Here is a 72089-nt window from a genome sequence, read left to right as displayed (position 1 = left end):
AACATGAAAATGATATTTTCCACAGATATCTCTAGATCTGTCTGCTTGTCACGACTAGTACAGGGCTTAATGCCCCTTGAAACAAAAGGCTTTAATAGAAAAACATGAAAGCTGCCGAGGTTTCTTTATTGTAATTTGAATTTGAAGCCTGGGCTTCTAATACTGGTGGGTGTTTAGGAGTGGGCTCTTTGATAAATGTACCAGCTAAAAATAGATTGTATTTCTTTCAAGAACGCTTGCAGTGATAACATGATGTTGAGAAAAAATGCACACCCTTTTTTTCTTGCTACTTAGTATTCAACAAAACACCAGTATTATGCTGACATGAGTGAAAGCTTTAACTAGAAATAAATAATTTCGTGATAAACTGGTAAACAAAATCAAGTCTATGATAAACATCACATGCTCTACCGCATGACAACTTGCTGTTAGTGTACGGTCTGTATGTATTTATGTATGTGTGGGCATATTAGTATGCAATACTATGTATGTGTTTTTGTCTGTGTGCATGTGGGTCTTGAAAGCTTGTCTGTCTGTGTATGACTGCACTGTGTATTGTATAGATTTACTAACAAAATAACTACACAATCAAAAAATGCATTTACAGAAGGGTCATGGTCAGAAACACATTTCCTTTTCTTTTATTTAAAATGTGCTCTTATGATTGTTTTAGAAAAAAAATGGGTAAACTGGTGCTAATGCTTTGTGAACATTGCCCGCTGCCAAATTTGACAATTGCCATTTGTGAGCAAGGGGATGAGCTTGGGGCTTTGCAAACATGGTGCTGCTATAATTTCTCACAGGAATCGCTGACCTAGCCTCTGTATAGTCCACTGTAGCACTTTATCTTCTTATAGCCTCTCCAGAATGCCATTTAAAACGTTCCACTAGGTTAGAAAATATGCTCCTAAATTTGCTCCTAAAATAAAATAATTTTACAAAAACAGAACAAATAAGATGAAAAAAGGTGCCTTTGAATTAAAATGTTTATTAAAAAAATAATGTCTGGATCTCCAAAAGATGGCTGACCCTAAATGTTTCTGTATGAACAAATACTGGGCCTGTTTTAAAAACTTGTGAAATACAAAAACCACACCACATTTATGCACAACACCAGCAATGAATCAGTTAATCTGCTAATTCCAGGCCAGATGTATCTGAGCATGAAAGCATACAGTATATATTGAATCTATCTGTGATGATACTGTCCAAGAATGCTTTTTATTATGTTGCTCTCTCTACCTCTAATTCTATGTAGCTGCTTGGCAATGTGGCTTGTATCCCAATGTGTCTAAGGTTGTCTAAATGTGTACCCTACCTTATGAAAAGCACACTTTTCTGGTCACCTTGCCTTCTTCAAGTGGTAAAAGCAGTGTACACCTTCCACAATATACCAGATGCAACCCCAGGATTTCAGTCTAGTGCTGCCAATCACTTCATGAGCACTAGTAATTCTCACAAACACACACACTGGATCTGACTCCCACCCCCTGCATCCTTTGACTTGTCACTTACCTTCTTACCTCGCTGTGCTTCCCATTTAGAAAGCTTGATCAAGTTGTCAAAGTGGTGATTGCAGCAACTGCAATCTTAAATGAGTAAAATGAGTTATATGAGGACAGAAGGACAGAACCACACTGATTTTGTACTTTGTATTTGTGTCCCTTATTAACTGTGCTGTATTCTGTATGGACCTTACATGCACTAATTGACATTGAGCCAGATAAAAATAACAGTTTAAGATAAATGCAAATTGAACCTTTGGGAATACAGGAGTTCACAAGTTTAACAAAGAAGGCTCCTTCAGAAAAGACTGGGACATAAACAAGGGCAAAGGAGAATATGCTTTATTTCCTTATCTTCCAGATAAGGTCATTCTGTATTCTCAATTGAATATTCAACACTTTGTTAATGTCAGCAAATGGCTTTTTTTTCACAGCCCTACCTGTGCTGTTGAAGGTTAATGGTGCACAGTTAAGAAAAGCACATTTACTTGGGAGCCACTCAAGATTTTTCTTAAGTATTATTTATATAGAAACAAATAATGATATATAAAAAAAAGGCTCTCAAGTAAGTTGACTTTTTTTTTTAATGTTGATATACAGTAACAAGGCAGATCCACTGTTAGAGCCCAGGGTAGCTTTGTAATCCCTCTCTGTAACCATTACCTGATTTACTTATATATAGTTGTGGCAGAGCAAGACCTCTGCTTGTAAATAGTGTAGTGTTTTATGGTGTTTTGGTGGCGGTTGGCAGGGATTGGGTTAATTCCTGCCCCTGTTAAAAAAATGTGAGAATGAGGCTATTCCTTAATTGAATGATTAAGTGCTAATTGGGAGCAGCCACATCACATAAAAGGAGAGCCCAGAGTGCCATTTGGGAGGAGGAGTTTGGTGTGTGTTACTGTGTTACTGTGTTACTGTGTTACTGTGTTACTTGCACAAACAGGAAATGTGTGAAGTGATTTGATTCCCATTACATGAGAGTAGGTGTTAAAACTTCATGCCGATTTGAACCCGGCTCTCGCCAAGATAAGCACCAACTAAAACGTAGCTTTACCGTAAACTAATGTGATCGATCTGTGTCTCCATCCATTTGCGTTTCCTTCCATATGATGATGTAGATATTCTTCTGCCCAGTGTTGATGGCTGAAGTGTAATGCTGGCTCCAGGGATCAGCTTCTTTTGCCTTCCTAGCGCATCAGCACACAGAATGGCTGCAATGCTGACTCTGGGGATCAACCACAATGCGGTCTCCTCAGTGCATCAGCATGACAACCGTCTGGATTGAGCGAAGTAGGGTACATCTCTGGGGTCTTCAAGTGGGCACCTTCCTTCCTCGGTGTTTCGTCAACTAGCCCATGACACCTCAAGAGGGCTCGACGGTGATTTAGGCGTCCCAGCATCACCCCCCTCCGTCCCCCACTCAACTCAGCCCAGCTTACTTACCTGTACATCAGCGTTTCTTTCTTTCTATTGTGCTTGAGATCCCCAGCCAGAATCTTTCCGTCTCAACCACAGCCAGTTGCTGCTCCTCTCTGCTGCTTCAGATAAGTTCTTCACTGTGCAATGCAACTCTTGGCCACTGAATCCGACGTCTTTGAGAAACCGGGTTGTAGAGTGTGCCACAAATCCTCAACAACCCACCTCCACAGGGTAAACCCGGACTCTCCATCCTCGCTGTTCCGCTTCAGCGGCTAGTTGAGCATACTGCAGTTTCTTCCTCTCATACGCCTCATCTACAGCATTCTCCCAGTGAATTTGTACTATAAGAAAAAATGTAAGTGAGTGAGTGCTACATTTTAGCCGGGACCATGTAGAAAATTCATAGTATCAGGAAATGTGTTTAATTTGAGTTTGTTTTAATGAGAATTGACTGCATAATGTAATTCTGTTTGTTTGTATTTACTACATCTTTAATGTTGTTTTCATATTTACTATACAGGGTTATTCAGAAATCCTGGAAAGTACTGTTTTCATGCTGCTGGCCAACACATTTTTTATTTATTTATTGCATTTATATAGTGCTTTTTATACAAAAGTATCACAAAGCACTGTACAGTACATAGCACAAAAAAAGAACAAATTACAATATATTTGTATAGCATGTCACACATACAACTGCCACAGTCAGACCATTTAAATAGCAGTATACACATAATACAAAAGCAACAATTTTAAAGTTACATTAAAACCCAGTAAGATAAGAAAGCCATTTTATAAAAGTGTGTTTTAGTCTTGAAAACTGTAATGGTCCCAGCTTCTCTGAAAAACAAAGGCAGTTGCTTGTGTTGACCATAGGAATAACCAGCAGCCCCACATCCTGTGATCTCAGAGTATGATTTGGAAGATACGGGGTCAGTAACTCCTGCAAATAACTAGGTGCTAATCCATTTAGGGCCTTGTAAATTAACAGCAAATCTTAAAATCAATTTTATACTGCACAGGGAGCCAGCGTAAAGAGGCCAGGAACAGGGGTAATATGTTCACTTTTCCTGGTTTTAGTCAGAATTCTAGTGGCGGTATTCTGAACAAGCTGCAAGCGGGATACCACATGTTTTGGGACACCAGAAAAAAGTGCATTACAATAATCAATTCTATATGAAACAAAGGCATGCAATAGTCTCTCGGCATCAGTTACTCTGAATTTTGTTGTATGGCTTCTGAAGATCATTATAAGAAAACACAGTGTAAATGTCCTTACCTAGGAAACAGACCCTCACCTATGGATAGAGGCAGTCCAAATCTGTGAATAACGGAATTCCTCGGAAATCATGGTATTTGCAGGCTCCCACGGAATTTGCAGTCTTCCTCAGATTTGCCATATCTTGCAGCTGCATCGTCATCATAACTATCATAAACAGACCTAATTTATATACCCGGTAACTTATTTTTTCGGTTCTAGTTTTGTTAAATTAACAGATGTTTGGTCTCCTTCAAAAAGAAAACTTCTAAGGAGAACCCCCTTAGGTATATGGAACATGGGACAAGGAGAGCTGAAACAATAACATATGATAATTGAACTACAATGAGGAACATATGATTACATATGAAAACTGTACAGATAAATTGTTATTGTATGTGATAATCTTCACAATTATTATTTAAATAAAACAGGACGCAGTGACAGGGTAGCGTCCCGGCCCAGCCTGGTTACCAGCAGGAAAGAGAAGAGTCAAGAAAGCTGCAGTTAAAGCCCTGTTGCGCACATTTATTAACAAAAAGACATTATGGAATGGCCACATGTATGATTGCTGGCAGGGGCAGAATTAACTCCATCCCTGCCAACCTTACATTCCCACACACACTATTTACACAAAGCGGGGCTATTGCCCTGCCACAGGTGCAAGTAACAAACCACCACCAAATCTTACCAAAAACAATCTTCTGCCTACCTTATATAAAAATATGAAAGGATGGATTCGTAGATTACTCCATAAGTATAAAAAACTTTCAGAAAGACCACAATAATTCCTGGTTATCCCAGGTGAAGAACTTAAGACCGTCTACATGAAAGGAGACACACTACAGTTGATAATATATTAGTTAGAGCAAGACTTCCATAAGATTATCTTAATATTTTACAATACTTAGTCTAATAAAATGTAGGTTCTTTGAGCTATATATTGATTTGAAGCTATTCATACAAATCAAGGAATTTATATTTTAACCGGTTCTAAGCATATCAAAGAATGAACTTAACCTAACAGAGGGATCCTCTCCTATGAAAGAAACCTTATACTTGCTCCCTTCTTTGATCTATATTTCTATTTTCTAGAAATTAAACATTAACTACAGCTCCATGCGCCATATTTGAGTGACTAAATTTGAAACAACAAGCAACCCTGCCTCAGATGATTGGTGTTTCTGCTGGGTCCTAGTGGAGACCTCTATGCAGATGTAGAGTACATTAGTTCATGATTAAATATTTGACACATGTGGTTATGCCATGTCAGTAAAGTCCACAGCCTATATTTTCCCCTATGGTCAAACTGCCCCCTCCATAATAATTGTATTATATGGGCAATTTGCAAGTGTTTAAATGTTTGTATTGCATACCTTCCTTAAATTTCACATTCATCTCAACCACAAATGTGCTTATGTAATTGATAAACTATACTTATTTTCATACTCCTTGAAAGCATTAAGAATGAAAAGTGCCAAAGGATGAAAGGAAGTTAATTGAATAAAATAAGGAAGGATCACACTTATTTTTACATGATATAAAAAGAACCAGCTAACTGAATAAAGTTACATATTCCACATAACTAATTTATAATCTAATTTAGAATGCATGCACTATTCCTTGTAGATCTAAATGTTTGATGATTTGTGATGTGTTAATTAAACAATCTGTATACTGCAGCATTAACCTGAAGGCAGGAACTCGGTTTTAAATTATACAACTGTAAGGGTTTATAAAACAGTGTTTGACTCTGTAGACCTGTCAAGTATGATTAATAAGCCACAGTATGATTATTAGTACATTACTTGTGAGATACATAATTAGAGCAACTTTTTTTCAGTGTTTTATTCATTTTATTTTTAGGTGCTTATTTTTAGCTATTTTCGAGTTTTATGTAAATCGTTTTTATTTTTTCGGGGCTTTCGTTTTTCATACACTGTATGAAATTAGTGTTTTCGTTTACTTTCCGAAATGCTTGAGCGTTTTTTTTTCTGTCAAAATATGTATAGTAGCAACTTGACAGTTTCTTTCCTTTGCTGTGTTCCACAATGAAATACTTACTGTATGGTCACAGGCACATTCTTCTGGGGTTTTTGTGTGTAGGCATTTTTTTTACATTTCGTCACAATTTGCAATTCTGTTTTAAGTCCTCCATATCTTAACTGTAGTACAGCTTTAAATCCTGCTAACATCCCTCCTTTCCTAATTGTAATCTTGTTTTAAATCTCGCAAGCGGAGTCTCCAATAGAAATGCAGGAATGTGCTGTCACTCAGTAGTTGGGGTGGGTTTAAAGTATTCAGAACGAATCAAGATACAAGGCAGGAAAGCGTGACATTGTAGTAGGTTTTATTTTGTAATAGGAAAGGGGTGAAGTCAACATGAACTGATTAACCATTTCCATTGCTTTTTCGGTGGTTTCCGGTGATTTCAATTTTTTTTTTGTATCGGGGGTATTTTATCGATTTTTATCAGTTAAAACTGAAAATCAGAAGCCCTATATATAATCTTACATATTGGCAGCAGAAGATCTTTGGAAGTTCTCCAAAAAAGACACCACGTTCCATTTAACTCACCACGTTCCATTTAACTCACCACGTTCCATTTAACTCACCACTCACAATGGTGAGTTAAATGGAAGACTGACGTCTGTGTAAATGTGAGCATATAGAACATTATTTCCAGTAACAATTTGTGTGCTTTATTGGTGAGATCTTCCAAAGATTTACAAAATCTCTGTTAGTGAACCAATTATTAAGTCATCTTTTTTTTAATAGTATACACAAAGTTGTTATAACTTATTTATAAGGGAGTTGACAGTACTGTTTCTGAAATTGAAAATACATAGCAGACAAAAGCAATCAAAAACTGTCAAACTGTAATTCATCAAGCATTGAATGATCCTTCAAGTCATGTGTATTGTGATCAACAAAATGGTAATACCATCTCTTTAGAAATGATTTGTAACATAACGGCAGACTTCTGCCCTGCCACAATGGATAAGATTTAAAATAAATATTGTACATATTTTACACATTGTTAACGTATCCATTAAGTTACTGCTGATAAACATTTAGAAAATCCATAAACTATAAATATCATTTATCTCAAGGTTTTTTTTGTTTTGTTTTTTTTTTGCATTTCTTTGCATTTTTTTTTAGTATTTTGATTGTTTATTTTGGCCGCAATTCCTAAGGGATGTTAGGGATGCTTTATCTCAAAGACCTTAGTGGGCCATTTTAGTGCTTTTGTCTCTTGACAGGAAGTAAGCCTACTATATTAATATAGAGGCTGTATGAATTAATAAGGACTCTGCTGATACACAACGTTCAGCAGAATTGTAATTGCATAACTATCAGAAAGCATTCATCCTGTGACCTTTATATAACTCCTCATTATAAGCATTATTTCCATGTTTTGAATAAATGTGTGCAGCCATTAAGTAACCAACTATAGACCTTATGGGTGGCATAGTGTACATAATATTTGCACTTTATTTCCCATGCCGTGAGTACTGGTTCTAAACTGGTAGGTCAGTGTTTGACAGGGATAACCAATTGCATATGTAAGTAGATATAAAACTACATGAAATTAGAAAGTAATACAGTGATTGCTTGTTTAACAATTCATCAGTGGGAAATAGAGTGGGGGGGTCTTCCAGTCAAGATATTGCCAAGACAGTGGAAACAAAGCAAGCTGCTGTTGTCATTTTCTTAGATTCAGGGAGTGCTTATTGATATTTACAAAGATATATACCATTAGGGTCAACTTGGAGCCCCATATCAGAAACCATCAGAAATGCATTCTCGAATACATCAGGCATTTCATTTCCATAACATGAGATGATTTTTGAGGTTTATAGTATAGAGTAAGTACATGTATATACACATGAAGCTGTTCTAGACTGTTGTTGACTTATTTAAGTATTTTTTGTCTAAGCCGTGTATTACAATTCCTCCAGCATTATGGTTGGCACATGTATATTTTATTAATTAAGTTTGTCAACATAACAGATCAAAATTTTTAAATGAGAACTTGTTCTCAATGTCTTTACCTGGTTAAATAAAGGTTTGAATTGAATTGAAAACATCTTAATGGCTAAGACAGGTAAAAACAAAAATGTTTTTTTGTCAAACAAAAAAGCAGCTCGAGATATGAGGTATAAGGTTTGTTTGTTTCAGTTTTTTTTTTTTTTTTTTTTGGCATTTAAGTTAGAGTCGTGGTGGTTCTGACTAATACTGAACCTGACAGATTTCATAGCCTTGCAAAGTACACTCCTACATTGTTATTGCTGTGAAAGCGCACAGTTATCATTTACATTAGAAATGTCTGTATTTCTTATAAATTTATGTTCATGTATTTATTTACTGTTTTTGCATAATTGTACAGGAGTTCCATTATCCGTTCTGGCGTGACTGGAAATTATATCTACAAAAAATGTAAAACATAAAACAAGGCATGACCATTCAAGCAAAGTCACTAGCAGAATCTTTACTGTACAAAAAATGGTTTCATGTTGGGTAGTGTGCCTTAACACTTATGACATGGGTGTCACTCAGCAATACAGTAGGGGGTCTGGAGGTTGAAAATGTACATATTTTAAGATGATTGCTATTCCCTCTTAAATCTGCCTATGCAAATCAAACCACAGGCAACCTTTCATGTAAGGTAGAACTCTAAAAACAAGGATTTTTTTCTAAGCCTGTATTTAGCAATGTTTTTAAATAGTTTATTAGTACCAGGAGTTGACCTCATAGTCTGGAAACTCATGAAATAAAATATTAGTACAGTTCATTAGAAAAAAAAAACACATTTAAAAAGCGCTATGGGCTGTTGTATTTGTTCAAAAAAAGTGGACCATATAACAGCATTTGCTCTCCAGGTGTTGTTGGAAGTGCGACTGGATTGCGAGGGTCACATTTGAATGTTCCAGATCAAATCCATGTGGTGAATCACACATCCTTTACCTTTTAACACCTTTTTTTAAACATCAGGAGCTGAGTGATACACAGCATGAAATTAGAATAATGTAAACATGTAAAAGAGAAAGCTGTGATCTCATATGGGTTTTGTAACATAATTGGTCCATTGCAGGTGACTTGTCATATAGATGGCTATTTGATCTTTTAGGTAGGATTTTTCAGGCCATATATGCCAAGGAACTTCTGAGTAATTCCCTATCCACACTACCTAAATAAAGCATTCACCTAGTTCACAATTACAGTTTCAAACCGTGGTGATTGGGAATCATTTAGTGTACAGTATACTGTATATGGTAAGAGACATTTGAAAGGTTTTGAGGTTTAGTAAATATGCAGAAATATTGAAACATCAAAATCTTGCCACTGGCAGTCCATGTCCCAACCTGTCCTCATTCAAAGCTAGAGAGACACATATTTAAGACAGTAATTCTGGTATCTCCATATGGTGAGTGGAGGCATTCACTGTACAGTGGGTTGCAAATGCCATCTCCACATGGTGAGCTCATACGTGCACTGTAGATATAATTCGGCTCTTGAGAAGACATTTGTAGCTTTACAGGAAAACCCATCAAACCTGGAACGAGAGCCATTCTTTTGAGATGTCCCACTTATAGCTGACGTGTTGCTTTAATATGTTTTACTTTTTTAATAATTTCAGTCTTCTGTATTATATTGCAAGTTAATATGTGGAATTACATTTTTGTTGTTTCAAAAGGCAGTGGTTTGAACCTTCATGGGCTTTGGATCTTTGTGATTAAGGCTACGAACGGCCATGTAATCCATGAGATTTCAAAATGTGTTTGAAGTTGCTTCATCGTTTATAAAAAATATCCCTCCATTCAGTCTGCAATATCCATTCATAGAGCGTGGTTATGTCCATAGCGAGAAACTGGTTAATGGAATTAATGTAGTGAAGCGTCACAAGTGACCCTAAAACCCGTCTTCCCTTGCACAAGGTGCGAGCACCTTTTTTGAGTGAAAGGTGTATGCGGCAGAGATGGATGGCCCTTTGATAGAAACAGTTTAATTTATTTGAAGTCTTCCCACTGATGATGGGAATGAGAATGTAGAGATGGAAGCCCAGCTAACAAGATTTAAGTCTTTTGCAGGTATGAGGCTTTTAAAGACAGCCATCCACACCTGTGAGCAGAAACTGACCCAAGACAGTCACAGCTATTGGAAGCAGGCTGATCTTTGGGATACAAATTGAACATCTGTGAAACTGCAACAAATATTGTAATGACTTATTATAAAAGAATATAAAGTCAGCAGAAATATTAAACAAATTGTTAAAACACACTATTCAGAATTGTTTTTATAATGTACTATGTATTAGTCTATGAGAATATTGTAGGATTCCATACTGCTGTTTATTCTAGTATAACAGTAGACAAATATTATTAGTGAATGTTTAAGGTCAGGCCGACCTGCTGAAAGTTCCAAACCTCCCTTATCAGGTAAAAGCATCTTTTTTTTTAAATTAGACTCAGAGCCTCAAACATTTTAATCCAGTGACAACAAAATGGCAAAATCTGTGGAGCATAGTTAATATGCCAGGAACAATTGAACTAGAATAGGTTTGTGGTTCTACTATAGTAAGAAAAAATGAAAGTATTTAAATAGAAAACTGTGAGATTTTAAAATAAGAAACTTAATATAATAACTTTAGTAAATGCATGAAGATGCTAGTCTATATCAAAGTATAGCAGTCCTAAGTTTTAATATTCAAGGTTGCATTTGCTGCTAAGCAGGTGCCTAATTAAAACTTAACCTCTTGCCTTCTGTGTATATCAATAGAGTAAAATCAAATTACAATTTATAAAAGAGACTGCTATATTGAAGTATCTGAATTAGAAATACGTGTTATAAAATAATTTAAAGTTAAACAAGTTATACAAATAAAATTATTATTGTTGAAAGAACATATTACAGTTAAAAATGAGAGTTCAGTACTAACTGACACTGTCAGAATATTGTAATAATTGTACTGTGTTTTAAAGAATATACAACCAGTAGAAATACTATTGTAGCAAATTATGAGCAGAATAGCAATTTTTAAAACTAACAAATCTATGTTGCACCTATTTCATTTTATTGCAACTAAGCTAATACAAAAAGTATTTTGATCTAAGGAACAGAATGAAATAAACTCCCTGAAGAGAAATCATATGTCTGAATTCAATAGAAACATCATATTTGAACTAGCAAGTGTTTTTGCCTGTTTGGGGCTTTAGAGTAATAAAAATAGTAATAACAATAGAAGTCTTAATAATGCTGCTATATTTCTCAATATTAACAAGCCTATAGTTTAATGGATTCACAGTCAAGTTTCTTATTTAGAAAAGACTTGATCTGAAAGTAGTCTTTAAGCTAAACACAGGCATTCTTGAATAATTCAAACAGAATATAAGTGTAAATGTTTTACTATAACAGAGGAGGTTTTGGCAGTTGCTGATAGTCAGCAGTTTTGAATCCAAGGCCTTTCTATAATGAGCAATCTTTTTTAAAAATTAACTAATGAAATATAATTTGGTAACAGAATAATGGAGTATATGGTGTAATGTCTGTTCTCTTCATTATATTCTAGAAATTTATGAAAACTTGGCAGCCGAAGCGAGCATTTCATTTAAATTAGAAGAGCTGTCTACAGTATAAGCTCTTATCAGGAAGGTAACGACTTTAATTGGGATGATGTTTGTGAGCCAAAAATATGGAGGCTTTTGTATTACAAAAGAAAAAGCAACTGTTGGACAGAATTACAATTAAAACTAAAAAAAGTCACAGTGTTGCATTTATTTAAGCTTTACTGCAGTAATAAACAGAGTTATTTATTTACAGGGAAAATGTAGAGTTTAAAAGTGAAAGAATTAAAAGTTTGTTTCAGACACACAGTATAATTCTGGAAGGGCATTAGACCTTCAAAAGATAAGGCTTGGTCTTTGGCACCTCAAAGCAGGATTCGATGTTGGCTCTTAAAAGCGGAATTTGCCAACCTTGAATGATAACCAACGGAAGGTACTTTAAGAAAGACAGGAGTATGTACCTCATTATATTAAGAAAATAATGAGAGCTTAGTTATAAAAATTAGGATGTTAGCTTTTTGCTTATCTGAAAAATGACTTAATGCGGTGAATTTGGAAAAGATCTTACAGTAAAGTTTCATATTAATTAAAAATTAGCCTTCGCAGGTAAACAGGGTGTCTGAAAACTGCTTACGCAGGGAATGTTTTAGAAACGGAGAGAGGTCAGGCTTAGTCCAAGACTGGTACAATTAATATGAGGCTATTATATTTAACATGTTCATTATAGCCTGAATTTAAATGAAAATAACAGGACTGGCCATTGTATGCTTAGTGGTTCACTTATTTTTTAGGGAAAGGAACCATGAGCTCACATTCAATTCATTTTAAAAAGGGGGTCACCGCTACTTTTTGAAATATATTATTCACACAGAGATAAGAGCTGTCAAAACAGAGCAAATAATTTGATTTAATTGGGTCTTCTGACATATTAAATAGAGAAAAAGCTCTATAAAAGCTGAGGTAAAACCCCAGTCAAGTGTCACTCAACTTGGCACTACAAGCTGACGTGATCCGTGCTCTGAAGATCTCTGAAAAGCTGATTGCTGTTTGGTCATATTCAGAAGTCTGCCTTTAAAGACAGCTCTTGTTTTTACGTTGTATTCTACAAGAACACTTCCATACAGTGGAAGGTAAGAACAATTTAGAATTTATATCTCATTTATATAAGACATAGGATTTACATTTTAGCTTTTTAGAGTGATATATGGGATGTGTTAGGATTTAGCGGGGGGCGCTTTAGTGGTTTGCATGTCTAGCTTAAGGGCTGAGTATGTGATAACCATACTTCTATTATTGTGCTGAGGTATTAATGCTGTTAAACCTCTAAAGGCACTGGAATCACCCAGATTGCCTATTAGCAGGGATCCAAAGTGGCTTGCAAAGACTCGATCCATTATTAAGCATTTAATAAACAGAAGGAGCACTATTACTGCTCTGATTCATTAAAACTTCAAATTAAATGAGTGTGATTTTCTTGATTATAAAAAGTTGTCTGGATACGTTGCAAGCCCAGTGCATGAACAGTCCATTACAGGAGTCCAAAACATCTCTGTCCTCCTTAAACGTCTCCCCTGAGTTTAAGAGTGTGCTCAGAGCAATAAAAGAAGAATGTGCGAAATCTGACAGAAGGCAGTTAAAGGATCTTGGGAACTGTAATGGTAATCATCTGTATTAACCACTTCGGCAAAACCTTCTCATGATGGCCTTCAACATGAATCCATTGTTTATTCAGCATCATTATTTAAAATGCGGAACTCCTCATCTTGACTCTAATTTGCATTTTAGTTGTTTTGGGAATATCCTTCTGAAGCGGCCACAAACTGACAGATCATGTGACGATCTAATCTAATGACATCCTGACTGTAAAGCTAAATCGTTTATCTCATCCTATACAGAAAATTAAATGTGAAACTAAGGTTAATACCTCTTGATAGCACTGAGTAATAACCTTGAGGTTTATATTTTTTGCTACAGCATCTGGAGAACCAGCTTTCTTTGCATTTTTATTCATTTTTAAGTCTTTCAATACAAGTGTGTTAATCTAATGACACGTGTTGTTAAAGTTCAGATCTCAGCTCAATTTGTCAGAGTGGAGTTTGAACAGGAAGATTCTTGATCTAATTTGCAAGTGGGAAGGAGGAAGGAAGCTTTTTTTAAATGAAAGGTTTAATGGATTATCAATGTGTTGGTGTGGGAAGCGATTCAGGCATTGCTTTCCTGTGTTTTAAAGTCTCACTACTACAATCCTACTGTGGACAAGTAAAATAGAGGAAGCACACTCTTACAGTCGATTATTATGTAAGCGATAAACAACGATTAATGATTCACTGTTTCAAGGCTCGAGAAACTGTAGATTATTTTCTTACCGATTCAAGAGTTATTTATGCCACTTAAAACTTCCTAATTGATACTTGTTCGATAATGAGATTTAATTGATTATTAATTTGGTAATTGGATTTGTGTTTTGCTCTTTTGTTACACTTGTTCAAATAGTTACAATGTTTGTCTCTCACATTGTGGCAATGTTGTCATAAGTTCCTCGGAGTTTGAGTGTGAAATCCCACTTACACAGACAATAGTGTCTGTTGTACGTGAATATTGGACGAGAGGACTAAGTTTTATATGTAGAACATTAAAGTGGCATTAGAAGAATAAAATGCAAAAAACAAAGGCATGTGAACCGGGAATGGAGAGTAATGTTGTTGATCATTTTGCCGAAGCTAAAACAGATGAAGACAAAATGTAAGTGGGTTAAATTAAACAAATGCTAAAGCTGAGTTTAAACCTCACATCTGTGTAATTGATGATTTATTAAGTGATGACAAAATTGCTGTTGTTCCTGAACCTGTCCAAGGAAGTAAAATTGTAATTATGAAAACCTTTTTTTACATTATGTTAATGTAGAATTGTATTACTTTTAGCAAACAGTATGTAATGCTAAACAGAAAATGCACGCCCGTTACGTTTGATATGTGTAATATTATAATTAACTAATTGTTGAAATGATTTTTAAAATAAAATGGTATTCGCTTTTCTGTTGAATTGTTCTAACTGTGGTTTAGTTGACGAATCAACAGTTTTTTGTGGATTCGTAGCATAAACTGTTGATTTGTTAATAAACAAAATATTTGCAATGCACCCCCCTTCTCTTCAAAGCCACACAGCCACTTTTAGTTGGAAGGTTCGTAGAATTAATCAATGAAAAGATCAAACAGTAGCATCACAAAAATGTTTTATTCCTGAAAAATATATATTTGTAAAATGATGATATCCTTAATATTGCCCCATAGCACAAAATGTGTTAAGGTGCTCTGCTAAAGTTGTAAATGTATAGAATTTTTGCTGCATCATTTGTTTGAATTATTCTCGTATCTTAATGACATGGTGTGACGAGGTACACCCTGCCCCTGTGTGTGTAAAGCGTTAATATTTTAACTTTTTTTTTTAGATTTAACTTAAATCTTGTATTTTTTCCCAGATTTAATTTAAATCTTGTATTTTTTTCCCCAGATTTATAAATGTGAAAATAAATTAATATTTTTTTTTAAATGTGTACATTCAGATATAACTTATAAATCTAGTTACAAGATTTAACATTTAGCTAAATATTTAACTAAATCTTAAATCTCTTAACAAGATTTAACATTTATCTAAATATTAAACTGGCCAGCTAAATCTGGAGTTTGTATGCAAATGAGCACCGTCTGCTTTGTGCTTTCACGCGATTTGATTGGCTCGTGTAATGCTGAAATTTGCATATTTCCCAATTTAGCATTACAAAGGTGAAAGCACAAAGCAGGTGGAGCTCATTTGCATACAAACTCCAGATTTAGCTGGCCAGTTAAATATTTAGCTATGTGTATTTCCTGGTCTGACATCACAACCAAGCCTATCTGTGACACAGGGTCAAGCTATTTAGCATGCTGTCTCTCATTATTCATCACTATGAGGGTAGAGCTATTTAAAGGTCTCATACTAATTTAGCATAACAATCTAAGCTTGTCATGCTAGTCCACAAATAAGAGTTTCATGCTGTTTTTTTATCTCTTAATTCCTTGTCTGTCCGTCCTCTCTCCCCCCCTGCAGTGATGAGCTATCAGTTTGTAAATTAAAACATTTTAAATTGGAAATAAAAGTTCATGGATCTTGGGAAGAGAATCTGGGAAGATTGGTGGTGTTCTAGGAGCGCATATTCACACATATCTGTTTAGTTGAGAAGCAGCTGTGAAAGTTACACCTGCCTTGCTAAATTAAACTAAGACTAAGATAAGCTACACATCGGCTTGTTAATAGTATAGCTGTACAGTCTGAAATGCAAACTTTTGTTTTGAAAAGTTTTGAAACTTTTGTGAATCATGTGAAGAGAAACTTTTGTGAATCATGTGAAAAGAGACTGTGCTAGGTACCCTGGTGATAGCTGATAAAAAAGGCAAATTTGTGTAGAGCAGCATTACAAAGAAAACCTCTGTATCTCCAAACATCTTCCAAAGCGGATCCCTATACCCTTTTACAGATGGGCAGAAGGTTTTTCAGCAAAAATATTCCCATGTTCCTATCAGTATCAATAGCACAAAAGTTTCAAGCATATGATGAAAAACAGAACTACGACAGAATTGTGGATATAACAAAACATTTATTTTCTAAACTGCAGCAATTCCATGTTCAGCTAATATGTTCTTGTTTTGATTCTGTTTATATTTCATTTTCTGTTTCACCATATCCTGGTTACTTTTTAAAACTGCCCCCCTGTAACACTCTGGTGGTTCTTACATCCACTAGGGCCAGTGGGGGACAGATTAATTGTTGGAAGATATTATAGATAATACTGCCTTTGTCAAGGTAAGGAAATAAGTTGATTGTGGAGTTCTACCCACAGCTGTCTATTTTTCTCTGTAAGTCTTGCATCCTTCATTGTAAAGCTAAGCTAATCAGCACAGCATCAAAAACGGCTCCCCTGTCATTACAGTGAGGGGGAGAGGAGAGGGGGGGGGGGGCTGAATACACGTAGTTCATAATTCGTGACATTGCTAATGTGTCTCATGGCTTTACAGTACATGACCTGCAACAGGGCACCTTATGACATGGCGGATGATACTCTATGAGAAGCATCTGAGAATGTTAGCTGTCTCTGTAAACAGGAAGTGGCTGACTGTTTTTCAAAAAATCTGTTCATAACTAATGTAGTTTATATTTTTATTTATTTCACATTTCTTGTGGTTTAAAGTGTAAATGCCTGTTCTAAGAATCTGTTTAAAATAAAATAAAATAAAATTACAGAACTGTTCAGCCCCCTGGTACTGATACTGTAATATGTTTTTTGTTTGTTAGTTTGTTTTTTAAATGTAGTGACTTGCTAGCATGCCAGTACTTACCTACACATTCAGATACCCAATAGACATGTAAGAAGAAATGCAGTTTGATGTAACAGTGTCAACACCTGTGAAATGTACATGCATATATTAAAATCCACTATGTTTCTAAATACAGTGGATTTAGCCCACTCCTTGTTAGACAGGATAAGGTCCCATTCAAATGATTCTTATTCTCAAAGAAGCCCTTGTTTTTCAAAGACACCCCTGCCTCTGCTACAATAAGACACCATTTCCACTATTTTTCTAAAGCCAAGAAACATAATAAAAGAAAGAAAGCAAGTAAACTCTCTAACTAAAACCACCAGTCAGACAACATGTTTGGTGTAACCTGACTTAAATAAAATAATATATATATATATAATGCCCCCATATGTCACAAGACATCTCACTCAAGTTAATCTCCTTGTTAGAGGTCTGCCTTGAAATAGGATTTCCTCTCATTGCACACACGCTTCTCAGTCAGGAAGCCCCATGGTGAGTCACAGCTAAATTAATTTCAAACGTGGAACAGATGATTCAGAGTTTCCATTGTCACCCCTGCTGCCTTTTAATCGTGCAGTAACAGGTGAACTGCCATGTTTACAGCCACCAGTCCACAAAGTCACTGTTTTACTGTAGGTAGAAGCTGTGTTATTAATCAAATGTTCAAACAAACAAATAAATAAATAAATAAATAAATAAAAGAAAGCATTTCAATTACAATATACTAAAAACCTACTTTAGGCAAAAGCATACAATAAGTCTTTAAGGATGTGGTTGACATGACACATGTAACAGCCTGTTTTTATTTCTTTTTAGTGTGGAGGATGAAGAGTTGCAGGCTAGAAACATAACTGAGGCATTATCTAAAGAAATAAATCATTGGTGTCAGCTTCGTTTAATGATGAGATTAGTTCTGAAAGGTTATGCAATCCGAGATGAATAAAGCAAATTAACAGTAAACAATTGCATTCTTATAAGAAAAAAAAACAACCTTTTAAGAATTATTATACTGTAAATACAGATACAAGATAGGCCTGCTAAATCTTGCCATGGATACAAATATTGCGAAGCTATTGTGAAATCGAATTGCACCATGTTTGCCTGTGCATTTATTAGAATGCATGTTACACAATACCCTTGTGAAGACAAGGTGCATTTACCATTATACAATGCCAATGGCTTAACAAAATTCAAATCTAGTGCCTATTCATAATGCTTTGAATTGAGTTTTAAAACACTCTGTAGGCCCAGTTAATACCCAGTCTGCACTAAGTAGGCCTTGAAGTGAATAATGACACTCTTACTGGCAGTATGCACTTGTACTTATGCATGCTAGTACAAGAGTGTTAATATGTCGACCAAATAGAATGCAGTACCTGCAAGATGTCAATACATATATTATATTTGGCTTCAAAATATCTAGTTACCTTTTAAATAAATGCCCAGTTACCTTTTAAGTTATCAACTGGACTTTATTAATATCAAACAGTGATATTTAATTTGTATGCCAAATGTATACCCATAGTTTTAGAATGATGTTGATTTACCCTTTTTAATTATGGCTCGGGTGCCCTTAAGATGGCGTTTAAAAAGTACCAAATTACAAATTGCAGTTTCTTGTGTATCAAGAAATATGGGTTGCTCCTGTAGGTTAGAGCTGCAGCTGACACTCTCCTTGAAATATTCAAATATATGCAATTTTTGCTTCGACGCAATTAGTTATTTCTGCCTCCCCTGTTATGCGCAGAAAGCTGTAACTGATCTCTGTAAACTTTGAATAATATTTCATTTGTCTGGGAGCTTGAGATAAACAGTAGCACTACACTGTATCCAACACTTTACAGAATGGTTGCCAGCTGGGTTGGTTGTGCAGACCAGTGATTGAACACTCATCAGTGCTGTGGAGGAATGCCTGGCTGCCACAGCACTAATTCTGGGATGATACCCAAGCAAGCTGGGAGAGCTGGCAGGACTACAGTACAGTAACTGATAATCCGTTTTTTTCAAAAAATGTGTTGTTTGTTTCCCTAATCTAAATAGATCAAGACCATTTTTTTTTTTTTTTTAGACAAGCTATAACATGTGAATAAAGGATTGTCCCGTTTAAGAAATATGAAACAGAAGTAACCTAGGGTATTTTTCTGAGGGGGTTGGGGAGATTTTAAATATTAAATGAAGAGCAAGTAAATAAAATAAAAATACAAAAAGAAGCTGTTGAGACTGCTATCCTAAGAACAGTGTTTTTATGTTTTGCTCACCTTTTAAGCTTTTTCAGCACTTGCTTCAGTACTTTAAGGCTTTAAGAAAAGGATAGCAGCATGTCTTCTGCAAAGTGAATCCCCAGGAGATCCCAATGGATACCACTACATTACCTGTACAATCTCGTCTGAAATATATTCCATTCAGCGTAATGGCTGCGATTTCACCAAGTGTCATCTTACAATGTTTTAGTTCAACAAAGTATTTATTTATTTATTTATTTAATTTAGAGTGACCAATTATTTATTTATTTATTTATTTATTTTCCCCCAATTTGAAATGTCCAATTGTGTTTTTTCTCCTCACCGTAGTGAGTCCCCACACAGCACAGACGTTCTGAGGGCGTGTGAGCGTCCTCCGATCTCACAAGCTAGAATCGCTTTTACGCCGAGCAATTCAGAGCAGAGGTGGGTGGGCTATTGATTCCGGAGACCAGAGATCAACCCTGCTTTTTATCCACTGTGAATGTGCTTGGTGTCTGGCCAGTAGGGTTCGCTGTTGTGTGATGAGGAGAAGCAATCCCTGCTGGTTTCCCATCCCCCACCCATGGGAGCATCAGAGTCAATGTGACGCCCTCTTGGGAGTCCCCAGCAGAGTTTGGCCTTTTTACACAGCATGGAAGCGAACCAGTGTCATCCAAGCTGTGTGACTCATCCTGCACTCCCCGTGGCAGCACTTTAACTGGATGAGCCACCTGGGGACTCCTCTCAACACAGTATTCTGTTTATAACGTCACTGGTTATTTTCCATCTGGGAAGGTTGAACAGAGAACTTAATATTTCTTTACTGTTGGATTCTGTGGATAAAATGTCCTACAAAATTATGAAGGTTTCCAGAACCCATGGCTTCCAAACCCTCTTCAAGCTGTTTTTATAGCCATTTAATCCAAGTTACCTGAAATGGTCTCCCAGTAAAAAAAAAAAAAAGCAAGTAAATGACCACTTTGGAAATCAAGGTTGCAGTGTGTGCTCCATATTTAGCACACAGTTTGTTGATGTTGATGATGATTTTGTGCCCCATTTGTTTGCTGATGTGTCTGTCATGTTACATGTTTTATACGAAGTTAGCTTTTCATGCAAGCTGTAAGTTCCTTGACAAAGCAGATAATTTTTAATAGTTCAAGCTGGTACAGGTTAAAGTGACTGAACTGAACATTGGCATTGGAAAGTTAACCAGGCTTCTCTAGTGCTGCACCAGGCCAAGGTTTTGTCCTCCAATCCATTGCTAATGTTATATAATGTGGCAGGGCTAATGTTGATAATTTAAGTGTGTGATAGTTGTGACATACTGATCAATATCTGATTCCATTTACCCAATAACTGCAAAAGCTTTCCACACACTCTGTTCTAGAGGTCTGACAGGCAGGCTGATTAAATACAGCATGCAGTGTCAGAGATGGCACGCTCTCTGCCAGAACAATACAATTGAAGTCTATTAGCTTTTTTTCTCATTGATTTGTACTCCATCAGAACGTCTAAGCTAGATGTTTCTTTTATGCACATTATATCCCCTTTTTAATTTTTACATTAAAACAATACAAGTTTATCTAACATATATATACATATGAGATCATTGAGGCGCTGTTTTAAGAGAAAATATATTTTGCCTTTGGAAAATGTAATTATAGCAAAGATACTTCAGAATACTGTTGAGATATTTAGTGATAACAAGTGACAAAGGTTTATTATCCTGTTTACACATCACATGAGATGTTTTTTTTTTTTTTTTTTGCTAGACAGATTTGGTTAGTATATTAACATGATGACTGTTATTCTTACAGGCCATGTGATGTTTGCACTCCTTGTTTCTTTTCTCGCTATGACGAAAGTATAAATGGCTTTTTAGAAAACTAAAGACAAAGCTCATAACATGCAGTCCAAATAGGTTCCTTCATAGCACTACTCGCTTGGGGTCAAAAATATGTATGTTTATTAACAGTATAAAAATGTTATATAGGCTTTAATTATGGCACTGAAAAGTGTACATTTATCCCCAGTTACTGATATTTTTCCTGCCACTGGACATGATTTTAAGCACTTCAGATTCCCACAGCTCACATGTTATGCTTCCTGCTGGCTAAGTAGGGCTTTGAGCTATTTCGAGAGGCTTTGTCCAGCAGACTGAAAAATAATTTTAAAAGCCCCAGAATCTGATGTTATCCCATAAAGTACTTCAGAGTGGGTTTACCCAATCCCACTCAGGTAAAATAGCAATTTAAATAAAAATTTCTCCTTGAAATTATATTAAAAATGGTAACAGCTGTATTGTGGAGCAGTTCATACTAGCCATGTCTAGAGATTTCTTCTTCACACATGTCACACATTAAAGCAATGTGCTGCAGTGCTGCTGGTTATTCACCAGATGAATGTCCCCAAGACAAATACTCTAGCTATAAACTGATATCTGTTTGGTCATGCATGGACGAAGTCCATTTAATGTACATTTATAAATTACCATTACTTGACCCAGTTTACTTCTTCCCATATTTATTATAAAGAAATACAATGCCCTAAATATTCTGATGTACTGGCAATATAAGTGTTTATTTCATACACATTTACTGTGAAATTACTTTATAAAAGAAATCTATAACAAATCAATCTAAAATAACATCTGCAAATCATCATTAAAATATTAGCAATACCTGTACTGACACTGGACTCTTGCTACACACGGGACTAATTTCAGTTTCTTTTTCTGGCTCACAAACGTATTCATGGAACTGCTCCAGACTAAAAGGACACTTTTATCCTCCTACCGCCAACGTTTCCCTTTGATCAGGTTCAGCAGATCTCCTTGTAGTCCTTCAGACTAATCACAAGGCTATTTTACACCAGAGCTTTTGGCTATTATGCACTTAAAAGCTGTTCTCCATTCCCATCCTTACTAGTCTATAACAGTTACTGATTAAATACAGAATAAGTATAACCATACCAACCGAAATGGCATATTTTGTTGGATTCGGAGAGGAGTTTAATCCCTGACTGGGTTACATAAAGAAAATAAAAAATGCAAATTAGTTCATACTGTCAAATTGGCTTTCTAGTTAGAGGGTAGACAAACCGTTGCTAGAAATACATCACCATGGAGACCACACTGCTTGCTCCAACAGGCCCAACTAAGAAGGAGATGGCAGCAAACTTATCAATACAAGCCCATTTAAATAAATGTGTAAAATACTGTTGCTGAGACACTGTGCAGCAAAAAAGCTATGTTCCAATCACTCTGACAAATGCTTAACACAGATGAAGAAAGTTTAATTATGTTTAAGGCTATGCATTAAAGCTAACATCAACATTTACACAGAATTTTACTTTTCCTTGCCTATTGCATTAGTTGAATAGGGCTTAATTAAAGATCAGACAGTCCTTTTCAAACTTAATTATATTGTAGCTAGGCTTGGAGCTAGGGGAACATCATAATGTTATTTCACTCAATCAGCTTATTCTAGGAATCCGTACTGAGAAAAGCAAAAGGCCACATTCCACGTTTTTAGAATGGAAATACAAAGTAAACCAGCAATAAATACTGTTGTTTTCCTAAAACCTTACCATAAACCTGTTTAGCAAGAAGCTATCAATAGTTCTGCTAAAAACAATAGATAATTGGCCAGCAATAGATAAGATATCCCAATACAAGGTCCAACCCCAAGCTAAGATCACTACCATACAGGAATTACAGTGATATTACCACGCTTTCTCAGAACCACAATGTTGCTACTGAAAAACATGCAAATATTTACTATTGCATGGGCACACATGACCTGAATGCAAGCTGCCATTATTAAGCAAAGGGATGTTGGCAACATAAACATAAAAAAGCATGACCTAAATAAGATGACAAATTTGCACACCTGACCCCTAATGAAAAAGTCAGGGGACAAACTAAAGGACATGTTGGTGTCTAAAGGCAGGCACACATAAAGAAATCAGGAGATTTGTCAAATATTTTCATATTTTCAAAGATTTTAAGACAACTTGAGTGTGCTTGAAACCTAATAAGCTTTACTAGCTGTACAGTACTAAGTTGAATATACACACATTTGTCTTAGATTCCAATATGTATGAATTTGTATTGCATTTTTCCATACTTCATTTTCCATTGTTTTGTGGAAGGACCTGTATTTACAGTTGGGGCTGAGAATTCAAACTATGCAGAAATATGTTTTCTCTGAAGCAATATGTTTTCAGATGAAAATATTTAACTGTATCATCAAGTGTGGGAAAAATGCACAGAGAACAGAATGGATTACATATTATTTAAACAGTTCCAGATACTATGCATCTATTCGTGGGGACTTTATGACAGTTTACGAAAACATAGTTTTATATGGGTCATTGTCACGGATAGCATGTGTGGTGATGTCACAGACCAGGAAATGCAGAGACACAGTCACTGATGAGTGAAGGCACTGCTGTGCAGATTTATTATAAATAAAAAGCTTCAAACAAAACCAAACACTTTCCAAAACAAAAACGGCACAGTTGCCAAAACAGACCACAGAACAGTGAACAAACATGTAACATGCTGGTTTTAATTGCTTATTTCTTTATTTCTCAGTTCCCTCTGTCTCTCTCCCATTTTTTTTCCCTGAACATGCCAACCCTGAGTGAGAAATTCATGAAGTCTTCACATGAACTAATTGTGACATCCCCGTGCCCACATACCAACATACATTTTAACTCCCCTGTGCTATGTAACCCACAATATATACAATAAACCAAAATTCACCCAGTGGCAGGGGTGACCCCATCACAGTCATATATTTTAAATGGCATCATGTACATATTTAAGTGCCGTATATGAAAGATATGTTCAACATACTGTATGTATGTTTTATAAAAACATACAATCTTTTTTAATCATATATGTTCTTTTACTGATATAAGGCATTATTGCACCCTTTTTTCAGAATATATAGTACTGTTTCATTCAATATTTATCATACATATTTATTTTTGTCTTTTTTAAGGTCTGCCTGCTTGTCCACACAAACTCTGGAGAATGTGATGGTGACACTATCAACTTCAATACACCCTGTTAGTTCTTTCTCCAAACATGCCCTTGTGACAGGGAGGATCCTGTTGCTGGTTCAGCTGCGCTGCTGTTTTGGTAAACTGGAAGGCTTTCCCAGAGCTGAGCTAATTGGGAGGTTCTGATTGGCTGGGGGGGCATGCCCTTGGATCTTATGCCTATTTAAGAAGTCAACAGTGGCAACATTCGAGGCGACTGCAACGCCATAGCTACACAGTCAGGCGCGGAGCGAAAGCTTGCACTTGCTGAAATCGAGACCGTCTGCTCCATGAAGGGAACTAATACACGAAACCTTTCCGCTCCAAGACTGTGCTCGTGAAGGCACTGCCCAGCCGGGCCTGCCTGAACAGGCCGGAGTCGCCGTGAGAATGCCAGGACTCCGGGAGCCCAGAAATAGGTCAGTTTAGGGGATTTAATCCAAAACTAAGTACAGTGAGGGTTAGTAGTGTAATAGGTTACTTTTAGTGGGACTAGTGCTCGCCATTTGTGGGCAAACTTTTATTTTAAGCTTTGTTTTCTTTTGTTTTCTTTATTAAATCCGGCACTCTAGCATCGGGACCTGTGTTGTAATTAAATCTGTGGGCCTGGGCGGTGTGTCAACACCCAGTGCTCTGTGTCTGATTCAGTATTATTCAGTGACGACCCACGTATGTAACATCTCCCTGTTACAGTCCTATTGGAAAATGTGTTTTAATGGATAACAAATCAGAGTCTAAACACACATAAACCAGATACCATGGCACGTCCCTGGAAAATGTAACGTCACTCAGCATATAAAAGAAGATTGCCACTCAAACACGCCCACAGGATGAAATATCCTTGTGTGCAACTTTCAAGGCTGTGTGCCAGTCACAAAACATTTTGTGATTTGACACATCTCGGTCTGGGATTCCTCTGTTCCAGTCCTCAGCAGTCTGGTGGGTATTTTAAAGTCCTTTTGTCCTGTTTTTTGGGGTATACTAAATGGCCATTTGCACTAACAAGCTGTGGGCAGTTGAGCTGACACACAAGTACTTCCGAACACACTCAACTGTTCTGTTAGTTTTGGGCTGTGAATGCAACAAATGACTACAGTGTTTGTTGGGAAACTAAAGGCGGTTTTATTTACAATATTTACACAAAACAAAAAGAAAGCACAAGGTTAGGCAGATGGGTAGACTTTTCAGACCCTAGGGAGGTACCATGGAGTATTGTCACGGTATCTCACGAGTCTTGATCAGCCAGTACAAGTGATGGAGGCCCTCTTCCAGTCAGTTTCCCTTCCTTTCTGCTTCCTGGGACATAGACTCCCAAGGTTAAACCTCAGTGGTAAAGCACAGCACACTATTAAATGGCAAAGCAACACTCACTCCCTTCTTTGGTCCGCAGTCTCTGCCTCTGTTCCTCCCAAATGCAACCAAGAGGCTTCAGGTAAAGTAGCTCCCAAAATACTCAGAGGCTCCCCCCCCCCCCCGCCCCCCCGCCCCAATCAGCCTGGATCTATAAACTATCATCCGATGTTCTATACCAATATGGCTGACCAGAGGGATGTACTTCACAAAGATGGCAGCCTTAAAGGGCTATCTCAACCATCCTTGTGTGGGAAGCCTGCAGTTGACATCAGCGCCACCTGTCATCGGGAGGCCAGACATGCTCTCTGTTACCCTGTCACAGGGCTGACAGCTTATAGTCTTCTATTTGGTTAGTGTTTCTCTCTGATTTGATTACTTTTTCTCAGCAAGGCAGGAATAGTGCCTACAGTATATAGCCATTCTGAAAAGCTCCCAATTTACTGAGGACAGCGCTCATCCGTAACTATATTTTTTATTGAAAATTGTGTGGAAAATAAAATTTCAGTATTTGTTCCTACATGGTTTCTATATTTTCCACAACCACTGTTCCACCGTATACACAAGGGTTTTTCAAAGAAAGAAAAACATGGGCCTAAGCTTCAGTCAGATCACAATACCGTACATGTGTCTTTCCATGTGACTTGACATTCTGAGAACATTTCTAAATGTCACATATCTGAACCGTTGCGATCTTCGAGACCCCTGAAATGTCAAATGCTACTTAAAATATCAATAAACAAAAAACAAACCAAAAGGCAGTTTCAAAATGAGGTGTCACTTTCATATAACAGCAGAGGAGGGCTAAAAACAATAAAGCATTCAAAAAATAGGAGCTAACATCAGAGAAAAGTAGTAGAACGCAGACATGCAAGGGTTGGTGTCAGGTCTAAAATGGGATCGCTGTCTATTAGACCTGGGCTCAATTACAATTGTAAGTGTATAATTTGTAATTAATTGCAATTACAGTGTCAGTGTGATTGCATTGCAGTTTGATCGATTTTCAGCTGCATTACACATTTATTTGTTATTCGATCATTATTCTTGTATTTTCAACCACTTTTGGTGACCCCATTTGTTTAAAACAAATTTAAGTTATATAGTATATTTCTGTATGTGATTATTGCTTATTTAGAATAGAGTAAACATGTTAATAAATGTAGTTGTGTATGTTACTTTTTAATTGTAATTAAAGGTCTGCTGTCTAGTAGGTTACTATCTGAAGATCCTTGACAGGTACACGCACAGTAACTGTTGAAGTCAGTGGTTGTACACTGCTAACATTCAAGTATGATGTCAAAATCGGTTTGGAAGCATAGTGTGAGAAAGTTACAGGGCAAAAGCAAGCTGTGAAATAGGCACAGGTTTTACAGCTCTCTCTTTGACTCTTGTGCAACACATGCAGTGTTTCTAAACATATTGATTTAAGATCAGGGTTAAAGGTTACTGTAGTTCATGGAAACCTGTTCCTAGAATCGTCCGTTTAGGTCAATTAGCCTTCTTATCTCAGAGACTGGCTGTGCTGCACTCCCAATGCACTCTACAGGTTGCTGTAAACATGAAACCACTAGTCTTAATACCTAGGAAGGAGCCATATCGGTATCCATGACTCATTCTGTGTAATCTGGTGCAGAGCAATCAATTCCACTTAGAGGATACAGAGAACAGTCCCAAAGTATACCTTGTGACTCACACTGCTGTTTTAACACAGTTTTCTTAGTGAGCTGCCTGATCTTGAATGAAAAGCACAGTTCAAAAGCAAAGAAACAGCAGAATCACAGAGGCACAGTGCATGTGTAGTAAAAGCAATGACGTACCAGTAACTATTAGATTGAATTTGTATTATTGCGCATTCATAACGTTATCTATTTTGATTTATTTTTTTTTAAATAAATTTGCACCCCAGATATGACAAACAAGAACATACCCTTTTAGGTAAGATGTCCATATTATTGCTAGCTTTTAAATCAACACTCATGATATTTTACACCATATCACTATGTTATAGTCCCATGATCTCTAACCTGCATTATTTACTAAAATAACACACAGAGATGCGGCCCATCCATTTTTTGTATCTATATTGTGTTTTCTTTCGTTGGTTAACAGTGTGGAGCAGTGTGGAGTAGTGGTTAGGGCTGTGGACTCTTGACTGGAGGGTTGTGGGTTCAATCCCAGGTGGCGGATGCTGCTGTACCCTTGAGCAAGGTACTTTACCTAGATTGTTCCAATAAAAACCCAACTGTAAAAATGGGTAATTGTATGTCAAAATAATGTGTAAAAAAATAATGTAATTGTATGTAAAAATAATGTGATATCTTGTAACAATTGTAAGTCGCCCTGAATAAGGGCATCTGCTAAGAAATAAATAATAATAATAATAAAGAGATGTGCATACTTTTCATTACAACACCACCACACAAACCAGTAATGCCCTGTTCAGGGAGAATAGGGTGCACACTTAACACTGCATGGTCAGACTGTGCAAAGTTTAAAAAAACAACTTAGGACAGATACACTTATACGTAGCAAACAATAGAGCTGGATGAGAAAATAGTAAACTGAAAAAGATCAAATATACTGTATGTAAAAGCAGAAAAGGTCTTATGTGCAAAGTTTTATAGCTTTTTTTGGTCATTTTGGAAACTGGATTGTTTGGTTCTTTGCATGGGACTTATATTTTCCCTCTGTCTAAATTAGAGCATCTTGAGTAGGCCTGCGTCATGGGCGGTGAGGAATCGGTTGAAGTTCACAACCAATGGGGGGCTGTATCCTAAAATGGACCAGTGAGAGTGGAATGGGATGTATATGGTATATTTTGCATAAAATGTAATAAAATAAAATATGTAGGAGAGACAGGTATATCATTATACAAAAGAATACAGAACCACTTATCAAATATAAAAAATAAAAAAGAAAATGAACCAATAGTTCAGCACTTTACAACGAACAGACACACCATGGATGAGCTGAAGTTTGTGGTTTTAGAAAAAATGTAATTAGATAATGTACAGTATAGAAAAAATAAAATAAGTGGATAAATAGACTAGATACCATGATGCCTGTAGGTTTAAATAGAAAGGAACAGTAGATCATTATATCAAAGACATTAGATTTAAAGGGAAATAAATGTGTGGTTACCATGGCACCAAAAAGCCTATAAATACATCCAATGTTTGTTTTCAAGCACACTTTCCCTTATATGTTAAACATACTAAAACATTGTCTCTTTGAGCTAAAACTTATATATTGTAGTTACATTTTTCTTTAGATTTTCAACCAATAATACATGTTCAATCAGTAAACATAAGCCATATATAACAATACTGACCCAATGTAGAGCTGTGGTTTGGGGAGTGGGAGTGGGGGCTGTTCTGAACTGTGCTTAACAGGCCGGTAAAACAGACTCTGGTTATAGTTTTAAACTGCCGTAGAACTTATAGAATTACAATCACATGTATCAGCTTTTGCCCGTAGAGGACCTGTTTATTCCCAATACAAATATATTTAGTGCTCCTTTTTAGTGACTATAAATTCCCAGAGAATATTCCTTTAACAAGATTAGTCTACGAAGCCAGAAAACCCTTTCGGGCCGCATGGGCTCCTCACGAGCAGATTGGTTTGCTTGTTAGGCCGATTTTATAATCTAACCTTGCTTAACCTCTGGTTAGTAATTAACTCTTGACTGAGGAGTAACCTGCAAATAAAAGCTGGTTTGATAACAACTACTATTTAGTTTCTTAGAAATCACCCCCATTAATAAAATGGAAAAAGGTTGCCAGTTATTCAAACAGTTGCTCAACCTTTAATGAATTAACATTGTAGATGGACCCTCGTAACTACAGGCACAGACCACACATCATTCTTTACTTTTGACAAGAAAAGTGGAAAACTATAGTAGAAAAATGGATAGACAACTGCCTTTATCATAACATTGATGTACAGTATTATCACTTTTTGAGTGCCCTTGTGCAATACATTTCTTGCAAGGCAAAATATAAAATGCCCTGATGCTTTTTTTCTTTTAACACTAACTGGATGCAAGAAGGGGCCAGTGCTCCAATACAGCCATTAGCAGGTTTAGTATATTCCCTGCAACACTGAGGCACTGGCAGTGATGAGTCATGATGTAGCGCAAATACGTTACACGTGTTTTATTTATACAGTATTTGAGCATTGGCTTTGGTTTATATGTTATTATAGATTTTCTTTTTGGTGTGTGTTTTAGAAGTGGAATTGCAATCACTATCTCCTGTTGAGATTTAGAAGTAGGTACACTGTGTTATTTTAATTAATCAATAAACAAGTCTTTCATAAAATCTCAGATGACCCTGGGTTCATTTTGTCTTTTCATTTTTATACATGAATGTATGTGTTGCATGTTTTGTGAAAGTGTCCACACTAAATAAATGATGGATTTAATGATAAACAGGGTTTTTAGGTGGGTCTGTAAATCACTGTGTGTCCGTTTTATTACATTCTAATGTCGCCTTGCTGTCACACTGTGGGAACCACTGCTAAAAATAGGCTGTAGTCCTATAACTGAAATTACATAGAGCTGCAGAGCTAGGTGCAGTGAAGAAGGATGTGCACAGACTGTATGCTTCTGGAGTGTGATATTTTTTCTTATGTGAGGTTGTCCTTTGATGCTAGAAGGAGGTGCTCTTAGTGCATTTTACAGCCTACAATGCATGCAGTAAAAGGAGAGTAGATAGAAATGTCTCTCTCATAGCCTTTAACTGGTAATGACCTGGAAAAGATTGACTTGGAAAAAGGGAAATGATCTGTACTCCAGTGCTAGTACACCTTATCTTGATTAGCAGTTTAAAATGGAAATCAAAAGTTTCTTCTGACCAGCTGCCAAACATATTAAACACAAACCTACATTTGCACACTCTTTGTAGTACCTGTACTGTATTTCATTATATTTTGTATCTTCTTTTTAAAGAAAGGAAATAGTGCATTTAGAATATTACTCCCACTCCTATTATGCATAATATACATTACCTTTTATTTTTTGTTGAAATTCATATTTTTAATTTGAAAGAATATCACAATTTAAGGCTTTTAATATTTTCTCACTAACAGCTTAGTTACCATGGTTATCTAAATAAAATTTACAGAGTAACTTACAGGTTAGAGGTCACATGCTAATAATTGTTTTCAAAGGTTGTGGTTTGAAGCTAGCCTTGACAGTTCGACTCTGAAGTAAAGCAATTTACATAATTTTATGGCTGATTCTGAGAATTATCAATCTGTATGCAGACAGTATCTATCTGTACATGCCTCCTCACTCCTCCTCAGCTCCACTCTGTCTAGACATCTCAACCATACCCCCCTCCCCCCACCCTGTACTTCTGTCGCCCACTTCTCCTACCTCATTCTAGGCTAATCATTCTTGCTTCTGTATATTTTATTAAGCATAACACTGAATTCTCCTACATAATAGTCATCAAAGGTTGGAAGTGTAAGTACTGTGTAACAAAACCAGATTATATAAGTAATTCTATTGCATTCTTAAGAATAGATCATCGAGATTCTACCTGGATGTCTTTAATAAAGAAGACTCTTTCTTTATCTATCCTTTTGTATAGATGGTTTGTTATAAGCCACAAATGCAAAAATATACCACATCCAGATATAACACACGTGATGCTAAAACATACCTAACCCAGACCCTGGTGTAAGTTGCTCTGTAAATAATAACAAGAAGTTATATATGAGTATTTGACTTTGGATTTCTGTGCTACTGAAGTGGTGTTGCAATTCAGCCTAACATCTGCACTTTGTTTGTAATAAACAGCAGTAGGTAGCGTTAGTCATTCTAATGCAGCTACTGTAGCAACCCTTTCACTTCCTAGTGATATCCTAAACATAATCAGTCTTGAGAAGAATGTTTAACAGAATTGGGAAGATGTTGAGGAAAACAAATGTAATAATTAATTGGTATCTATTAATTGTATTGATTGATTGATTGATTGACTGATTGATTACCTTTAAGTGTGTCTTAACAAGTTCGAGAACAACTGTGCTAGAGTCAATGAAATTTAGAATCAAACATTACTGTTTATTTCAAATAGATAAATGTATCTAAGCTTGCATACTACAAAGTAATCAGTATAACAGAGGAAAGGGCAATAAACTAATCAGTTTATAGCCAGAAGGCAAGCCTGGCATTTCCCTAGAATGTAGTAAGTAAAAGGGAGACATTGCATTTGCTAATCTTTATCTTATAAAACAATTCTAATAAAGTTCATGCTTAAAATGTATTCTGCAGAGGTTCTTATTTTAGCCTTATATACAGCTCCTATTAATGCATAATGTTGTATTTCAAAGGGCAAGTAGCTTCAAATGTCATTTAACCTTGTTCACCTTTTTATGATGTTTTCAATAATTCTGAGTGCTTATGAGTTCTCTTTACTTCAACATTACAAAATCTAATTAGCACTTTTTGTATAACCCTAGCTCCTTTTTGAAAACGTCCCTTATTCCAAAGCAATCACATGATGCAGTGACCTTTCAACTCTGCTGGCCCCACCTTCTTCATACTACTGTTATGCAGGCAGCAGAGTGGAAGGACACCGCATCATGTGATTGCTTTGGAATCAGGAAGTATTCAAAGAATAGGATTTCACAGGTGCAGATTCTGATACAGATGGTTCAGTACTGGAACAACAGAACTCCCAACTGCAAACATCATGAAAATGTAAAGAGAAGGTACAAAAAATAAAATCTTTGAATTACTTAAAACCACAACATGATGGCACTATGCTTTGTAGTTTTCTAAAATAAGGTGTTTGTGGTTTTGACAGACAACTGCTCAGTTCTCTCTATGCTTGCTCGTTCGCGCACACACACACACACACACACACACACACACACACACACACACACACACAGACAGTACAATTGGCACACCACACAGAATATTTCAAAGGCTGGAAAAAAGTGTATATTCATCATTGAACTAAAGATGATTTATAACAAGTATTGTATACATCCTCATCATGGCTATACATTCAGAATCAGAGCTGTCAGTATTATATTTATTGACAGTATTACAGAACAGTACTGTATATAATGAGAATTAGCAATTAAATGTTAAATCACAATTTGCTAAGCAGTTCTCCAGATTAATGCAAAAATGTAAGTGTGACATACAGGTGTATTCAATGCATATACATATAATCAACATTTATACCCTTTATTGCTTGAATTACTTTTTCTCCAAATATTTTTTCCAAGTTGGAAAGTTAATTGAATTGGACCATAGACACACATGCTTAATCAGATTTCCGCTGGTCTTCTGTTAGACAAGAGGGTGAGAGAAATATATCAGCAACCATGACAGGAAACCCACATCTCCACTGGCTCTTTCTTGTTATCTGGTGCTACTTTCTGCACAGCAGTGCTGTATTTAACAGCTTGTCATGCTTACATTGCTAGATGCTGCAGCACTGTTTTCTGTAGAGATCAGTGGATGTAACCCATGATGCTAGCTGGACCAGCATTTTCTGATATTAAGATGAACTGCTCAGATGTCTCTAGGTCTTATGTATAAATGTAATTTTACACTGACAATTTCAGAATGAATGAATGAATGAATGAATGAAAGTGCACTGGCTTCAAGAAGTACTTTTTTTACCCAAGTGATAGTAAAACATACTAAAGGTTTTAGTAAGATGCAAACAGGAAATTGTGAGTATAGACTTTACAAGGAGTGTAACTTTAAGGAGACATTTGTAAATGTAAGTTGCTTTATGTTTTTAATGTGTTCCCTTTCAATTTGAAGACGACCACCAAAACATTACTTATGAGATATGCCTGCTTATTGGTAGGTATTCACTGAGCTGTCTATATCAGAGCTGCCGATAGGCCCCTTCCTGGGTGACATCCTTGGTCCCGCCTACCAAGGGGTTAAAACCGTCATTCCATGGAAGCCATTTCTCTTTTTGCCTCTCAAGACGATAAGGTCCTCTGTGTTGAAACTGAGCACTACGTGAAAAATAGCTTTTCTGAGTCGACTGCAGTTCCCCTGCATTCGTGCTGAAAGCTGGCTTGCCGCTTTCCTGGAATCAGTGGCTCAAAAATTGAAGCCTCTTTTTCTTTCCTCCTTCTTTCAGCAGCCTGCTCGCTTGTGTTGCAGGCTGCCTTTCCTTACTGTCTGTCATGTGTGAGCAACTGCCTGTGCAGTATTGATTTAAAGGAGTGCGTGTATATGTCTTTTCTAGTCTACACTCTTGGGAGAACACAGTTCCTCCACTGGGGCTAGGCCTCGCCGCATCCCCACTGTCAGACGCGGTTGTGGGTATGTTGCAGAATGCTAGGGCGGATTCCACTAGGTCGTTGCCTACAAGTAGAAGTATTTTCAGAATTGGTGTCTGACTAAGAGTCATGACCCAGTCTCTTGCCCCATGCCAGTTAGCTTACAGTTTCAGCAAGAACTGCTTGATGCTGGTAGGTCACCTTCCACATCGAAGTTGTATTTAGCAGCTTTTTCTGCGTGCCATGCCCCTGTTTTTTTTGGCTACCCGGTTTCTTAAAGGCACTCGCCGGTTACGCCCTCCCAGGAGGGCCATTCTCCCAGAATGGAGCCTTGATATTGTACTGGAGGCTCTCATGAAGGCCCCGTCTGAGCCCATATACTCCATAGAGTTAAAGTAACTGTTTATGAAGCCAGCCATCCTCTTGGCTATCACCTCCGCTCAGTGAGCTGCAGGCGCTGTCAGTGCACAGCTCCTGTATGCGTATTTGGGACGATGGCAGCAGGGAGTCACTATTTACAAACCCTGCTTTCCTCTCCAAGGTGATCACAGCCTTCAACTTTAATCAGTCTGTGGAACTGGAGTCCTTCCATCCACCCCCATTTTCTTCGGAGGAGGACATGAGATTGAATTTCCTCTGCCCGGTGTGGGCATTGAGATGCTACGTCGATAGGATAAGAGCTCTTTGTCTGTCACGGGATACGGACCCTAGGACAGCCCCTCTCGAAGCAACGACTGTCGCATTGGATTGTGGACACAGTTTCGACTGCGTATGATGGTGTTGGCTTACCCCACCTGGGAGGGTAGCTGTGCATTCCACCAGAGGGTTGGCTAAATCTTGGGCCCTCTTCAGAGGGGCCTCGATGTCTGATATATGTAAAGCGGCTAGCTGGGCTGCGCCGCATACGTTCTCCACGTTCTATCGCCTTAGTGTGATAGATCCTTCCTTGCCTTCATTAGGCACGAGGGTCCTTAAGGTTGCACGCTCTCACCGCTAACCTTGGGTTAGGCGGTTCTGATGCATCCCTCGTATGCTGCCGTTCCTTCTCCCTCGCGATGGCTCTGGTATACTTTTCCATAAGTAATGTTTTGGTGGTCGAATTGAAAGAGAACACTAGGTTACTTACCGTAACCCTGGTTCCCTGAAACAGAAGACGACCAACAAACCGCGAGATCGCATTGGTCGCCCTCGTGAGTTTGATGCAAAAAGAGAAATGGCTTCCGTGGAATGATGGTTTTAACCCCTTGGTAGGCGGGACCGAGGATGTCATCCAGAAAGGGGCCTATCGGCAACTCTGATATAGAGAGCTCAGTGAATACCTACCAATAGGCAGGCATATCCCATAAGTAATGTTTTGGTGGTCGTCTTCTCTTTCAGGGAACCAGGGTTACGGTAAGTAACCTAACATTATGTCTATGCTTTGCCAATTTACACAGTTATGTGCTAAGATAACTGTTAGCTTTTAGGGTGATCTTAACTGTGATTAATCAAAACGCTGCTAGCATGTCTAGTGTTTTAAATACTTGTGAAGAAAAAAAACACAACATTTGCATACAGCTCATTCTGAGAGATGTTCATTTTCCAAACCTTGGTACACAAAGGGCGCTATCTAAAAGGGGGAGATTTTTGTTTTGATTATTTTATTAAAATGAAATACTAGAGGAAAACAGTATGTGACTGACACTGTTCAAATTAATTAAAGTATACTGGAACCTCTATGGAAAAAGTTAAAATTTAAATTTACACAAATATTTCCACAAGAAGTCCCTATAAAACTATGATAAAAAGTTGTTTGGCCTTTTTTCCATTATTAAATTCAACAGTCACTTATCTTTCATAATTTAAAATCAATCTTTTTTTTCTCTGAAAACAGGCATTACCAAAAACCAAATCATTGTTTGTTTTCTACACGTCCTCCATGTTGACACAACCCTAAATTATGAAACGTGGCTTTCGGTGCAGTGCCATTGACCGTATATCTCAATATTATTTTGCTGTATCAAATAAAGACTTTCCCTACTGTCTTCACACATACCAGCTATGCTGACGTAGATCGGTAACAATGGAAAAATCATTGACATTACTCAGTTCTTTTTCACTTTGTTATGCTTTGATTGAGATAAATTCACAGTGAACAATGCTTGTAACAGCCCCACCTATGAGCCATGACGAGAGCATGCTTAACTAGAACTGATATTATTAACAGCATTTTTTCAAATGCTGTTAATATTAGTTTTAGAAGGTGATAAGAAAGCTAATAAATTTGAGTGGTGCACTACAGATTAAGAGCTGAGTTTATGCCAGGAAGGATAATCTGGCATATACATTACCGGTAAAGATGTGACAGGCAGATAACATTGATTTCCTTTTTGCCCTTGCTGAAAAGCAATTACAATTACTTATATATATATATATATATATATATATATATATATATATATATATATATATATATATATATATATACACACACACACACACACACACACACACACACAATTCTCAATTCGCATTAATTTCCTGATACTACAAATTTTCTACATAATCCTGGCAATATTTTGCTCTTATTGTAAATTACTGCCTATAATACGAATTCTCTTAACACAAATTTCCTGTTTATGCAAATTATTTTGAACCCCCGCCCCCCCCTTCCCCCCCCCAGGGCAAAATAGTAAAACTAATTGCCTTGGTTTGAGTGTAAAGGATATTGGGAAATGTATTATCTTGCATCCAGATTAGTGCCTCTTTGACTGTATTTTAGTGCTGTTTTGGGACTACTGATCCTATGATGCATTTCGAGTTGCCACATTGCACAAGCATCAATGCCATTTCCATGAAGCATTGAATTGAGTGTCCAGCACAAGAAATGTGCATTATCCATGCAGACAATATAGTGCACCATCTTACAAGAAAAAGAAATTCTGATGTTGAGGACGCCTTGCTTTTGTGGTTTAAAAACGCCTGTGCTCAAAATAGGACTTGCAGAGGTTGCAATGTATACTTTTTATAAGTTCACTTACAACTGTATTTTCATTAAAATGCACTGTACTTTTCATTGGACTGCAATTGAAATTTGATTTTAGTATGCATTTGGCTTGAATTACTGATGAGACCATTTTTTTGTTGCTGGTCCCTTGAAATTCATGAAAGTATACTGTATGTATGTTTGTGTGTATGTGTGAGCAATAAGGCAGGACAGAAGTGCCTTATTGAGCTTTAAAATGGATCAACTAACTAAATAAAAAAATTAAAAAAAACGTAAAAACATGTTTTAATTAACAAAAATGTAATTTTTATTAAATATCCTTCTGCCTCTGACCTAAAAAATAAAACCAAAAATGTGTTAATTAAAAAATTATTATTATTATTATTATTATTATTATTATTATTATTATTATTATTAATAAACATTGAACTGATTAAATACAAGAAGCACTATTTATAAATGTTAAATTGCACACTGCCATTGAAATTGCAGCTTTGAAGATTTACAGGCCCTTCTTTTAGATGTTCATTCTGAACAGTAGGTGGCGCTGCAGCAAGCGATTTCAAGCAACGTGGTGTTTGATTCATTGTTGTCCTTGTCGTTGTCTGAGGAAGTGCAGAAGGACAATCACACTGACCTTCTTTGCCACATCTGGCCATATTTAGTTGCACATCAAAACAAACCTTTCTCACAAGACCTGCGGCAGTGTCAGGTGACAGTGTTGGGGAAGATTTTGACTTATTTATTTATTTATTTTTAAATTGTACTTTGTGATCCGGGAGTAGTGATAGGAGGTATCCATGCCAGATTTGCAGTGGACTTCTGTGTATTTTTCTTTACTTTTTCTTTCTATGTCCAGAAGCTGTGCTTTGGTAAGTTCGATGTCTCACAGTATTCATTTTTTTCTAGTGGCGTATGGATATCTACAAGTGATTCGCCCCTTTTTGAAAAAAAGTTTCAACCCATGAAAATATGCTGTAATATTCACACCCCCAGGTGACCTGTTTTGACCAATCAGAATAGAGTATTTAAAAGACCCATTTTATAAATATATACAGTACCTTGCAAAAGTATTCAGACCCCTGACCAATTCTCTCATATTACTGAATTACAAATGGTACATTGAAATTTCGTTCTATTTGATATTTTATTTTAAAACACTGAAACTCAAAATCAATTATTGTAAGGTGACATTGGTTTTATGTTGGGAAATATTTTTAAGAAAAATAAAAAACTGAAATATCTTGCTTGCATAAGTATTCAACCCCCACACATTAATATTTGGTAGAGCCACCTTTCGCTGCAATAACAGCTTTAAGTCTTTTGGGGTAAGTATGTACCAGCTTTGCACACAGTGTCGGAGTGATTTTGGCCCATTCTTCTTGGCAGATTTGCTCCAGGTTGTTCAGGTTGGTTGGACAACGCTTGTGGACTGCAATTTTCAAATAGTGCCACAGATTCTCAATGGGATTGAGATCAGGACGTTGACTGGGCCACTGTAGGACATTCACCTTTTTGTTCTTGAGCCACTCCAATGTTGCTTTGGCCTTGTGCTTGGGATCATTGTCCTGCTGAAAGGTGAATTTCCTCCCAAGCTTCAGTTTTTTAGCGGACTGAAGCAGGTTCTCTTGCAGTATTTCCCTGTATTTTGCTCCATCCATTCTTCCTTCAATTTTATCAAGAGGCCCAGTCCCTGCTTATGAGAAGCATCCCCACAGCATGAAGCTGCCACCACCATACTTCACTGTAGGGATGGTGTGTCCTGAGGCATGGGCAGGTTTGCGCCACACATAGCGCTTTGAGTTTTGGCCAAAAAGCTCTATCTTGGACTCATCTGACCACAGAACCTTTTCCCACATCGCAGCTAGGTCACTCTCATGCTTTCTGGCAAACTCCAGACGTGCTTTCAGATGGTACTTTTTGAGTAACGGCTTCTTTCTTGCCACCCTCCCATACAGGCCAGTGTTATGCAGAGCTCTTGATATGGTTGACTGGTGCACCGTTACTCCACTCCCAGCCACTGAACTCTGTAGCTCCTTCAAAGTGATTGTTGGCCTCTCTGTGGCTTCTCTCACAAGTCTCCTCCTTGTTTGAGCGCTGAGTTTTGAGGGACGGCCTTTTCTTGGCAGTGACTGGGTGGTGTGATGCAGCTTCCACTTCCTGATTATTGATCCAACTGTGCTCACTGGGATATCCAAACACTTGGATATTATTTTGTACCCTTTCCCTAATCTATGCATTTGTATTACTTTATCTCTAACTTCTGTAGAATGCTCTTTGGTCTTCATTTTCCTTCAGATTCACAGCCTGACCAATGATCCTTCAACAGTGGGGTTTTTATCCAGAAAATGTGACAGCAACTTTAATGGTTCACAGGTGGCGGCCAATGGTAAGGTAATTGTGTCCTCGTTAGGGCAATTTCTTTCATTGGTGTAAACTGGGAGCTTCCACAGCACAGGGGTTGAATACTTATGCAAGCAAGATATTTCAGTTTTTTATTTTTCTTAAAAATATTTCCCAACATAAAACCAATGTCACCTTACAATAATTGATTTTGAGTTTCAGTGTTTTAAAATAAAATATCAAACAGAATGAAATTTCAGTGTACCATTTGTCATTCAGTAATATGAGAGAATTGGTCAGGGGTCTGAATACTTTTGCAAGGCACTGTATATGTGTGTTTTACTTTAGTGAGTACAAAGACCTCCGACCCTTGCCATTAAAAGGTGAGTTTGTATTTCAGAATGTTATTATTTTATTAAATAAGGTTGGTTGGTTGCTAATGACAAATATAGGCCACTGAAGAAGCTTCACAGCAGGTGATTCAGTAGGAAGTCTGTAGGCCCACATGAAAAGATGTGGGGTTTCTATAAGAAATGTATATATGTATTAAGTTTCCTTGTGCACAAGTGAGAGCACACCTCACCTTCTTTGACTCTTGCCAATTTCTATGTTACTTGGACTGAAATCATGTAGCTCTTTCCAGCACTTGGTTTCCAGTGCTATACACTTATGCACTATGCAGTACTTTATGCAATACTCCTATTTAGTTCTCCTATGCTTGTGACTAAGTGTTTAGCATTGAGCCTTTAGATATTTTTATATACAGGAGACACAGCATAATGTATGTTTTATGAACAAGCTTTGTGTGGGTAAATCGAATTTCATATGTAAACCCAAATTGCTGAAAAGGTATTAACAAAATAGTGTGCCAAAAAGGTGAGACTTATTTTTATTTTTGCATGTAAACCCCTTTAGACTTCAGGGCACAAACATATAATTATTATTATATTATTATATTTAAAATGCATGTAGTCATAGTAGCCCATCTGCTTCTTTCAAGTAGATTTCTAGTTTGTGCCAAACCTTTGCACTGTGTTTTACCTTTTTTAGTATCCAAGGGCAAATTCTTTTGTCAGTCAGGCTTGCAAGGTTGCTCAATTTACACTGGGAGTAAAGCAGCTTCATGATTGCAACACACTTATTACGCAGCCTGTTCCTTTAAACAAAGGTTATTTCATTAAGCAAACGAGAAAGACACGATGGACATGAAGAATTAATACAGAGAGCTTTTAAAAGAAATATTCTGAAAGATGCAGTTATATCCTAAAGTGGTAAGCATCGCCCCTGTATTTATTTAAAATTAATTAGCATGCAAGAGATAATTATGCAGCTCTAGCATTTCTAATTATGTGAGGAATAAAATGATCTTTCAGGATGACTTCTGCAAGTATAATGGCATTTTACCTCAATGGCTTTTGATTTTATGTAACACTTCATAACAGGTAAATACCAGACATAATGACTCTACATGTTTACATTGTATAAACCCGGTACAAATTATCCTGCAAATACATTTAAGATTATAAAGGTTTACCTTAACATGTTGCGAATCTCATACACTTTCACTGCTTATCAGACAATGTGTACTTGATGAGCATAAAGGTTTCCACATCCTGCATGTTAATCATTAATTATACATTTCACGCTGTTTTAAAACACACTGATAAGTTACTACCACTAATATGCTAAACCAAAGGTTTTTCTTTTAAATATGATTTCAGGAATAGCCCAAATGACACATGCATACATGCCAACAGTCCCTATATGGTCGGGACAGTCCCAATTTCCTAGCAAATGTCCCATGTCCCGATGCATTGGAAGTCCCGATATTTACCCATAGAAAAAAAAAATATTCTGCACAGTAGAATTACTGAAAACCACCAGCTGTGCTCTTCGTGCGGCTGACAAATCCGCTGATCACTAACTTATACGAAGGTAAAAACGCTTCATTATGTATGTTTTTACTTTCAGGATGGTCGTGTGGTGTTGTGGGGATACATCTATATGTTTTTTGCATATGACCCCTCCCATGTGTATGATGCGTATGATCACCCCAGGGGATGAGGGTCCTGCTGAACAGTTTCCAAATGTTGCCAAGTATGCACATATTGTGCCTGTAGTTAAAAAGACATGAAAAACCCACCATATGAAATAAAATGACACATGATCCATAAAGCTCAGCTAGATGTTAGGTCCCTGGAATCTGGAACCTCGCAAAATGGTAAAGCAAGAAGTTTGACAGAGGTTTCATATTTACGTATATACAATATTACAGACAATGAAATTTGAGAATTTCCAATCACCTTTCTCAACACAGAACATGTATTCCTCTCTAGTCCGTCCAATCTAAGGTATATTTATCAGGAAACAGGAAGATTAGAGTTGTATTGTCAGTATACATATAGGCCTTCACATTCTTGACAGTTTGTGGTTATAAACAAAATTAAAGAATATTGTGTTCTTGTATTTATTTTATTTTTAACTTTATTATACAGTAGTCTGAGCTAAGGAACCCGACTGCTTCAGAAGCTGCTCTTCAGGTCAAGTTGCCAGATGGGCTGGGTCAGTGTTGTGAATTAAAATGGCGTCTGTCACCCATGACAGCATTGTGCCTTTATTCTGCTGCAGCGCTCAGAGCTGCAATCGAAAACCCAGGGCTGCATGTGGAAAACACAGTGGAATTGTGTTGCCTTCATTCTCACAATTGAACTATTTTGGTGTGCAAATTTCTTTTGTGGTACTGATCCATCCCATGTTAAATATGGCTCTCGCTTTGGGTGATCTAGCCTGTGTTACGTTCTTTGATGATAATAATAATAATAATAATAATAAAAACAGTATTAGAGTACTTGCCACTTGCTCTGTATTAAATGCCCTTGTGACAGATTAGCGTCACGGCCCAGACTGTTACCGACAGGAAAGAGACCAAGAAACAGAAGCTGCAGTTCAAGCCCTAAAGTGCACATTTATTAAACACAAAAACAAACAAACTGGCACGAGAGCCAAAATAAAGATTCAAACAAAACAATACTGTATCCAAACACTGCTGTCAGGCTGGGCATTCACCTTCACTGCACAATTACATACAGAACCGTTTAACCCACCTAACACCCTCTCCCAGAGGAGAGATTTCTCCTCCCTTAAATACATGTGCCAACTCCCCAATTAGCACTCAATTGCCTAATTTGGGAATGGCCACACCTGTGATTGCTGGCAGAGACAGAGTTAACCCCATCCCTGCCAACCTTACATTCCCACACATAGACTAATTACAGCAGTAGGGCTTCTGCACTGCCACAGTCCTCACTATAGGCCTGTTTTTGAATCTCACCAGTCTTACTTGTTTTAGCTTTAGCTTTTAAATGCTTCTTGCAAATCTCTTTTAGTTTCACTAGTTGTGAAACCCCATAAATAAATGAAATGTTGTCGATGTTAATAGTTTAACTACTAAACACAATCCAAATGTGTTTCTAAATACCCTCTTTAGGACATACAGATATACAATAACCACATACACACTGATTTATAACAGAACATGCATGTTAAATCTCTATTCTATTTAAATCAATTAATTTAACTGCATCCTCCTCCAAGTCTATTTTTTTTTTATATTACCCTGTCTTTTTTTCACACTGATGTATCTCTTTCCCTTACTGTCAATGTTCTACAGTACAGTAGTTGTCTTGGTTTGTCTGTCTCCCCCCCCCCCCCCCCGCCTCTCCTCCTCCTCCTCCTCCTCCTCCTCCTCCTCCCTCTCTCTCTCTCTCTCTTTCTCTCTCTCATTTATTGATATTGGGTCTGTGCCTCCTGCTTCTCAGAGCTGCAATGGGAAAAGAAGGGCTGCTTCTGTGTTTGATTAGCATTCATAAAACGCAGTGGAATTGTGTTTGCTTCATGTTCCCAAATTGCGAAAACGTAATTCCAAAGCCCTTAAATAACAATATAAAACAATTGCTCTTACTGCCTAAAGCACAAAATATGAAAGATAATATAATTATATTTTGCTTTTGTTTCACAATCTGTTTTCCATTTTGAATACCTACCTGCTGTGACTGCTGTAGGATGTAGGACACACTGCATGAAAAAAAAAACACATACATGTATGCAGTGACTGGGTCATGCTGGCTTCTGTTGTGAATAGAGATGGCTTCATTTGACTCTTGTGAAGTCAGTTTAACATGGTATTCAAAAATGAAAATAAAATTAAAAAAATAAGGGAGTTGCATGACATGACAGTAGCTGAGAGGGACAAAAACAATATTTCAGTTCCAACAGTGGAATCAATAAACCTATTGATACATATTTCTGAATTGTACCCATTTGCACGCTGATAATGTAATGAGATCAGTTCTGGGAGGGAGTCAGAAGTTCAGCAAACACTTGTAACCAGCTGCCACTCAGAATCTTGCTGTGCTCTTTCTACAGTTTCTGCCAAGAGCAACAAAAAGTCAGGCATTATTATGGACAAGCCTGGCCTACCTCCAACTTTATTGTTTTGCTTAATATGCCCCAGAACTGGTCGTAGATTTTGAAGTGTATGTAAAACTGCTACTCTCAAAGAAATGCTGAAAGAGCAGAATTTGCTCATCTTTATTATTATTATTATTATGATGTATTTCTTAGCAGACTCTCTTATCCAGGGCGATATACAATTGTTACAAACTATCACAGTACAAAGTATCGCATTATAAAATATCACATTACAAGTAATCACATTAAAAAATATCACATTACAGAATATCATAATACAGATAAGAGCAGTTATGAAAGTACAATAAGATCAAATTCAATATTTGCTTATATGAGTAAAGTCCGGTAAGAACATTTAGTAAGTATGATAAATGGATGAGAATGATTTCAAATAAGAGCAATTACAAAAAACGTGAGCATGGTTACCTATAAGAGTAAAATCAAATACAAGATACAGTAAGTAGTTATAGTTAGGAGCAGTAGTTGAATGTGGCAAGGTATGGAGCAGTTCAGTGCATGTACAAGCTGGTGCAAGTAATGGTACAATTGGATGCCATATAGTCCAGTATAGTCGAGAGTTGTGATGTTTACAGATGCTGTCTGAAAAGGTGTGCCTTGAGGAGGCGCTAGAAGGTGGTCAGGGACTGAGCAGTCCTGATATCATGTCCTGTTGTTCCACCACTGAGGGGCAAGGGTGGAGAAGGAGCGGGCTCTGGAGGCGGGAGAGCGGAGGGGGGGGTACAGGTAGTCTGCCAGAGGTGGAACAGCGGAGGGGGCGAGAGGGGGTGTAGGGAGAAATGATGGAGAGAGGAGAGAGCAGAAAGGAAGACAGCTATATGCGAGTACAAGAGTTTTGAATTGGATGCAGGCAGCGACAGGGAGCCAGTGCAGAGAGTGGAGCAGTGGTGTAGCGTGACTGCAGGTTGAGAAAAAAAAATTGCAGACCGACATAGAGTGCCTTTATCTGATGCCTGGTTCATTGCCTAATTATGTATCTACAATGCCAATGCAGTTTTATTTTTCAGAATTAGTATTACTAAATTTCCTAATTTATCACTGACATATTATGCAACTCTGTGTCCTTCATTGCCATCTGTTTTCTTAAACTTTTCGTTCTTTCTGGTTAAGTGTTGGTTTTAAGAAACCACAATAAAGAAAGCAAAATGAAAAGAGCAAAGTACAGTGCTACCCCGTTATAATGCGGTTGTCGGGGTCCATAATTATTTTGCCTTATAACGAATATTACCATTTTTGTTCCCGAAATGATTTCCAAGCCCACAAGCCAAATTAATATTGTAGCGTATGGTGGAAAATGAAAGAAGGAGACACGCACAATTTGCAGGTACTTTGGGGCGATTATTCCCGGCCCTGTTAACCTGGGCTACACCAAAAACAACTAACATTCTTGCACTTTCACAGCAGCACTTTCACACAGCAGCTTGTCTCACTCGGCTCTGCCCGTGCTGATGTGGGCACCCCCCTATATGCTTTCATGTCACCACCTCCCTGTTAATGTTCCTGCAGAAACCAAGCAAATAAAGCAGAGTCTAATTCATTGTCTTTAGCGTAGCATCATATGTTTACGTATTGCTTTGGCCACAACAGATTACCCCAGTAAATTTGCACAGTAATTTTGCAGTTTTCCCATCATTATACTATGCATTTACCACAGTTTACCATGTTTTCAATTTTAGTTAATGTACTTTACCATACCTCTCTGGGCTTTACAATGCTTACCTATGCTTAACCATGTGTTTACTAGGTTTTATTAAACTTGAAATCTAAAATGAACAGGATTGACTGTACATAGAAGGAGCTTTATCAGATACTGCAGCTCTCTCTACACAGAGATGCAGGCTCCCACCCATTTACTTTATCAGATACTGCAGCTCTCTCTACACAGATGCAGGCTCCCACCCATTTTCTTTATCAGATACTGCAGCTCTCTCTACACAGATGCAGGCTCCCACCCATTTTCTTTATCAGATACTGCAGCTCTCTCTACACAGATGCAGGCTCCCACCCATTTACTTTATCAGATACTGCAGCTCTCTCTACACAGATGCAGGCTCCCACCCATTTACTTTATCAGATACTGCAGCTCTCTCTACACAGATGCAGGCTCCCACCCATTTACTTTATCAGATACTGCAGCGCTCTCTACACAGAGATGCAGGCTCCCACCCATTTTCTTTGCAACTCCTTGGAGTGTCACTCACAGAGGGGTGTTTGGTCCATACATTTGAAATGGAGACTAAATGAATGAAACATTCTTTTTTTTTTTTACACTGTTTACTGCATCTGGACTTTATTACATATGGAAAAACACACCCTGTGAGTGGCGCCAGGGCTATCGCCTCTTGTGGAAAGTAACAGCTGGTGCAGCTGTGTGTATGGAAACAGAGAGACCCCTCCCAGGCTCAGGCGCATCACAATAGCCAGGAGGAGATGCTAATTAACATGGTGGGGGCGGAGCATCACAATAGCCAGGAGGAGATGCTAATTGACACACTGGGGGCGGAGCATCACAATAGCCAGGAGATGCTAATTGACACACCAGGGGCAGAGCATTACAATAGCCAGGAGGAGATGCTAATTAACATGGTGGGGGCGGAGCATCACAATAGCCAGGAGGAGATGCTAATTGACACACTGGGGGCGGAGCATCACAATAGCCAGGAGATGCTAATTGACACACCAGGGGCAGAGCATTACAATAGCCAGGAGGAGATGCTAATTGACACACCAGGGGCAGAGCATTACAATAGCCAGGAGGAGATGCTAATTGACAGGAGTGGGGCGGGTTATAGTTGTGCATTTCTATCGGATCTCATCAATAGAATTTTAAAGGGACACTCTTCTGACATATCTATTTTTGTTATGTATTTATTTCTGTAAACATTGAATAAATATTAACCTGTAACTTAATCATAGTATTTAATTACTTTGAAATGTTATTCCCTAATTTCAAATGAGTCTTTGTAACAGGGTATACTGTTACGGTGTGGGTTTGTATTTGAAATGCCGCTCAGGCGTTCAGGTTTTTATTTATTTAAGCAGTTGCAGTGTTGGTGGCCACCACTAGGGTACCAGCAATGGTAGCCTTAGGGACATACTTGGCAGTACATGAACAACAAAAAAGAACAACAAACTAGTTAAAAAACAGCCAAGAAATAAAAGGTGGCTAAGCTCAGGCTGTGCGCTACTCCTGCTACACAGGGAGGTCCCACACCAGCAATCTTCTTCCTAACAAACTAAATGAACTGTGGTAGGATTAAAAACTCCCTAAAATAATCCCTACCATGAAGTCCACGATCTTGGTCAACCATGCAGGGATCATGCTGAAGCTCACCCTGGTTCCACACGCAGTTGTGCAGGTTCTCCTCCTCCTCCTCCACCACCTCCACCTCCACCTCCTCCACCTCCTCCTCCTCCTCCTCCTCCTCCTCCTCCTCCTCCTCCTCCTCCTCCACCTCCACCTCCACCAGGCTGTGCAGACAAAGCACCAAGAACAACAAAGAAACTGGCTTGTCAGCCTCTTTTTAAAGGCAGGTGAGCAGGGTTAATTGATTGTCAATTGTTCAATTCCTCCTGGCCACCTGCTGAACATCCGTTTTAATTAGGCAAGCAGGGAGGTCTAACCTCCCAGCCCTGCCATCCAATTAAACAAATTAAACACATTATTATTTACAACCCAACCCAAAACCATATTTTATTTAGAAACCCCAAAGCAAAACATACTATTTACAGGGGCATGCCTCAGCCCTGTCACAGTCTTTTAAATCATAGACACTACCTTACTGTGTTCTGCAGAATCTCTCAACCTCATTACAGCATATTCCCTATAACATTAGTCTGACATGTCCAGGTACCAGTGGTGCGTTTTTCTCATGCTTTTATAATTATAGTGTGAGAAACTGGGAAATGCATAGCATGGGTCTTACGGAAGCCTGTGCTGTAATACATGTATATATTTCCTCAATACCTTTCAAGGGACAAAATATAGCACACACACATATCAGATTTATCATAAGTCTAGGGTTTATTTTCCACAGTAAGTCTCTTGTAAGTCTACTGGTTTTCAGTAACCTGTTAAATAATGCCAAAAAAGAAAACTCTGACTGGAGGTTTTCTGCTTTACTTACTACAATGTCCATCCATGTTTAGCTGGGTCACATGTTCAATACAAACATAAAATTGATATTTTTCTACTCCCTTTGAATACTGATTTTCTTTTTATTGAGCTTTCTCTTTACCAGAGGACCTATGCCCTTTCTTTACTGAATAGTTGAAGTGTTGCCTAACATTCCCGTGGCTACTTTCTGTCTGAGGTTCTGTCCCCATATAAGACAAAGGCATGACAGTTTGATTTAAAACATTTTATGAGGCCTTTTCACCAGTTGCAATATCCCCTTTCATGATGAAGGACGTAAATAATGTTTAGCAATAAAACAGGTCTAATTTAATTTGGAATATTTGAAATATAAGATTGATTTCTTTATGCTGCCATCTTTGGTAAATATCCTTTTATATACTTAATGTGACAGTTACCTAAGGATTTTTATTTATCAGACTTACAAGATAGTTTGAAATGTTACTTGTATAGTGGCATTGGATTTTCCAGACACAAAAAACGAGATTAGGTAATGTTTAAAGCTCTTTTAAAAGTACTTGCCATTTCACTGTTGATGATTTCACATTATTCACGTTGCTCAGTTCAATTCTTCCCCTGCCGAAGCTCTACTGGCTGCAGCTGTCGACCCCTCAAGCCTGGTCCACTTTTCTCTATACAACCCAGTAATCACACCCTCAGCACAGCTCAGTGCTGGAGAGAGATGGGAACATCCAGGTTGCTTGCACCACTGAGGAGTGCTTTGGACAACTGAATAATGCCAGAAAAAAGCAACAAAAAAAAAAGACCAAACTTGCAAAATAAACATCCATCAAGCTGCAAAAGTGTGACTGTTAAGTTTATAGATATCCAAAAGTTTGCAGATGGTCCAAAACGAACAAGGGCTTTAATGTCATGTGGCTGAAAACTATGCTATAACACATAATACAATTTCAGATATTGGTTGCACTGCACTAAAGAAAGAAAACAATACTGCAGCATGTATTTAATATCAATAACATTTTTACATAATCAATGTATTTGATACTTTAGTTCATATTGTTTTTTTTTAATTAACTAGGGTGGTTTATACTGCAGTTTGACTGGAAACTACTGCTGGAAATAGGTATCATCTGGTTCGTTTGCAGCATCAGCTTTGCCCTCTGAAAGCTGTAGCATTGCTTGCAGCCTGGCTTTCACAAAAAACATTCACATAAAAATGATAGCTCAGGTAGCACAGCAGGAAGCAGATTTATCCAATAAGGAAAAACAAGCTAATACCAAAAAACAGCATTTTATTACAGCTGTCAGCAAAAACTGGTGTTACAGCCAAGCCTTTGTTTAAAAATAAATATAGTACTACTAAAAAATGTGTCGCTGTTTGTTTACATGCCATTTTGTAGCAATGAGGTGCACTCGTGGAAATCACAATACAAAACGAGGCAATGATAAATGACGGTGGTTCTGAAAAGATTGAATAAAACATTTGAATTTAAGTTTGATGATGATGAGTTATCACATTACAAAACAGTACTGTATCCGTTGTGAACAAATCGCTATCGGTGCCAAAAAGGTGTTCTTTTAAGCAAATCTCCTGTTCCTTAAGGCAGAGCATTTACAATGGGAAAAATCAGTTTCACCACAAGGGTGTTCTCTTAGGTGAAGTGTTCTCTTAGGAGGTGTTACTCTGTGTGGAGACTACTGTACCAATAACTAAGCTGTAGTACAGTACTTACTGTACACACACAAAAAAGCATATAATACATGTTCTCTAAAATGCTAGAACCATCAATTTAACTGAAAAAAGACAGTATTCTCAATTCTGTTAATTTACCCCCAAAAAAATCATCTTATGACTCATAGCTATCTTGTTTCCCAGCGCAGACAGATATTAAAGAAAACAGCTCCATAATGGTAAAAACAGTGCCCACTCAGATACATTTCTTACTCAGTCAACAATTGCCTTCAGAAACATAGGAGATCAGATTGAGGACAGAGCAGGACCATGGGTTTGTCCTTGAAAGTATTATGGTTGTCAAAGCAAAGGAGATCCAGATGGCAGCCTTGCGCTGTATGGTGTGGTGTGAATCACTGCTTTTCAGTACATACGCCCTCATTCCCCCCTCTTTTCATGCCCTCATGCATAACAGACCTTCTGTCTTTTAAATACATTTAAGGAGGCCAGGTGCACTGTAATGGGTACAGAAATATCCATAGTTTAATGATATAAACAATGGCAGTATTTAGATCCTCTGTAAAGAAACCCCATATAGACTAGATGCCAGACTTATGCCACACTTTCGAGCAAGTCAATTTTGTACATCCCACCAAAGTGGTTTATTAAGCTAAATATCCAGACACCCAACCATCCAAGAAAATAGCTGGTGTCTAACATAAAGTCACCACTTTTGAAGACTTAACCAGTGCTCCAGGCAGTTCCTAATGAAAGCCATTGCTTTGTAAGCAGAGACGGCTCACATTGATGTGCAGGCTTTAGGTGCTGCCAGCTATCTGACGTCTTGGATCTTGCAGTAGTTCCTACAGTAGTTCAGGCTGACAGTGACAGTGTATTAATACTTTTTAATTGTATTTTCTTATTAACTGCAGAGGTGGCTTTGATGAAAATTCTTGCTTTTATTATACTATACACTTTACCATGTGTTGTAAAATGTTTTATTTAAAGACTGTAAAATAGAGAGCTAGTGCTATATATAGGGCTTCTGTTTTTTGGGTTTTATTAATTGTATTTTTCAGTGCTTATTTTTAGCTATTTTCGAGTTTTATGTAAATCAGGTTTTTTTGGGGCTTTCGTTTTTGATATACTGTATGAAATGAGTGTTTTCGGTTACTTTCCAAAATGCTTGAGTGTTTTGTGTGTGTGTGTGTGTGTGTGTGTGTGTGTGTGTGTGTGTGTGTGTGTTACTCTCAGAATATGTAGAGTAACTCCACAGTACTTGCACACTTAAGTTGTACCTTCTTTCCTTTGCTGTCTTCTACAACAAAATCCCTATGGTCACAGGCATATTCTTCTGGGGTTTTTGGGTGTACACATTTATGTACATTTCGCCACAATTCTGTTTTAAATCCTCCGTGTCTTAACTGTAATACAGCTTTAAATCCCGTTAACAAGCTTCCATCCTGATTGTACTCGTTTTAAATCTCGCAAGCGGAGTCTCCAATAGAAATGTAAGAATGTGCTGTCATTCAGTAGTTGGGGCGGGTTTAAAGTATTCCGAACGAATCAATGATAGATGCAAGTCAGGAAGGCGGGACATTGCCCAGCAGCACAGGGAAATGTATTTATTATTATTTTTGTAGTAGGTTTTATTTTTTTAAATGTGAAAAGGGTAAAGTCAACGTGAATTGATTAACCATTTCCACATTTTTTACTGTGTTTTCCGGTGTTTATTGGCTATCCACCGATTACACTTTTTTTTGTATCAGGGGTGTTTTATCGGCTATATACTGTTCATACTGTACAAATTAAGAAATTATTAAAAGGTATATTGATTTTTTTTTGTGATAAAACTTTGCAAAGTGTTCACAAATGTTAAAGAAACTCTTAATGAAAATGCAATATAAATCGCATACCGAATCTAACTAATCTATTATAGTTAATATCTACTTTTTGATATATTTTTCAAAGGATGCTAGTGGTCTTACCTCAACAACGAGTCACAAATCATTTGAGATCAAGAATACTCTTGTATCTCAACATAATTAGCAGCATCCTTTATCTTTCTCTACCATTAATTCATGTTGCATATAATATTAGCTCTGAAAGGCTGTAAGAAACTGATGATTGCACCACTCCTTACTTATCTCCTCAATTTCCTAGTGATGGACTCAATAAATAACTTACCATTACAATGCTTATGGTCCCCAGCCCTTGTGACAACACATCACAACACCCTGTCTTAAAAACAACTGGCAATACTAACATTATAACCAGGGTGCCAGAACTAAATACCCTGTAATATTGTCCTTTCATATATGCAAGACATGTACAGACGTGCTCAAATTTGTTGGTACCCCTTCACAAAAAACTAAGAATGCACAATTTTCTCTGAAATAACTTGAAACTGACAAAAGTAATTGGCATCCACCATTGTTTATTCCATATTTAATAGAAATCAGACTTTGCTTTTGATTTTTTATTCAACATAATATTGTAAATAATAAAACAAATGAAAATAGCATGGACAAAAATGATGGGACCGCTAACCTAATATTTTGTTGCACAACCTTTAGAGGCAATCACTGCAATCAAACATTTTCTGTAGCTCTCAATGAGACTTCTGCACCTGTTAACAGGTAGTTTGGCCCACTCTTCCTGAGCAAACTGCTCCAGCTGTCTCAGGTTTGATGGGTGCCTTCTCCAGACTGCAAGTTTCAGCTCTTTCCATAGATGTTCGATAGGATTTAGATCAGGACTCATAGAAGGCCACTTCAGAATAGTCCAATGTTTTGTTCTTATCCATTCTTGGGTGCTTTTAGCTGTGTGTTTTGGGTCATTATCCTGTTGGAGGACCCATGACCTGCGACTGAGACAGAGCTTTCTTACACTGGGCAGTACGTTTCGCTCCAGAATGCCTTGATAATCTTGAGATTTCATTGTGCCCTGCACAGATTCAAGGCACCCTGTGCCAGGCGCAGCAAAGCACCCCCAAAACATAACCGAGCCTCCTCCATGTTTCACTGTAGGTATGGTGTTCTTTTCTTTGAAAGCTTCATTTTTTCGTCTGTGAACATAGAGCTGATGTGACTTGCCAAAAAGCTCCAGTTTTGACTCATCTGTCCAAAGGACATTCTCCCAGAAGGATTGTGACTTGTCAATATGCATTTTAGCAAATTCCAGTCTGGCTTTTTTATGTTTTTCTTTCAAAAGTGGAGTCCTCCTGGGTCTTCTTCCATGGAGCCCACTTTCGCTCAAAAAGCGACGGATGGTGCGATCAGAAACTGACGTACCTTCACTTTGGAGTTCAGCTTGTATCTCTTTGGCAGTTATCCTTGGTTCTTTTTCTACCATTCGCACTATCCTTCTGTTCAATCTGGGGTCGATTTTCCTCTTGCGGCCGCGCCCAGGGAGGTTAGCTACAGTTCCATGGACCTTAAACTTCTTAATAATATTTGCAACTGTTGTCACAGGAACATCAAGCTGCTTGGAGATGGTCTTGTAGCCTTTACCTTTACCATGCTTGTCTATTATTTTCTTTCTGATCTCCTCAGACAACTCTCTCCTTTGCTTTCTCTGGTCCATGTTCAGTGTGGTGCACACAATGATACCAAACAGCACAGTGACTACTTTTCTCCATTTAAATAGGCCGAATGACTGATTACAAGATTGGAGACATGTGTGATACTAATTAAAGAAACTAATTAGTTTGAAATATCACTATAATCCAATTATTTATTATCTTTTCTGAGGGGTACCAACAAATGTGTCCAGGCCATTTTAGAATATCTTTGTAAAATAAGCAATAATTAATCTCTTTTCACAGCTTCTTTGCTTTATTCTATGACATACCAAAGGCATGCAAGTATACATGATAAAATAGCTTTTAATTTCATCACTTTTCAGGAGGAATGAAGCATTATTTCAATGAGTTGTAAGGGTACCTACAAATTTGAGCACGTCTGTACCTGTCTCTAATTCTAAGTTCCTCTACAACTTTAAATACATAAGAATTCTAAGGCAAAACTATTAAGAAACTCAGTCAAGTTGACACAGGTTTTGACTAGTGCCTTGCCTTCTTCAGTGATTTTTTTTAAAATATAGTTTTACCATTTTTCCCTGTACATGTATCGTCCATGTTTCCCGTTCAGAAATTGTTTCATAATTTTCAGTTTCTATAATATTATTACATACTGCATACTGTAGTTCTTTCCCTTCCTGGTCATTACCATAAGAATGAACCTTAATAGTGAGGAACCAACACCGTACATAGCAAAGTACAGTAAACCAGCAGCTACCACGAGCCACCATGGAACCCTGGAAATGCTGTCAGTCGTTTACACACAGAGCCTTGCAGCACAACAACAACAGTCATTTTTCAGACAAGGCCAATTTTAACAGAGGTAAAAGTAGTTTTGAATACTACATGTAATATAATATAGACTTTGAGGATTCCCCTTGAACAAAAACATTGCCATCATGAATGCAGTGAAACTAGAAAACAAATTCAGTTTAGTTAAGAACATAAGAACATAAGAAAGTTTACAAACGAGAGGAGTCCATTTGGCCCATCTTGCTCGTTTGGTTGTTAGTAGCTTATTGATCCCAGAATCTCATCAAGCAGCTTCTTGAAGGATCCCAGGGTGTCGACTTCAACAACATTACTGGGGAGTTGGTTCCAGACCCTCACAATTCTCTGTGTAAAAAAGTGCCTTCTATTTTCTGTTCTGAATGCCCCTTTATCTAATCTCCATTTGTGACCCCTGGTCCTTGTTTCTTTTTTCAGGTCGAAAAAGTCCCCTGCGTCGACATTGTCAATATCTTTTAGAATTTTGGTATATGTGCTCCGAAATGTGCAATTTATATGGCATAAAGGTACTTTGACAAGGCTGGTGAGTGATGGGTGAAGGAGTGAATTTCCAAATAGTGACTAACACTGAGAAGTCTTTATTCTGTGTTTTTATTTAAAGATCATGACAGCAGGTATGACATAAAGGACTAATGTTCTTTTTGTAGCTGCCAATATCATTGGTAGTGCTTTACTGTTCACTGTACAGTGGCCCACAGGATCATTTCTGTTTTTAAACCATTTTCGTTTTTCTTTCTTGTTCGTTCCACATTTCTATGTGTCTTTTATTGTATTTAAGAGTTTTTTTTCCTAATTTGTATGTGTTTGTATGTGCCACCATAGAATTGCTACTGAACCATAATGTACAAATGATCACCAAATGGCAGTTTTGTTTGAAAAGACCACACCATAAAAAAGATTTTAAAAAATGTGGGTACAAATTTTAGGTGGGTTTCACAAATTACTGTACGATTAGAACATGCCTCCTTGTGCATCCAACCGGAGGTATTAAGTCTGCTCAGGGCTCCAGATGCCAATTACAAAGCACTGGGGGAGGGTTGGGTTGGGTTGGGTTGGGTTGGGTTGGGTTGGACTGAACACATTGATTATCAAAGGGTAAAAACTGAACACAGGAACAGAGAACTGACTGCAGAATCACAGACTGAATTTGCTCCACTATATTTGGTGTTTGATGCATATTTAAACAAGTATTTTGTTGTCTTCAGCAAAACTATTTATTGGGGCCCCAAATTACTATTTTTTTTAAGCATAAACAAAACAAGCTTGACAATAGGGGTATTTTAATGGAATGTGGTTCTAAGGGGGAAGGGCTGAAAATGGATTGTTTCTCAGTTAACACTCTAACTAACAATCATTTTTTTAAAAAGCTAATGAAAATGAGATGCAGCCTCAATAAGTCTTGCTGTATTGAAAAGCAGCAATTACTTAGTTATTACAGTGTAAGCCACAATATATATATTAAAAACGATCAAAGATTTTTTAAATCAAGAGAGTCAAACATTTTGAATTTTTCAAAAACCTATAATACATTGTAGAAAAACTACTCATTTTGTTTGGTTGGTAAACGCTGTTTACTGAACCTTCTTTTGTTGTTGTTATTCATCCAAGCAATTTACATTGCAATAGCAGACCAGGATCCAACATCAAGGAATTATCATGGTATCCTAAATGTCATTCCAACATATTTATTAAATCAACTTGGCTCCAGCAAAGTTGCTCAGACAGGAAAGGAAGTGTAACCTTTGATCCAGGACTTTCTACTCATCCCATATGACTGAATTTAATTCTGAAAGATATCCTTATTCATTTGTTTCTTTCACAATTCCAGTAGCACTAGTAAAAAAAGCGGAGCAATTGATAGAAAAACAAATGACAACTACATGAGAGCTAAGAATTTTATTCCTTTATAAATCAACCCCGAACCAATATAGGGACAAACAGTATTGCAATAGGTGTTGGATGGCAGTGTATAATCACCAAATATTATAATCCATACTATACATAAAATCTAACAAAAAATGTTCAGCTTCTTTATTAAAAAGGTTTTATAGGGTTATATTTAAATTAATCTACTGCCTGGAGTGAAACATTTGCTGCTTATAAAATAGTTCTGATAAAACTCATTAATCACTACATTATGTGTCTATTGGGTAAAATAGATTATTAGGTTCACTAATTACAGTTCAGTGTCACAGTTCAGATCAGTGGTGCAGTACAGTCATTTTCTTCAAGGTTTGATTGGGTCACATGATTTTGTTATTGATAGTGCGACCCCACTCTGGATTCTCATTTGAACTGCACACAGCAGTAAATGACAAATGGATTGTTTTATTGGGTTACTGCTACTGTTTCAGTATTACATATCATGCAGGTTTTAATATAGACCACAAAAACTGTGCATAAATGAAATCTTGGCACTTTCCTGTAAAGATGAAGTGTTTCTCATACTCCTTTTAAAAATGCTGCTGTATAGCATTGTAAAAACACAGAAAAATGTAGTAAAGCAAAGTCAAAATATAGTGAAAGCATAAAGGAGAAATGACAAGCATGATCACTCACTTATAAGTATGGTATAGCATGGTGGATTGATAACCATGTTTACCGTGTTTAATGCATAGTAAAGCATGGAAAAAGCATAGTAAAGTGTAAAATTAACATGGACATTTACAGATAAACATTTAATAAGGGACCATAGTATGGTTGCTTGCACTCGCGAGGTAGTTCAGAGACGGTACAGACCTTGCACCTTGTGAGGTAGTTCAAAGACAGTACAGACCTTGCACCTTGTGAGGTAGTTCAGACAGTACAGACCCATTTTTTAAAGTATTATTCTCATCTAGAACTCATTCAAGCATGCAAGCACCAGCATTTAAAAATAGAAGTTAAAATAGGGCCAAATTGGAGCTAAGGCCTGTTTTTTTTTTCTTGTTGTTGTGTGTTTATATACTGAGGTACTGTGCATTTTAATGATTAATCAATAAGATTAGCCCCTTGCAATGTTTGCACATAGCTGCAATATACTGTCGGTGCATTTTTGCTCATTCTTTTAAAAATAAATGTGGCCTAACCAATATATATAAACTAAAATAAGCTTGCACAGAATGTACTGAAAGGTTAAACAGACACAGAATTTATGTCAACCAGCAGAGGTATGACTCATACATTAACAGTCAGGTTTCCAAAACACAGAGAAGTGTTCAGCAGCGTACTATATATATATATATATATATATATATATATATATATATATATATATATATATATATATCGTGAAGTTAAAGTCTCTACGGCAATACAAAAATCTTTGACCCAAGCATTCAGTTTTAAAAAAAAAGTTTCCATCGGGACATTCATAGTCACACTCTCAACATTTTTATTCAATGCATAACTCCTGCTGATCGATATTCATCAAAAAAAATATTTATTTGATAGAAACATGGTGATAAAACAAACAAACAAACGTTTCGACACCTAACGTGTCTTCATCAGTAACGTGTCTTCATCAGTAACGTGTCTTCATCAGTAGCGTGTCTTCATCAGTAACGTGTCTTCATCAGTAACGTGTCTTCATCAGTAACGTGTCTTCATCAGTAACGTGTCTTCATCAGTAACGTGTCTTCATCAGTAGCGTGTCTTCATCAGTAACGTGTCTTCATCAGTAACGTGTCTTCATCAGTAACGTGTCTTCATCAGTAACGTGTCTTCATCAGTAACGTGTCTTCATCAGTAACGTGTCTTCATCAGTAACGTGTCTTCATCAGTAACGTGTCTTCATCAGTAACGTGTCTTCATCAGTAACGTGTCTTCATCAGTAACGTGTCTTCATCAGTAACGTGTCTTCATCAGTAACGTGTCTTCATCAGTAACGTGTCTTCATCAGGTGCACATTAGTTGTGAATTAGAAGGTGGCTTTACATTTATACCAATCAGTTTAACAATTAGTTAGATATCTCATATGTGTCTCAATTAGGTAATTTACTTAGTCAATAAAACATTGAATAATCATTATATGAAAAGTCTAAACATCATCAATCTACAAATTAATTACACTGAACAATCAAATGACAAGTCGTCTTTAATAATTTAAGCAATTACACAGATTTTACAAGTATACCGATCAGTTAAGCAGACAATCACTTATCTAATGTGTATTACTTAATTTAGTTATTTCATAATAATTAAATAATCCTTATATGAAGAGTATACTATTTTATTAGGCAGACTTGATATCAACAAGTTCATTATCCCAAGCTTAATTTGTACAGTTCATCAATTACGTGTAGCTACAACCATCAAAGCAAAAAAAAAATTGAGAATATATAAACATTTTGAAGATCTTGAACAGGATTAAACAATAAGCAGTTATGGTTGATGATATGTTTATTTATTTATAGGAATGTCTACTGTATAGCTGCTACCTAATTGAATTAATGCATACAATTAACTGAGTTTTGGTACGCACGATTACTGATAATTTATTTGGTGGTCTGAAGATAATGCCTGTGTTCCATTGGAAGGTATGCCTAATCTTTCACAATATCTTAGAATGAAGAAAAAAGTGTGTTTATCATTGCTTTGCTTTCACGGCAGTACTACAAGTTTATCATCTTAGTCTCAAGTAAGCTAATTTTTCTTTTTATTCAATGTATTTCTTTCAGGTAGTATTAGAAAATGAATAGATATATCATACTTTTTCTTCAGCTAACCTAAATAATATCACTCAGTAAGTTATCGTTGTTGGTATGAAAGTTTAAAGCTTACGGTATCCCAAAAAGGGATCTGTGTTTCCTGCTAGGTACAAGAGTCTGAGGTAAAGAAGCTCGTCACATTTTGGCAATTAGTGTAATTAACTGTTTTGTGTTTTCTGGTGGTGTTAGGAACATTAGGTTAGCAACATTTCATCTGTAAGACCTTCAAGAATAGCCTAGAAGTAAGAGTAGGAATGGTTAGCTGGGTTATAATTGGAAAACACTGCATTTTGCACCAAATCAGTTACCTTTTTATAAAATGAAACATATTTTCTTATTTTTAAAAAGCCTCTTAAAAGGTTTTTCTTTTATTTTTTTAAAATTTTTTTTTATAATTTGTTGATGTAAAGTTAAGATGAATGTTATTTCCTTAGGCTGATTTACATCCAATGAGTATGTGATAAAATGGGACTGACACATCCTAAAACAAACAATTGTGTTCACATTGGTCTTAATTAATAACACATTCATCACTAGTGCCCAAGCCTTACTGACAGCCGATGTGGGGGTTACTGCATACTTGGAGCTCATAAATTAATATCTTATCAGCATCTAAAATGATTCACAGTTTAAACATTCTGGCACTGTGGATAATGCTACAGCTTGACACCTGATAATTAACGACTGAGCACATATCTTACAACATTGTAGGCTCGATTTTGATTTGATTCCCACCCTTCTTTCACCAAATCCAGAATACCCCTCAGCTGTCTCCCACAGAGCAACTCAAATAGGGAGAAGCTGGTGGACGATTGTGGTACCTCTCTTATGGCGAACAGACAGAAGAGAAACATTTTAACCCAATTATTAGCATCTCTTTTCACAAAGCGTCTCAGTATTTGTTTTAGGGTCCTATTAAAGCTCTACCAAACCGCCCCGTCTGTGGGTGGTACACTGACGTGACTAATTAGCTGCGGTTGTGACATTATGTTTTGCTTTTGTATTTATTATATTAATTATTTACACGTGTTATGTTTCACACTTTATTTTTGATCATGAACCAAATGGAGGAACTTTTGTTGCTTATTTTGTATTTTTGTGTTATGTATTTATTTGTCAAGTGTGTGTTATTATATATTATGGTCACAGAGAGGGTTAGACAGTGTTGACAACATCCAGTTTATTCTTGAAGGATCCGATAGTCTCTCTGTCCTGCAGCCTGTTCCAATGGTTCACCACACTTTATGTGAAAAAGCTCCTTCTCCCCTTGGTTCTGAATATGCCCTTTTCAGCTTCCACCTGTGGCCCCTGGTTCTGTTCTCTGTGACCTGTGAAAAATAATTCTCTGCAGTTACTTTGTTAAACACCTTGACAATTTTAAATACCTCTATTAGTTGCCTCTGGCTCTCCTTCTTTCTAGGCTATACAGATTCAGCTCTTTCAGTCTGTCTTCATATGACATGTCTTTCAATCCTGGAATTAATCGTGTTGCTCTCCTCTGTATTCTCTCCAATGCCTCAATGTCTTTGTTATGATATGGGGATCAGAACTGGACACAATATTCTATGTGTGGTCGTACCAGTGCATTTTATAATTTCAATATGACTTATCTTGATTTGAATTCAGCTGTCTTGGCTATATAACCTAACATTTTATTTGCCTTTTTTTATAGCTTCTCTGCACTGTCTAGTTGGCGTAAGAGATTCATCCACTACTACTAATAGAGGGAACCCTGACACATACTTTGAGCAAGTTGCACATTTGGTGGATGCACTCTGATATAAACGCTGTACGTTGGTCAGTGAGTATCTCTTGCGGTATGCCCATGCAAAATGATATGAATATTTTTTTTCGGCTTCTCTCGGCTCCTATCAGTCTCACTCGGCCATTGAAAGGTTTTCTCAGCTTTTTCCGGAGAAAAAACGACTAGAGACCTGTGCTTGACGTCTTTTTGATGATGTCGGACAGGGAAAGGGAAAATTGTAATGTCGGAGCTGGTCCGACATAGGACCACAAGGGATTAAACAGATCAGACTTTAGGGGAAAATTTCGCCAATAGTTTTTCCCCCGTCTACCTGAGACCAGGTGGGCACGCACACTTGCCCTCCGCCAATGAGGTCTTCAAAGTATGACCAATCCTGCCCCAAAATCACTGGATATGGCCACCACTTTGCCACCACTATGATTAAGTTCGTGGTTTGATTTTGCTCTTTTACCATTATTTTGGTGGTGGGTTATGTCCTGGTATCGCCGTGAATACAGACAATAACCACAGGCTAAAGTGTACGAGAGTGTGATCAGAGTGGAGAACAGTAGTCGAGAGAGAAAGGAGGTAAATAAAATAAAAAAGTAAACAATTGCTATTCACGCTGGTTTGCAGCAGCGTGATACTTGTTTTAGTTATTATTTGTTTGTTTTTTTGGCTAATGTGCCTTTTGTTTTGAAAGTGTTTTTTGTTTTGTATAAATCTTTTATTTTCATTTTGTTTAATAAAAGCACTGAGCTCCAAGCATCTCAGTTCCTTGTTGTGGTTCCGCCATTCCTTGTTGTGGTTTCATTACCCTGGTCTGACATCACCCCTGCAGCCATTTTTGCCACAGTGATATACCTTTGGCATTCGCCAGTCTTGTGTTAGATTTTTTCTTCTTTTAGCAACTGTTATTTAAAGCTATTTTTCTGTATTGTAGCTGTACATTATAATATGGCAAGGATTGATCTTCAGTTTCTTTCAATGGTAAAATACTGCGTCTCATAGCAGTGTATTAAAGTTTTTCACAGCAACCCAGGGCGCTAAAGATTAAAGTGCTACTATCAGCACATGTGGTGGCAGTACAGTAATCACTACAGCATGTTTTGTTCTACTGAATTTCATCACCTTGTTCAAATTTATTTATTATTCAAACAGCCAGACAACATTTTAACTGATGTCACATACAGTAATACAGTTTACAGAACTGGAAACCAACTACTGTTTGAAAATGAGATTCAAGGTTATTTTTAAACAAAAGCACACTATCAAACTATATACAAAAAACACAATGCCCCTAGCATAGAGAGTGATAATGACTTTAAGGGGAAGTCTGTATGTTGATCTAGCTTTTAGAATAAATATTATAATCAGCCAGTGCTGAGATACACCACATCAGCCCAGTAAATCTCTGACAATAAAGCATCAACTATAAAAGCAAATCACAGTCATGCATTGCTTTAAATTTAAGTTGAAATACAAAAGCAACGTAAATTGATACTTTTCTGTGTAAATTGGAAGAATCCACACACATTGTTAATTAGGGTAGGTCTTCACTACATACTATTTATTCATGCTCTTGTGTTCTTGATGACTTATCTGTGTAACAGATGTACAATTGTCATGAAATGGACCATATGCACTATAATTTGGTCATTTCACATCTGAAAAGGATTGTACAGGCAGATACTCTGGGTTGAATGTCACTTGAAAGTGACAGATTTAAATAGTCCTTCAAAGACTGCTGACAGAAAACAGCTTTGGGGGCTTTTCAGCTTCCTGATCAGAATGAAACCCAGGCTCATGTTAACCATATTTATAGGTCTAATGAAAATGTGTCTGTCAGTTGCAGCTGCAACAAGAGTGTTATGCAAAACTGAATAACAACTAGGTCAGTTATGTGAGTCCTTCTTTTCCTGCTGGAGCAGAAGCATGTTTAATTTCTTATCAAGTGCTGGTTTGTAATACTGTATATGGAAAGATGAAGATGAACATTTATTTTTCACATAATTGTAAATCTGAAGCAAAGTAAAATATTGCCTATTGCAATTAAACAAAAGTATACATCATGTATCTTAATCTATAATGTATTATACATTTTATGTGTGATTAACCCTTCTCATAGGATCTGCTGCAATAAAAGTGTCTCTCCCTTAAAATCCTAAACTGGGAACAGTGGTATCACAGATCAGCTCAGCAGTTTCAACACCATTTTATTTATATATTTATTTAGCTTCAGATATCACACATTTTTACAAAACAAAATGGGGGATCTAAATTCCACTCCATTTCTGTGATGGCAAGGCAGGTGCTTATTTTAATAAAGTATATGTGATGTGTAGATTGTCCTTTATTTTTAAATAGTGTGTGAAGCTAATATACCTTCCCTTTACCATTGTAAATAAGCACAGTAATCTGCAGTCCACCATGTTCTACTGTGGTTAACCCTGTTTTAACATTGTTTTACCATACATATATGTGATATGCCATGCTTGCCTATGTTTTACAATGCATTCACTATGCTTTTACCATGCCTAACTACCCTTTGCTCTGCTTTTACCACTGCATACTGTGGTTATGAAAGCGAGTTGAGAAAACCGTCTATTTTTCATAATTCTGAACTAGTGTGGAAACATTATTCATTGAATAACAGAAGCAACTCAAGATAAAGTTTGCAAAAGTTATAATTCCAATGGAATAACGTTTAAATCCAACGATATGCCATGTTTAAAAAAATAATTACAGAAAAAAAGGTGCTGCTTTGAACGTGTTTTAACAGAAGGCTGTACTTATCTGGTGACCTGCTTGAGATTAGTTTCTAATCATCTTTTTGCCAGGTGTCTTTATGGCAGTATCCATCAAGCAGTAAATCCCCAGACTTCCTCTTCTCATGCAGTAGAGGTTTAATTTAGAATAACATCTGCTCAATGGGAAGTCAGTTAATTAGAAGGTGCTATTGCAGGATGCCTTAGGAATATCAGCAATATTTCATTGTTATGATGCTAATTCAAAGACCCTGCTAACACAATCAATACGCTGTGAAAACTGAGTTAAATTATGACCTATTTTCACAGGTGGAAGATTAAGGGAATAAGTAAAACTCCTTGAATTTACAGTAGGAAACAGTAATCCATAAGAGATTACAGTGCATATTTTCTAATACAGATACAACATGTGATGAGCTTTCTACATCTTCCATTAAATGATGTTAAGAACTGTTGCAGGCTCCATTACTCGATGCTTGATATAAACATCCGAGCAGCACCTTGATGCAATTCTTTCTTATGTTTCGAGCAGGGAAATCTAATTTCAGATCAATGTAAAAACATATTTGAATTGCTGAATGTCTCTCCATTAAAATATCTTTTCAAATAAATTAATTTGCAATGGAAGAGTTTAAACAGTGCTCCCTATATGGTCCTTAAAAACAAAACAAATATATGTTTCACACAACCAGAACTTACACTTTGACTTTTGTCTTTTAAAGTGGTCAATGGTCAGACATGCATTATCTTTAAACAAGCAACTCATCCAACTGGAGAACCTGGAAGATAAGAAACACAAAACCAAAAAAGATAATCAGCTCACAAATGTCTCCCGAAGGAATCAGCATTGTTTGTTGAATACAGGAGTAACTGGCATTTTATGAAACCGAAAATAAAACCCACAATTAGGAAAATAAAAGCTATCTTTAAGCACGCACATGTATATAAGAATTATCTAACTTCCAAATGTATTGCATTATGTACTTCCTGTTGTCAAAGCCAAATTGACGCGACATGTAGAGTGCATAGTTAAAAATTGGCCGTACATGACCCTAACAAGACTGATCACAAGGAAGCTGCAGAAAGTGCTGGAGAATATATAATATAAGGAACACACAACGTTATCACTTCTTGGGAGCTCAGAGTCTTATCCCCCACAGAACTGGCAGAAACTTCTGCTGACTACAAAGTTCCCACAGCTTGTTGGCAATTTTAGAATATTGTTTGTCTAAACAGAATCACAAACATACTGGCTTTCAGAAGCTGGGAGTTTGGTATACTATAGTCGGCAGAGATCTGCGAGATCAGCAAGAAGAAAACGTGTCTTATTTATAATATTTCGATTATGCTGACATCTTGGGAAGGTGGTATGCTTTCCTGAACAGGCAGGATAGGGCTCTACAAGAGAACACGTTAAACTTACATTTTTGGATTTGTATGGGTCTGATTTCTAGTGAACAGTCGGACAAGGCTTTAAACTCAAATAAAAGTCTTTATTTCTAATGTATATAAACAGAATATGTTGCTGTGCCTTAATTCAGAGAGTACCTACAACTCCTACGGGATAGAAATCAGCTGCTCACATCCGAGGTAAAAGGGAAATAAACCCCATGTAGTAAATGTGATTGTAATGGCAAGCCAGGGGTGTAGCTTATCAGTTTTAAACAAATAAAGTTAAGCAGTTATCATTGTGTGGCACTAATTCCAAATGGCTTTCAAGAATATGCTCCTAACAGTTTTAAAGTCACATTATCGCTTCAGCTTTGTCTTGTGGCAAAGTCAAAATGGAGAAATAATACAGCCTTCAGGATTAATTGGAAATAGTATGTCTGACAGCACATTAAATGAAGGGTATTCAGAATTATGATTCACTATCCGCATGTCAAGCTCAAAGTGGAGATTATCCCTGTCAGTCTAACTCTATTGCAATACAAATAAATAATAATATTACCCTAATGGAACTGCAATTCACACAATTTATACCAACACAAATGTCAATCTTTATTACCCACTCCTATGCAGACAGCTCCTATCTCAAAATAAACAGACTTTGAAACCCAGATGTTCAAAATCTTAAGAGTTCAAATGAGCTCAGTCATCCTGCGTTCAATCGCTGCATGTTATTCAACAGCAAATCTGATGATATTCGGCACAGATGTTGAATCTATCTTTTCAAGCTTTTTCAAACAATCATATCTAATCAAAACCAATGTTATGCAGTACTTTTTAGGCTTTCTTGGGGACTTGACAAATGATACCATACAAAATGATTCAGCTTCTGCTTCTAAGATCTTGTCATCAATGATAGACTTCCACCTCCTTTCCCTGCCCTGCCCAATCCAGTAAAAAGTTCTGGCAGTTAAAAACACCCTCTGATCGTACTGCTCACTGCTGTTCTACCCTGTACTGCTAATTGGTACATTTTGCCAGTGAGTACTGAGAGTGAGAGTTTTATAAAAGTCATATTTTGTCATATTAAGTCCCCTTCCTTTAATGATTTAAAAAACAGCACTGTGTAGATATGGCACTGTCAATTAAATAGACACAGAGCACTGGAATACCTGGATAAAACAAATGTACTACTCTAAAGAACACAGTACTACAGTACTATTCAACCAAATTGCTAATACCATTGTAGCTGCCTTGTGTGCTATTGTTTCCTTTAATACAGAACCATTGTATTAGAATTGCAGTGCCACAGCATGCAGTCTGTTATATTTAGATACATAGGGTCTGATTTTCAGCTGTGGGCAAAGTGCCCATGTAACAGAGTAGATATAATGAACTGGAATTGGAACTAACAGTTTGAAAGCAATGGAATTTATGAATTCCATTTCAATTCCATTCAATTCCACCCATTTTTGAACAGATACATTTCACTGAATTGATTGAAAAAAATCTTCAGTAAATCAATATCAATATCGATTAATGCTGAATTGGATAAATGTATAATTTATTGGCTATATATTCATCTTAAGCATGACTGTTAGATTTGCAAAGCTTTGTGCATTTTGATAATGAAAAGTTTAAGAGCTACAGTATTCCTCAAGTTAACACATTTGCATGTCCATAACACAATCACCAGAAACAACATTTTGACTGATATGCAGATTTCAGCTTGAGCTGCCACTAAGAAGATGAGCTTCAGATTAATGGATCACTTATAGCCATTTCATGACATGTGAGTCAATTAGTATGACACTATATAAGTATAAACCTTAGTCATGGAATTTTGGCCCATATCTTTATTATCTGCCAATGTGACGACTGCTTGCAAGTACATGTGAGTTAAATCATGTGGTAAAACTTGGGGCATGGTCATGGTTCTTCACCCAGAATCCTGTGCAGGTAATCAAGGTGTGTGTGTCAGCACACTGCATGAAATCAAGGGTAATGACCAGCCCTATATAAAGAACAGCTGACTGCCTCTCACTGAAAGGGAGTAGAAGGAAAGTTTAGTGCTGTTGGGAGAGAGGGGTTTGTTTTGTGTTTTTGAATATTTTGATTGCTTTATTGTGTATGACCTTCGACTGTTTTGAGAACCCTGTTGGCTGCCCTGACCCTGCTTTGGATGACTGCCTGATTCTTGTGTATGAACTCTGGACTGACATGACCACTGATTATTGGACAGCCCCTTAACACTAGAAGGACCGGAGATATACTCATACCTAGAAGCCCCACAGCAGTCTTTCTGACGGCTGTATTCAAAACACTGCAAACAGTATAACGAATGGAGAAACAGTTGGATGTAATAGTTTTTTTTTTTAATTTATTGAGTACGTTACATAAACATCTGAAAAACCGAAGCGCATATTATATATATATAAAAGTATTCAGGCCAGAACGGTGTAATCCAAGTGATCTGAAATGTGAAGAACTTATGATTATCCGGTGTACCCATGATAATGTTTATGTTTGAATACAAATGCTGAATGAAAAAATAAGATTCATAAGATAAACTGTTATGTTGATGCTGTATTTTGTAGGGTAATGTGACGATTTGACTTTTTTTTTAAAGTATCAATGGACAGTATTATACATCTGTAGAGAACATTGTCTTTTTTCCTCATATTACTTGGATGTACACACGTACATTATAATGTATACAATAACCTGCACTACTAACACAACTTCAAAAATCAATATTTATTTGTTATGAATAGCTATAAATAATAAAGATGTACACATCAAATGAGTTATTATGCTTAACTACACAATTCTAGTATTATTTAATGGACTGGAATTGGAATTGAATTGGAATTGATTAAATGGAATTGGAATTGGAATTGAGTATTTATGGGTGGAATTGGAATTGGAATTGATCAGATTGAATTGAGGTTGAATTGGAATTGGAATTGGAATTGGAATTGGAATTGAAAAACGGAATGGACCCCAACTCTGCCATGTAATGGGCCGAATGGCCTCCTCTCGTTTGTAAACCTTCTTATGTTCTTATGTTCTTATGTAATTCATTTACAATAAAGGGTGCAATTTGCCTGTGATTTGCCCATTGGGGAAAATATAGGCCATAGATTCTAATCCATGCCTTTGTTTCTTTATACTGCACATTTCTGGGACATACTGACCAAATGCAGACGCTATGACTTTGACTGGAACAATTCTCTCAAAACAAAGATCCTGTAAAGCAAAAGGAATGTTGGTTCTTGCAACATTTCAGAATTGTTGACCCCATATATACTACTCAATCTGTCAACTGAGGTAGTCCTGCAGGTCTCCTTGCTGCATAGAAATCTATACATTACTCTGAGGCTGTTTTCAGTCACCATGAACCATTGTGAGGTGAGTCTCAGGCCATTCATGTGATACAGTAGATTGTTGAATCAAAAGCCTCATTTGCTTTTTTGAGCTTTTAACAAATTGATTATGGTCCTGTAGACTGAGAAACAGCTTATAGGAAAAGCATATTTTATATAGGAAAATGTAAGACCCATAAAGTGGAAATACATAGATAAGATTTACTGTAATTATTTTGTTAGCTCTATGTGGTTTACATTGAAGCATGGGGAAAAGGGGGCTGTGTTATTTACAGGGACTTTTTTTTTACTCTATAAAGCTGACTTTTCCTTCATTTACAACTTCAAAAAGCAGTGCTTCAAATAAATTCAGAACAAAAAAGTTGTCTGTTGATTCAAGTGACTGTTTCTTCTGTCTAAACACATTTACAAAAACCAAGGCCAGTCCTCCAAGAGAGAACCAACAAGCACAATCTAGGCTCTTTCAAACCAAAAGCTGTTGCTACTCAGAGGATGAAAGAACACTAACCCTATTCAGAGATTTACTAAACCTTTGTAGTTTCAATACATACATAATTATTCTAGAAACTAAGTAAAAGTAAACACAGACCATTTAGGGACTCCTGTATGAACATATGTTATTTATTTTTGTTATTTATTTGATTTTGCAAAAAACAAAGTGGTGCTCTCTTTTCCCTGGGGGGAAAAGACATAAAACGCTGGTAATCAGACAAGTATAAACACTATATAAACTACCTGAGCATTGTTTTTCCTTGAAGAAAAAAAAATGTAATAAAGTTTACTATTGTCTGTAAAGTCATAAGGTAATTATTCAGCTGGAAAAACAAATGAGAAGCCAAACAACAACAACAACAAAAAGGATGTATTGTACCCAACAAGGACTAGCAAAATCATGAACCAATGAATATAAAAATTAAACATGTTTATATACAATATTGGCAACACATTGTAAAATAAATAAATAAATAAATAAATAATTTGTATGTAATGTTGTAATCCTATATGCTATATTCATAAGTGACATAACTCATTATTGTATATGTAATACTCATTGTGGTATCTGCCCTATCCATATTGGTATGTCTGATACAAATATGTCAGTACATATGCTTTTCTTTCTTTTTTATCTTTTGTTTTATCTCATATCCAAATTGCTATGTGTCATACTTTTTTAGTATGTGTTTTTAACTGCTTATATGCATTTTTATGCATGTCCCATCCTTTATAATGATCAAATTGTACATTGCCAAGATCTGTCATACAACCAGATAAAACAGAATTTGTTTGTCCATTGTACTATTCTAAAAGAGTTCTCACTTCTGTCATAAAAATGTGTTGCAAAATAAAAAGGGAAAAGAGAGAAAGAAAGATGTTTGAGAGCAGAAATGGGGTGCACAAAGTCAGAGAAAATGCCACAGCTGGATTACTTCAAAGCCAGCCTCAACGGAAATGAAGTTTGTGTACCTCGCATTCCTGTGTCTGCCAGATAAAAGCAGGTCATAGCTGTATGAAAGGTTCCCTTGAAGTCATTGGCAAAGAAAGAAGTTTAAACAGTGGGGTTCTTTTTATCCACAAGTAGACAATGATAGGAGTCAAGATGAAATACTGGACAAGGAAGTTTTGTTCTTTTTGTTCAATGCATTTCTTTGAATTAACAGACATAGCCAACTATCACAGAACACCTGCCCAACTAAACTTTGAAATTAGTGAATATTTGTATAGTATTTCACTTACTCTACATCATCTGAAGTGTGGATTCAGGGTGAATACATACACTGGGGGAAACTACCAAATGCTAGGAGACTTAAATACTGAATATCAATCCCTAACCATACAGTATATAACAGTCATCTATGATCATTTTATTAATAAACCACATATATATGACATGGCATCAAAAGCCTATAAGTACCTCCACTGTTTGTGTTCAAACAAACACTTCTATTACACAAATCTTACACAAACCCAATAGCGTGGGGATCACCTTACTGTGTTCTAAAACTTCGATACAAAGGCTAACTACAAAAATAAGTTATTTCATAAATATTATAATAAATAATTCACAATCCTACCATAACACTTAAAACCCCACAGGCTCTGTCTGGGTGGGGCACCGTACCTGCCCCACTCCCACCACGGTAAGTGCTCAATTACCATTATAGTGATAGAACTTACAACATTGTGCTGCTCACTTTTACTGAGCAGAAACTAAACTATTAGCGGAAGCAATAACCAGTAGCGGAAGCAATAACCAATAACAAAAACAATAACTGGTAACAAAGGCAATAACGATTAACAAAGGTAATACACAACCCCGCTTTAATTAATGCAAAGTCTCGGAATCATGCTGTAAATCCACTGCGTAGCAGCCAGCCTGGTCCGTCACTGGCTGAGCTCCCCCTTGACTGCACACAGGTCCTGATGACACTGCAAACAGAGGGAGACACAGGCCTTATTCTTCCATTCCCCGCTAGCAGGACACAATTAACTACTGCTTTATGCACCCCTAGCATGAGTCGGAGAAAATTTGTACAGATTGCCAATATACTTGGCCAATGAGTACGTAACTTAGGGGCCCCCGACCCGGCGTTGGGGTGCGGCGCTAGTAGTCCTCAGACTGTTTTCTGTGATTTAATAATCTGTGCACTCTTGATTCAATATCCTTTACTTTTGCTCCAGGGAGGCAGGTAACAACCCTACAGGATCTTTACAGGTAAAATCACTGTTGACATAGCAGAGAATTGAATCACCTACTAACAACACCTCACCCCTGTGTTCATCCAGCACTAGATTATCATTGCTCAGTGCTTGGAATCTATTAGCTAGATCAATCTCTTCTCTATGTTGACTGATTGGTGTCGTCCTCTTCTTACTTTTTCTAACAGTAGACGCATTTATAAAGTTAAAATCAGAGTCGTTTTCAGTCTCACCTTCAGTATCCAAAACTAATCAAGTGTTATTAATTTTGTTAAAATTATTTTCAATGAACTGCTCATTGTTTATGCTTCTAAGTGTTCCAATTTGTTTTTCAAGTTCGGCAACCACTCCAAGGTGACAGTCAAGCCCCTTTGTGAGTCATGCTTCACTGGCTGTCCTCAGCTGCCCCACGGTCCTACAAAAATCACACTTACAAATGTCTGCTGCCTTTCCCTGTATTTCTGGTTGCTAATCAAAAGGAAATAGCTTGATTGATAGTAAACCAGTCAATTATGTAACTTATAATTAATAAAATTATGTAAAATTTTTGGATAAACAATTTGTGAAATCACACGTTTCTCGAGTACATTTGTTTATTTTTGGCCATATTATATTATATAAAAAATGGTGTTTGCATAGAGGCTTGCAGTGCACAGTACAGCAGGCTCTAAGCAGCTTCGTATTTAATTCTTTCTTTATCAGAGGCTTGCAGTGCACAGTACAGCAGGCTCTAAGCAACTTCATCACAAAATGCATGCTGGGATTGGATATCCCGGTGTTCTGGTCAGATTCATATTTATTCAGTTGCCCTTGACAACCAGAGTGATCTGTTTGACAACGGCTCTGTATGCTTTTAAAAGGACAATGCAGTACATAGCCATAAGGAAAAACAGTCCAAACTGAACTAGAAAATCTAGAGCACAGTCTTTTTTGCATTTAGCACTGTGCATAGCAGTTGTCCTGCTCCCTTTGAGGAGGTAGCTGTCGTTGGTAACTATTAGATATGTGCAGTACATGGAAATAGTAATTTGGTGTTTTTTCAGTCAAGAGAAGTTAATGGCTTCACTGCAGGATTAAAACAACTAATGATTTTGACTTGCATCAATGTCAGCATGCGGTTGAATAACCAGAGTGGTCCCATTGATCTAAGGCAGATGCAAAAGCTATTTTCAATTAATAATAAAGTGCAAAGTGGGCTAACTTGAGCAACTGTGGGGAAAATGCAAAGGTGTAAATTGTTTCAAAGTGACCAGCTGCAACCAGGTTATTTCCAAACACTGATTGTTACCATTATTTACGGGACAGGAGCTAGAGTTGCATGGAGGAAGAACCTTGGGAATTGAGAACAGGAGAGAAGTGCTTTGTGACTTAGGGATAAGTATCCCCATGGCTTGTGGAGAGCCGCCCTCGCGGAGGTGAGACCGAACCAATCAGCCTCCAAGGCTAGTAAGCGACCGATACTTCCCCCAAGCGGAA

The sequence above is a fragment of the Acipenser ruthenus genome, chromosome 6, assembly GCF_902713425.1.
Source record: "Acipenser ruthenus chromosome 6, fAciRut3.2 maternal haplotype, whole genome shotgun sequence".
Taxonomy (NCBI): domain Eukaryota; kingdom Metazoa; phylum Chordata; class Actinopteri; order Acipenseriformes; family Acipenseridae; genus Acipenser; species Acipenser ruthenus.
The sequence above is the reverse complement of the archived record's forward strand: the minus strand, read 5'-3'. Positions refer to the sequence as shown.